The sequence below is a fragment of the Diceros bicornis genome, chromosome 24 (assembly GCF_020826845.1).
Source record: "Diceros bicornis minor isolate mBicDic1 chromosome 24, mDicBic1.mat.cur, whole genome shotgun sequence".
Taxonomy (NCBI): Eukaryota; Metazoa; Chordata; class Mammalia; order Perissodactyla; family Rhinocerotidae; genus Diceros; species Diceros bicornis.
In genome coordinates this window covers 14,919,753-14,991,841 of record NC_080763.1, presented here as the reverse complement: position 1 = coordinate 14,991,841, position 72,089 = coordinate 14,919,753, and positions in this window count along the sequence as shown.

Sequence of the window (72,089 nt, the reverse complement as noted above, 5' to 3'; positions counted from 1 at the left end):
ACCAAAAAGCTATGCCTAGGTGCATCAAAGGCACATTGCTGACACCAAAGATAAAGAGAAAATATTGAAAGCAGCCAGAGAAAAATGACATATTACATCAGAAGAAAAGACATGGGAACTATCCACTTGTCATCAGAAATGATAGAGGCCAGAAGATAGCAGAATAACATCCTTAAAAAAAAACTTTTTATTTAAAAATAATTTTAGACATACAGAAAAGCCACAAAAACAGTACAGAGAGTTTCTGTCTACCCTTCACTCAGCTTCCCCTATCGTTAACAGTGTACATGGCATTGTTAATTATCAGAGCCAAGAAATTAACATTGGTACAATACTATTAACTAAATTACAGACCCTATTAGAATTTCACCAGTTTTTCCACTAATATCCTTCTTCTGTTGCAGGTTCAACTCAGGATCCCACGTTGTATTTAGTTGTTATGTTTCATCTCTAAGAACCTGTGACATTTCCTCAGTCTCTCCTTTCTTTCATTATCTTAATACTTTTGAAGGGCACTGTCAGTTACTTTGTGGAAGGTTCTTAGTTTGAGTTTGTCTGATGCTTTCTGGGGATTAGCATGAGGTTTGGCAAGAATATCACAGAAGTGATGTTGTATTCTCAGTGCATCATATCAGGGAGTTCATGATGTCAAGTGTCTCATTCCTGTGATGTTAACTTTGGTCACTTGGTTAAGGACACATTTCTTCACTGGAAAGTTACTATTTTTCCCTTTGTAATTGAAAGTGTCTTGTGAAAAGTACTTTGAGACTATGCAAGTATCCTGTTTTTCCTCAAACTTTCACTAGTATTTGTCTATGGATCTCATCTGTGACAATTTTTATTGTGATATTTGCCTAACGGTGATTTTCAGAAATAATATCTTCAAGTGCTTAAAAAAAAACCTTTGACCCAGAGTCTTATATTCAATGAAAATATCATTTAAGAACAAAGGGGTACAACCCAATAATAAAAAGACAACCCAATTTAAAAAAAATGGGCAAAGGACATTTCTCCAAAGAAGATATACAAATGAAAAGATAATCAACATCATTAGCCATTAGGGAAATTCAAATCAAAACCACAATGAGAGACCCCTTCACACTCACTAGGATAGCTCTGATCAAAAAGACAGAAGATAACAAACGTTGGCAAGAATGTGGAGAAATTGGAAGCTTCATACATTGTTGGTGGGAATGTAAAATGGTGCAGCTGCTTGGGAAAACAGTCTGGCAGTTCTTTCAAAGGGTTAAACATAGAGATACCACAAGACCCAGCAATTCCACTTCTAGGTATATACCCAAAAGAAATAAAAACATATGTCCACATAAAGACTTGTACACAGATGTTCATAGCAGTCTTATTTGTAATAGCCAAAAAGTAAAAATAGTCTAATGTCCATCAACTGGTGAATGGATAAATACGATATGGTTTATTTATGTAGTGGAATATTATTTGACCATAAAAAGAAATGAAGTACTCATATATGCCATGGATGAACCTTGAAAACATTGTGCTAAGTCAAAAGAAGCCAGTCACTAAAGGTCACATTATATAATTCCATTTCTATGAAATGTCTAGATAGGCAAATACATAGAGAAAGAAAGTAGATTAGTAGTTGCCTAGGGCTGGAAGGGGATAGTGGAGGAGAAAGGAGGAGTGACTGCTAATGGGTATGAGGTTTGTTTTGGGGGGTGATGAAAATGTTCTAAAATTGATTGTGGCAATGGTTGCACAACTCTGTGAATATATTAAAAACCATTGAATTATACACTTCAAATGGGTGAATTGTATGGTATATGAATTATATATCAATAAAATCATTTAAAAAAAGAACAAAGTTAAAGACATTTTCTAATAAAAGGAAACTAAGAGAATGTATTGTCAGAAAGCTTGTACTACAAAATGCTATAGGAATTTCTTCAGATTAAAAGTAAATTATACCATATGGAAACTTGGATCATTAGAAAGAAATGAAGAATATCTGAAATAGGAAGCATTTAGGTAAATATAAAAGATGATTTTATTTTAATTTCTTTAAAATACAAAGAACTATTTAAAGCACAAATGATAACATTATCTTACAAGATTTATCATTCTAGGTCTTAGCCAGTGCAATAAAGCAGGAGAAAGAAATTAAAGAGATAAGGATTCTATAGTTTGTTTATATAGAAAATGTGGAAGAGTGGGGATTAATAATGAATTTAGCAACATTGCCAATAGAAAGTCATGTAGAAAAATCAATTGTGTTTTCATATACCAGAAACAAACAAGTAGAAATTAAAGTTTAATAAATAATGCCCTTAATAATAGCATTGTCAGTTGAGTCCTCTAGGAAGCAGACACTGAGACAGATTTAGGAGTGCAGGAGGCTTGTTGGGGAGTAGGATCCATGAAAGATAACAGGGAGAGAAAGCAGAATTGGGCAGGGATAGCCGCAGACCATGATACTCATCTCACAGAGTTTTGGCCAACTCAATGGGGAGCTCTGAAGCAACATGATCTATTAGAGGAGTCCCATCTTAGGCAGAAGTGACCAGACTCTAATATTCTTACTGTATTCAGGCAACGTATGGGGACTTCCCAGGAATAGCCTGTCCTCATCTCAAAAGATGAAGCATATCCTAAAGGTGCTAACAGCTGGAGGCTATCAGCTAACAGAACTTCTTGAAGCTCAATAGCAAGTTCTTTTGTAAAGGGAGATCCAAATGGTACAGCTCCATGAGTGCCACAAGCTTTAAAACACATCATATAACTAGGAATAAATATAATTAAAGATGTGCAAGACTTGTACACAGAAAACTATACAAGATTAAGAGAAATTAAAGAAGACCTACATAAATGGAAGGACATACCACGTTCATAGATTGGAAAGCTCAATGTTGTAATGATGTCAACTTGACATCACTGATCTATAGATTCAAAGCATCTCAGGAGGTACTGTTTTTTGTGGAAATGGACAAGTTATTCTAGAGTTCATACAAAAATTCAAAGGACCCAGAGTAGTCAAGACATCCTGAAGAAGAAGAACAAAGTCAGAGATCTTGTACTACTAGTAACTAAGACAGTATGGTGTTGGCACAATCTTCTGAATAAATGACCAATGGAACATAATAGTAAGTATATAAAAAACACACACATAAATGTTCACCTAATTTATAACAAATTGTTACTGAAAATTGTGTGAAAAGGATAGTTTTTCAATAACTCATACTGGTCAAATTAGATATCTATACAGAAAAAAAATAAATTTTTACCCCATATCACACCATACACAAAATTCCAGAAGGATTCTAGTTCTAAATATGAAAAGTAAAACAAGACTTCTAGAAGATAACATAGGATAATATCTTTATGACCCTGGAATAGGCAAATATTTCTTAAGCAAAAGTATTAACCATGAAGAAAAAGAGTGGTAAATTCTGATAAATTGGACTACATAAAAATTAAGAACTTCTATTCATTATAAGACAGCACTAAGAGAGTGAAAATTAATCCATAGGATGGGAAAAGATACTTGTAATACACATAGCTGACCAAGTTCTCATACACAGAATATAGGAAGAATGCCTGTAAATCAATAAGACAGACAGATAATCCAATAGAAAAATGAGCAAAAAACTTGAGTAGCCACTTTACAAAAGAGGATCTCCAAATGCCCACTAAGCATATGAAGAGGTACTTGTATTAACCATGTCTTTTTATTTTCTATATTCTGATGCTTTGACATCTTGGGGCCTTGTTGGTGCTGAAGAGATTGCCCTTCTCCAGGTTAGCTAATTCCTAGAGATAGTAAACAACTTGCCTTTAAGGGCATCTTTCATCTGCAAACCAACCAATCCAGAGCCCATACCCCCAACCTCCATTTTCAGTATCTCACATTCAAGACCACTCTCTGCATGCCTGAATCATCCCAGGGCCTGGTAGCAGACAACTGGGGATAGCTCTTATACTCCAGAGCCCACTGAAATTATTTACACTAGCTAATCCTAAATCCACTTATGCTGCTTTGCCCATTCCTTCCTGCAGAAACCATAATAAAGGCTCTTGCTCATGTTTTCCCAGCTCCCTCTGCCTCCTGAGCAACCCTGGTGCTTCCCCATGTGGCCCCCCATGAGGCATGCCATGCCTATTGTTTCTAGGGAGATGTGAGTATAAAAACTTCTTCCTTCATGACTGTCATTTTCTTGTCTACGTGCTTTATGATACCTGATTAACACAAATCCCAGATACTTTTAAAACAATGCTTAACTTCACAATTTATCTACCATAATGGGTAGAATAAAAAAAGATCGAAAATACCAAGTATTTACAAGAAAATGGAACAATGAGAACTTTCCCATCCTGCATATATTGCTGGTGGGTGTGCAAACTGGTGTAACTATTTTGGAAAACAGTTTGGCACCATCTACTAAAATTGAAGATATATATACTACATGACCTACTGTTTCTACTCCTAGATATATACTCAACAGAAATGCACAGTATGTGCACAAAAATACATGTATAAGAATGGGCATGGCAACATTATTTGTAATAAGCAAAAATGAGAAACAACTCCAATGTCTATCAAGAGTAGAATGGATAAGTATATCATGGTATATTCATACAGTGGAATGCCACAATGCAATGAAATGAATGAACTACAATCATGCACAATGAATCTCACGAACATACTGTTGAGCAAAAGAACCTGGACACAAAAGAGTATCTAATGTATGACTCCATTTATATGACGTTCAAAAACGGGGGAAACTATCTATGGTGATGGAAGCTGGGATAATAGTTTATCTTTTGGTATATAGGGGGGATCATGACTGGGAGGGTCATATGAAAGTGGGGTTACTTTGCGTTAATAATATTTGGTTTCCTGATCAGTGATGATTACAGAGATGTGTTTACTTCATGAAAACACATGGAGCTGTACATTTAGGTTTTGTGCACTTCCCATGTGAATGCTACACTTCAACAAAAATGTTGCAAAAATTCAGTGAGAATTCTTGCATAAAGAATACTCATTGCAAGGATGTAAATTGCACTGTTATAAATACTTGCAATCATTTATGAGCAACACTCGCTCTGGCATAGGATCACACTGCTGGAACACCTGTTCCAGCTGTGGAGTGGGCTTACAAGCTAAATTCTATTTTATGAGACTGGTTATGTCCAATGCCATCCTGGCTGATTGTTGGTCATGAAACTGTTTTGGTGGTTACCGAAACTGGATGAAATTGTGTTTTGGGGGCTCCCACCTGGAGATTTGGTGGCTTACTTAGGGTTGTGTTTTACTCTGTCCCATTGGCCAGGTGCCACTTACTGATGATACTTAATGTTACTGAGTGTCTATTTCCCTATCAGTGAGATGGGGATGGTAATAGTAATTGCCTCACTATTGTTGGAAAGAATCAATACAATAACACATGTGAATGGCTCAGCACTGTGCTTGGTCTCAGTAAGTGCTCATAAATATTAGCTTTTATTATTTTCACTGTGTTTATGCCCTGACTTGTTTTCAAGATTGTAATTTAATTGTGATATGGACGGGAAGTAGAGCAAGGAAGTTATAAAGAAGAGTTTGGGCACAACTTAACCAGCCCCTCTACCACCCTCCAGGTTAACCCATTGGACTCGAGGGATTTGATGAGGATTCTGTCCTGGGTCTGACTCAGTTTAGTGACTGTGCTTGGGGGATGCTTCTTCGGGTACAGGGTCTTGGTGTTGCAACATGTATAAGAGATGCAATTTCTGCTTGAGGTTTTTGGTCCAAGCCTGCCCAAAGAATGGTCAGCACGACAGCCAAAGGGCTCAAGGCCACAGCTGAATGTAATTAACATGGTTTGGGCCCAGGACTGGAAGCTCCTGTGTGTATCTGCTGGTCTGAAAAATACACTAGCCTTTCAGAAGATAACCGTGAGTTTAGGAAGAGTCCTAGACCCGGAGTCAGAGCTACCCTAGAGTATGGATGAGGGGGTACCTGCTGTTGGCAAAGCACGGTAGGAGATCAAATAAATGTGCGGAGGTACTTATAAAGGTTAAATACTCTCTAAAAACCCAGGCGGGCTTCTGAGTTACTTAGGAACCTGATATCATTGTGCCTCTCGCTTGTCACTCTAAACACTTGTATTAACTGGGCTCTAAGGCTAGCCTCTCACATTCCACCATAGCAGCCTAGGGATTCGCCAGCAGCCAACCTCACAAGCCAGGAGTTGCTATAGGATTCTTTACGAGATGGCCAAAGGACAGCTGTGAGTTTGTTTCGCTTAACTCAGAAAAGGTTAATGGAACCACAGACGTGAAATTTCTAGGAAACACATGAAATTTCTGAATAACACATAAAATTCCTCACTCCCCTTATACAGCCACCACCTGAGATGAGGAAGTAGACCCCCCATGAGGACGTGGCGGTCTCGGCTAGGCTGGCCACTGCTGGCTCCAATTCTCTCCTTTCTTACCTGTTGACAAGAGATGAATGTTAAAATTCAGGGAGGAACCAACTCACAAAGCCTGACCATGGAAATTTATACCCAAAGCAGATACAGATTTTTCTGGCTCTTCACATCATCACCAGAGGATTTGTTAACATTCAAAAGAAAAGTGTCCTTCCAATATGCTTCTGGAGAGAAACTGCAAGCAAACTTTGAAACCTGTAAAAGAAAGTGTGGCTTTTTGTTTTTTCTAAATGATAAAAACCTTGTTAACTGGGCATCTAGAGAAAAGAAGACATGAAAATCTCTTCCTCCATGTCACCTCTTTCTTAATACATTTTGATTCCTGCCGGCTGATTTTGTGTAAAATTGGAAAAGGACCAAAAGCATCTTGCACTTTTTTGAGAGCTTACTGGGAAAGGCAGTGATTTGAAGTCAGACACGCTTCCACTTCAATCCCCCTGTGTCACTTACTTGGTTGTGTGACCTTGAGCACTATGCTTTCTGTTCTTCGTCTATGAAATGAGGGTAAGAACACAGACAGACAGACAGACAGACCAGCAAGGGCTTCAAGGCTCCCTCCCAGGCCCTGCTGTCTTTCCTCTCCGTACCTGCCCCCTGCCCTCTGGGTGAGATCAGCCACATCCCCACCTTCCATTCCCACCCCCGTGCAGATGCAACTGCCTACTCGACAGCTCCGTCTAGATGTCTCAAAGGGAACTTAAACTCAACAACATCCAAAATCAAACTCTTGACTTTCCCCCAAACTTGGTCTTCTTTCCATCTTCCCTATCTGAGAGAAGGTCTCCACTATCCATCCAACTGTGCAAACCAAAAACTGGAAGTCCATTTTGATTCCCCCCATTTCCTCTCCTCACCCTCCTCTCCCATTTTCCATCCATTCCAAGCACTGAAGTGTTCACTCCCAAGTAGCTCTTAAATCCGTCCCCTTCTGCCCAGGTCCACTGCCACGACTCCATTGCCCTTTACCATGACACATTCCCATCCACTGGTCTCCTTACAGTTAGTTAGTTATTCTGGATCCTCCACAATCTCCTCTGTCCTGCAACCCGAGTGATCCTTTCAAAATGCTAACTGATCATGTCATTTACCTGTTCCATGCCTGTCAGTAGCTTCCCATTGCTTTCAGGATAAAGACCAACATCTTAACACAATATTCAAGGACAGCATGGTTTGGCCTTTCTCTACAAGTTCAGCCTTGTCTTGTCTCCCACTCTCCTCTGTTTATTGAGTTCCACTCCTAGGGGTCATCTTTCACATATTTTTGATATTTTAACCTTTCATCTTGAAATAATTTTGGACTTACAGAAAGATTGCAAAAATAGTACAAAGAATTCTTGTCTACCCTTCACATACATTCCTCAAATGTTAAATTTTACTACATTTATCACTCTCTATATTTTTCTGAACTTTTTGAGAACATCAAAATAAAGAAATCAATACAAATATAGTACTGTTTTCTAGTTTACAAACCTTTTTGAACTTTCACTAATTATCCCATTAATGTCTTTTATAGCAAAAGAAAAACACATTTTCTGCTCCAGGATCCAGAATCACACATTCCACTTAGGTGCCATGTCTCTTTCAACTCCTTTATCTGGAATAGTTCCTCAGTCTTTCTTTGTCTTTTATGGCACTAACATTTTTGAAGAGTCTTGTCAGTTATTTTATGGAATGGCTCTCATTTTGGGTTGTCTGATGGTTCCTCATGATTAGGTACAGATTATACATTTTTGGCAGGAATATCACAGAAGTGATTTTGTGTTCTTAGTGGATCATATCAGGAGGCACACGATATCAATTTATCCCATCACTGTTGATATGATGTTAACTTTGATCACTTAGTTAAAATGATGTCTGTCTGTCAGATTTCTCCACTGTAATGTTACTATTTTTCCCTTTGTAATAAAAAAATATATTGTGGGGAGATACTCTGAGACTACATAGAATCTTGTTTTAAATCAAACTTTCATCTTCAACTATTAGAATCCATTGATGATTCTTTTCTGAAATAATTATTACTATGGTGGTTGCCAAATTGTGATTCTTTCACATATTTAAAAATGCCATGCTCTCTCCACCCCAGGGCCTTTGCACATGTATGTCTTCTACTTGGAATACTCTTCTCCTTCCTCTTCAACTGATTAACTCTCATTATTTCTTTTTTTTTTTTTTTTTTGTGAGGAAGATCAGCCCTGAGCTAACATACATGCCAATCCTCCTCTTTTTGCTAAGAAAGACCGGCCCTGAGCTAACATCTATTGCCAATCCTCCTCCTTTTTTTTCCCCTTTTTCTCCCCAAAGTCCCAGTAGATAGTTGTATGTCATAGTTGCACATCCTTCTAGTTGCTGTATGTGGGACACAGCCTCAGAATGGCCGGACAAGCAGTGATTCGGTCTGCTCCCAGATCCGAAACCGGGCCGCCAGTAGTGGAGCACGCGCACTTAACCGCTAAGCCATGGGCTGGTCCCTCATTATTTCTTTAGACCTCAGATCAAATGTCATTTTCTCAGTGATGCTTTCCCTTGTCCTCTGCTAGACTAGGTCAGGTTTCTTATTTTTGCATTCTTATGACATATACTACTTTGTAGAACTTATAGTTAATTTTAATCTATTTATGTGATTATTTGATTAAGTCTGTCTCCTCTACCAGGCTGTAAACACAATGAGTGTTTGTTTTCATACATCATTGTACTCCCCATGCCTAGCACAGTTCCAGGTATATATAGGCTATTCATCAAATTTAATTGATTGAAGGAATGAATGAATGGATCTCCTAGAGTTCTTGTGAGGATTAATCAAAATAAGATATCTAAAATTCCTAACATGTAGTAGAATCTTAATAAATATTGATTCTCTCCACACCCTCCTGCCTTCTCCTTGGATCACGCATTATATAACAGGCAAGATGTCTTGTACCAAACAAAAATTTGTCCCTAGAGGTGACCTTCTACGTTTTAAAGATTGATCTTCACTTGAACTTTACTAACACTTCTATGGAAGCAAATTTATGAAGAGCAGCTCGGACCACAATATAAGGTAACACTTCCTTTCTTATCCCCAACATATGTTGAAATGAGCTTCTGCTTGCCCAGTTTTAGAAATTAACCAAAGACCAAAGACCAAAAATAAATATAACTGCCCCCAGAAGAGCTTATTTCAGGAAACAGAAAATAAATTTTAAAAGTCTGATTGTATTCTCACAGAGAATTGAGAAGACATTGTATTCAGGAGAAGAATAGAATGATATAATAAATGAATAGTCAAAGGATTAACTTTTGTGATAAAAAAATTGTTAAAAATTTTAGAAATCAATAGCAAGTTTTGATAATAAAGTCAAAGCAATATTTCAAGCTATAGAGCAAAAAGATAGATAGAAAACATGAGAAAATAATGCATGAAAGAAAAGATCAATCCAGGGTTCAACATATGACAAATAGTAGTTCCAGAATTTAGACTATATAATATAAGGTTGAATTTTCTTTTTTCAATTGCGAGAAAGACACAAGTCGTCAGTTTGACAGGGCTCATCCAGTGCTGAGCAGTATGAAAGGAAAAAGATCCAAATGTAAGAATAATCTCATTAAACTCGGACAGGTCAGAATAAAAAGAAGACCCTAAAAGTTTTCAGAGCGAAACAAATTAGCAAATCAAGTAGCCTGCATTGTAACAAAAATCAGCTAGCATCAGCAACACTGGATGCTGGAAGTTCATGGAGCAATGCCATCAAGTTCGAAGGGAAAATTAGTTTGACTTGGATTTAATTTGACCTAGAATTCTGTATCCTGCCAAACTGTCCATCAAGTGGGAGGGTAAAATAAATTTTTAGACATACAGGGACTTAGAATATTTTCTTGGGAAAATAAGGGAATGATTCTAGCAAAAACAGGGAGGAAGAAGCAATGATTAAGGAAAGAGCGGTTTTAACCCAAGAGTGTGGTGAAGGAAAGCCCAGGCTGGCAGCTGTGCACCAGGCCTGGAGAACAATCAGTCCACAGGGAGAGAAGGCCCTTGGAGCAGTCTCTGGGTAAAGTGGGGATTCCGTGCAACACTATCACCAAGAATCAGAAAACAATTGAGGATGCTTCAACAGTTCATTAATTTTCTTTCAACAGAAAAACCAGAAGGCAATTAGAAATCTCAGGAAAAACAAGATAGTTTTATAACAAAGTCATGGGTCACATAGAAAGTTTATTACTTTGTGACATGATTGGAGCATTGGTTGACTGTCAGGGCAGACAATCTATTTGACCTTGACACTAACGGCGTTCTTCTCCAAATGTCCCAGGCGTTATGACATTTTACCTGTAGAGAAGAAAAAGTAATTACATGATACCATTTGGCTCTGTGCTGAATAATATTTACATAGTAATTACAAAAAATGATATTTATTGGCTTGTTAGTTTTTAGACTCAACCTATAAACAAAGTGTGGAAGACTTAATTAAGGTTATGGAATAGTAATTAAATTACTATCATCAACCGTGTATAAGAAAATATACGACAGAAACATGGCCAAGGAAAGAAGAGAATCAGGGATAATAAGTTAGAAACAGTAAGATCCTCAACTTATAGTGGTAGGTGTTGGTCAAGAAATACTGCCAAAAGTTGATGGAACAAAAAAATAGGTGTGTATGTATATTTCTTAAAATTACACTGACTGCTAATAGATATTATGGGTAGTTGAGTGCTACTGTTTATTCCTGATAGAAAACAGAAGGTGGTAGAAGAAAGACTGTTGTCATATTCTCAGCTCATCTCTGAGCGTAAATAATCACGTTAATTGTTAGAATATTGACTGGAGAATATTTTAAAATTAATGAGTACAGGAATACAGTGCCTTTCAATTACTAAACATTTTCTCTAAAGGGAAGGGACCCTCTAGGGCACTGACTTAATGTTTTTGGTGCTTGAGGCCCAAACAGAATAAAGGGTACAAATATTTCAGGTTTCCAACTGCCCTGATGGTCTTTGGTAATCATAAAACTGCTGGAGAAATGTCCTGTTAAAAGCCAAAGAAGGCCAATTTCCAGACGCACCGCCGAGCACGAGTGTGCTCATTCTGCCGGCCCGTTTGATTACAGCAGCTCCTCCTGCTCAACTCAAGTGGCACTTGCTGGGGACGTGGGGTTGGAGGCAGCAGCTCCCACCCACAGGCCCCAGGAGGCCACATGGGCCACCTAGGCCTCCGGTGACCAAGCTGACCCTCTCCGCTGAGCCATCACTTAGATTCGGATGCCAGATGACGTTTGCTTGGGGCACATGTCTTGTACAAGGCACATGACAGCTTCAGACCCCGGTCAGTGCTCTGCTTGCTGACCGACGAGACAGTGGAACTAAATGAGTGGCAAGGACAGTCCTCCTTGGGCAGGTTTTCTTCTGAACTGTCCTAGAAACATGAGCCTCTCATTATGAGAAAATGGATATTTCCCGTTCAGGGAGAATTGCTTCGCTCTCCTGCTGTCATGGAGAACTGCTGGGCCTGACGCCCTAAGTAGGAGGCCCCTTCAACTGAGACTCTTGTCAGGCACCTAAACCCACTTTTCTGCTCAGTGATATCTTCCACTTTAAAGTGGAAATTGGGTCAAATGTCTATAGTTATCATCTTTCTTAAAATGGAGAGAAATGAGCTTCTGTAAAAAGGTTTTTTTCAAAGGAAGTATTAATTTAACACAACACAAGAGATACGCAAAAGTATCCTCAGGTAATTGACAACTGATTTTGGACCTCCTAATTGTTCCAAATAGTCAAAGCTTTGAAAAGTCTGTCATGACCATAGTAAGGGACTCCCATGCACTGCTTTCTAACTATGGAAGTGGTGTCTACAGTCTATATGGTGGAACCTCATTGCCATAGCTTAGATTAGACCAGTAGCAGGTGTCTGATATAGAGATTAAGAAATCCATAGGCTGGCCAACAGCAGCCTATGATGTCACACGGCACGAAAGCTCTGCCAAACAGGGGCATCATGAGTCTTCCTCAGAAATTTGGACTGGAATTAGGGAGAGGGGGTTGATTAGTTTGCAGGAGGCGCAGAGATGGGACAGCACACTGAGAGAGGGTAGTACACAGACATCATGATATAGAAGAGTCCAGGAGTAGACAATAATGATGAGCGTACAAGTTCTGAGATAGAGAAAAGTCACTAGAGTAGAGGCTGACTTGGTTTGTGGGGACAGGAGAGGCAGAAGCAGAGGTGGAGACTTGCGTCAATGCTAATGGTGGAGTGCAGAGCAGGGATTAATGAAATGCTGCGGCTGAGAGAGTGTCTGAACCAGGCTCCTGTATTTCCTCGAGGCCTGGAACGCAGCTGTCTCTGGGCTTCCTGGTACACTCTTGCTTTCATGCATGTCCTTATGACAGGCTCCCATATTGCGAGCTAGCCTGAAGGAGTCTCTGTTCTTTGCAGCCCAGAGATCCTTGCTAAACAACCCAAACCCTTTATCCTGCCTTTCTAGTTGGACAAGCTCTTTCGAGATTGCTTTCCTGGGGAGGTGAAGAAGTATCTGAGACAATGCAAAGATGGCCTGAAGCAAAGCAAGCTAGCATTGCCCCCTAAAGCCTGAAAGCAGTACACCAAGGCGGGTCCTCCATGGGCGTCCAGGAACCGGCAGGGAAGGGCAGTGAGGAGAACGTGCTGCATGCTTGGGGATTATGGCAGAGCCCCGATTTCCAATGTCTTTACCGCCAAGGATTCCACCCCCTCCCCAGCCACTTTGATTTTTCTCCATGGACACTAAGTTTTGAAAAGATGTAATCTAGTAAACCACCTGGATTCATTTAGATAATAAATCACTTTCCCACTGAAATAGGTACAAATCTTATCCATAAACTCAGGGTGCATAAATCTTACTTTTATAATCTCTAACTTACCTAATTTGACCCTGAGTCCCCATTTCACTGAGTTGGGAGGAAATTTAACCTCAGTCATTCTCGAAACTCTATGTAACAAGTGGGACAGAAGGTAGGGGACGGCACTGGTCATCTATGCACTGAGCAGTCAATTCTGAGCTGTCCATGGTCCCTTGAGGCCTGTTCTCCACACATCCCACACCACGGTTGGGGCATTGGAATATTCGCTGTGGCTGGAAAGCCAAGACTAGGGCCCCTTTCCCTGAGTGTGGCACACAGACATCCCCTCTGAGGTCTGGCCCTGGCCTGGGGGCGCTGTCTTGGAAAAGAGCAGTGGTCCAAGGATTTTCTCTTCCTCTCTTGGGCCAGTTGGGAAATCTTTGACTTTTAGTTAGGGAGAGCCTTCCCCTGTAAAATTCACCTGGATGATAGGTTGAACAGGAAGCCCAGTACCAGTGAGAAATCTATATCTGCAACTTGAGCATTCACACACACACACACACACGAATGTGAGTGTGTGTGCACGGGCGTGTGTGCTCGTGTGGATTAAAATCTTCTCCAAAATAAATTCTCTCTCGGGATTGAATAATAATTATGTTGGCTGAGTGCAACAAGGTGAGCATAAATAAGCCACTGGGATTTCTGGAGTTTCCCTTGGTCAGTCCCAAAGCGAAGAGGAGCCATGTAGATTAGAGACACTCACAAAATAAATTCTGCGAAGCAAGTCAATGAACTATCAGCTCAGTTTCATTAACTTTAGGGAGACCCCAGATGAAGCTTTATTTCTAACACATCTGGTTGCAGGAAAAGTAAAAACCTGCCAATGTCTCCTTAAAGCCTCTTGTTGCCACTAAATTGCTGTCCACTTAATTCTGACTCTGGGCCTCTGCAGAAGGAACTGAGTCACCCTGGATGTGGGGATAGTTTTCTTTCTGGGGTCCTGAGTTGCCCATTTAAGCGCCCCCTGCCTGTCTCCCAGGGTGCACGGAAGTGGCTTCCTCTTTCTGTGTTTCTCTCTGTTGTCTGCTAACAGCCTTGAAATTGCAGACCTGTCCCCTCTGGTTGAAGGTGCTGGCTCATCAATTCCAAAGTTTTCTAAATTGTGCCTCTCTGCCGCAAGGAGGAGAGAGGGGAAGACAGAGTAGACATACCTTTCCTTTGTCAGGTGCTTCAAGTTTAGTGCACTCGGACTTTCACGTGCATGATTTCATCTGACCTCACACAGCCCTGCGGAGGGGTGGTGTGCTGTTTTTACAAATGTGAAAATTGGGGCCCAGAGGGGTGGAGGGACTTGCTCAGGGTCACAGAGCAGACCAGAACTGGGAGCCAGCTCTTCTGTTTCCCAGTTCCTGTGCTCTTGGCCTGATACCGCAGCTGCTTCTCAGTGACAACTAGTCAGTAGGCATTTAATGTGAACTGAGCACTCTTCAGGCCTTGAGGAAATAACAAGAAAAGTATCAGACACATTCCTTGCCCTCAGGTGGCATACAGTTTAGTGGGGCATTGATGTCTGTCTGTATGTGGCACTCTGCCAGGTCGAGCAAAAACACAATCCTTGCCCTTAGGTGCTTACAGCCTAAGAGGACATCACTGTCAGCACTCTGCTCCCTGGTAAGGCACAGAGAAGCCGGTTGGAGCCTGTTTTTCTTTGCTCACTAGCTCTGAGTAAACAGACCCAGGGGAAGCCCTGAACCCTTCCAGAGCTTGAAGAGGCCGTGAGATGTTCTCCACCTCCACCGTCCTGTCTCTTTTTCTTCTCTTTATTCTCTCACCCTGACCGGATACCTGCAGCCCGTCCGCCCTTGGTTAGCCTGAGAGAGGATGGAAGAAGCAGTTTGGGGCTGATCTGGGACACAGACACTGTCGGCACGCAAAGCCTCCACTTCTTCGCTGGCTGTTGGTAAACTTGATTTACGTGGAGAGAAAGGGGCGGTCTGGGTTGGACAGGTGATGAGAAGGGAAGAGGGAGAAGTGGTGGAAATGGTGTAGTGTTCATTCCTCATCCATTCCTTTCTGGGCTTGACTCCTCTAAGGTTGCAAATGGACAAAACTGTCTTTGCGGCAGACTGGGCTGGGGTGAGGCCAGGGGCTCACGCAAGGTTCATGAAACGCTGAGGCTCTGGGCCCCACAGTGCCGCTTGGGCCCTGGAAACACAATGTGGCCCAGGTTGGGGAGTAAGACATTCTCCCTGACTCTGTGCAGGACCCTGGCTACTCAACTGGCTACCCAAGACCAGGCAGGGAAGTCAGTCCTTGGCCCAGATGGGGCATCCTATGATGAACACGGGTAGCACGGCCATGGGGAGGGACACAGCTTGGTTGTGGCTATGAATAAGCAGGGACAGGAGCCTGAAAAGAACAAGGCAGAAGCCAGGGATTCCACAGCTGACAGACTGCTCTATGGGTGTCCATGTGTGACCCATAGTCAAATAGTGGTGGTAGCTGAGTTTCAGCATGGGTGGAGGCCATGGAATCATTGTCAGGTGATCTGGGTGACATTCAGGGTACAAGCACCAAGAGGCTTTGTTATAGTGGGTGAGCTCTCTGGGCACAAATCTCATACAAGTCAATCAAGTTTGGATATAAAATCTTGATCCTGTTAGAATTTTCTGGCTTTTTCTTCCTAGTTTTATCTCTTTTTTTCTAAATACCTTTAGCCTGGTTACTATATGCTATCTCTTACCTCTTCTGTTCACAAAGCAGCAAGATCTTTTTCTTCCTGATTTTTCTCAGCTTTATCCATGCAGGCCTGACTTAGCAGGAATCATCCCCAGGACTGAGAAAATCAGTTCATCAAAACCTCCGTGAATGGTTCTCTCTCTGAAGTTGGTCTGAAAGACCTGCCGTCTGACTCTGACCTTACCCATGGGTGACGGAGGCAAGCTAGTACTTAATCTCTTTGAGGTGCAATTGTCTTTGCACGTGAAATGAGATCCGACTCACTGGGACTCCAATGAAGTGTGTAGCTCTGTCTGTAAAGAAGAGAGTGAAGGTGTATCTCTCTGTAAATTTTCCAGTGCTGTGTACATGTGACCAGTGGTTACTGTTATTCGCACAGGACACATCCACACCCTCTCGGTATGTGTTCCAACCTACTGACCTCTGCACGCACCCACTCTGCCCCCTCTCCCGGGCCCTGGATCCCTAATCTGGCATCTTACTCCTGCAGGAATCCCCACTCTCCACTAGGTCATCCCCTCCACATCAAACATGTGCTGTAAGAGCTCCCAGCTTAGAGAAAAGTTACTCTCTCGACCCTGCATTTCTCTCCCTTTCAGCCTCGTTTCTCTGCTTTTCTTACAGCAAAATGATTCACATAAAAGATGTCTGCACTCACTGTCTCCACTTCTTTCATTCCTCTTGAGATTACCCAAACAGGCTTTTCCCCTCACCGCTCTACAAAACCAGTCTTGTTAAGATCACCAGTGACCTCCCTGCTGAGAATCCAGCAGCTCAGTCCCGGTCCTTCTCTCCTCGGCCTCCTGGCAGCGTGGGACACTGTGCACTCCCTGCTCCTCGCAACCTTTGGCTTCTGGGACGCCACCCTTCTGGTTTTCCTCATTCCTCATTTGCGCGCCCCGCCTCCTCCGGATCTCTAAATATGCCTGCCTCAGAGCGCAGTCCTGTTCTCTAATCACCTTCGCAACCCGGAAATCTCCTCCACTCTTATGGCTTTAAATGGCATCTATCTGCTGTCAATTCCTGTGAGCTCCAGACTCGTGCATTCAACTACCTACTCAATGTCTCCACATCTGCTTTCTCTTACACTTCACGTCCAATCCGTCAGCAATCCTGTGGGCTGTAGCTTCCAAATATATTCAATAGTCAACTGCTCACTTTCCTTCACCAACTGGTCCCAGCCATAATGATCTCTCTCCTCGACTACTACAGTAGATTCCTAACTGTTCCTCCATCTGCACTTGCCTCCCTGTAGTGAATTACTACATGACAGCAAGAGTTATCCTTTTAAAATCCTTTTAAGATGTAAATCTTATTATGTCATTCTCCTGCTCAAAACTCTCCAATAGCTTCCCGTAAAAGTCTAAAGCCCTCAGGGTCCCACATGATCGACCTCTAACTATGTCTTTGACCTAATCTCCCGCCACTCTCCCTCTCCATGCCTCTGCTCCAACCCCACTGGCCAACTTGCTATTCTTAGAATATGCCAAGTATGCTCCCAGCTCAAGGCTGCTCCCCCGTTGTTTCCTAAGCTGGACCCCCTTTTCCCAGAGAGTAGATGGTCTATCGTAATAGTTCTCTATTGCTGCAGCAGTAACAAATTACCACAAATTTAGGGGCTTCAACAACCGCTGCTCATTATCTCACAGTTCTGTAGGTCAGAGGTCCGGCGCGATGGGATTGGGCTCTCTGCTCAGGCTCTCCCCAGGTTGAAGTCAATGTGTTGGCTGCCAGACCCTTATCAGGAGGCCCTGGGACAGAACCTGCTTCCAGGCACACTCAGATTATTGGCAGAATTCAGTTGCTTGTGGTTGTGGAACTGAGGTCCCCATTTCTCTGCCTCTCAGCTTCTAGAGGCAGCCCACAGTCCTTCTTATGTCCCCTCTGTCTTCAAACCAACAATGGTGTGTGTTGAGTCCTTTTCATATTTTGAATTACAGTGACTTCTTCTGCTCTGTGCTTTGAAGGACTCATGTGATGACTTTGGGCCCACCCAGAGAATCCAGGATAATCTCCCTATTTTAAGGTCAACTGATTAGTAACCTTCATTAGTCCCTTTTGCCATGTAATACAACATAGTAACATATTCGCAGGAGTGACACCAGGGGAGGGAGATCATGGCGACCAAAATTCTGCCTACCACACCCCCCCTCTCACTTCAGCCATTTGGTCAATGTCACCTAAGTCCCTGGCTCCCTGGTCTAAACAGTGCACTACCACTCCGTTTTGCCCTCACTCTCTGATTCCTCTCCCTGCTTGCTTTTCCTCATAGCACTTGTCAGTGCCTGTATTTGGTTAGCTTATTATCTGCTTCTCTCTACTAGATAGTCTGCTGGGACTTTGTCTGTTTTATTTACTGCTACATACACAGACTCTCAAATTGTGCCTAGAATAGAATAGGGGCTCAATAAATACTTGTTGAATAAATGCAAAGAAATGACTGATACTTCCCCTCCTCAGTAATCCAGATTGGCTGTCTTAAACAGTTAACTAGTTCTCTGTTTCTTGAAATCTTTTCTAGCAGTTTATCAGTCAGCAGGTATTTGAACACCTTCTGCAAACGCCACCCTGTTCTGGGCATCCCCTTGGCTATGCTGAATCTTGCATTTGAGGAACTTTGGTTTTTGGTGGACCCTCAAAACATTCTAAGGGCAAAATAAGACAGACGAGGGGGTGAAGGGATGTGACTCACCCCACAACTCTAATGAAAAAAATGTCACGTTCCTTTATTTTTCGTGATCAACTTGAGTCTGTTTTGAGCCCTCACATTCCTCACCGGTGGGAAATATCGAGTCTTTATTATTCATGGATGATTCAAAGATGAAATAGATACTTTCCTCAGGAACTTATTGTTTAGTAGGTTTGATTAGGTATGTTCATAATATATCACTTTTACATGTCTTCAGTGTACAAATGTGTTAAATGATAAATGAGAGATACTGAAAACATGCTTTGGGAGTATATGGTGGGGAGAGGTAGAAGGCAGAGAAATTAATTCTGGGGACTAGGCACTGGAGTTAGGATAGCATTTAAGCTCGATCTTGATGGATGGGCAGAGCCTGGACAGCTGGAGATAGAAAAGGCAGGCAAAGCTGGGGAGTAAGGTGTGAGCACAGTGTGCAGAATAAAAGAAAAGACTGTATGTAAGGAACTGGGAGTGGTGGAGAAGAGCATTATGAGGGAAAAAGAAAAGAAAAGAAACAACTCCATCACACACCCTACCCCCAAATCAATTCCAGGTCATATATTATAGATCTAAATGTCAGTAGCCAAAAATAAAACTTTTACAGGATAATACAAGACCTTTGGATAGGAAAAGTCTTTTTAAACAGGACGGTAAAATTGTAATCCTAAAGGAAAAGTGATAAATTGGACTTCATTGGAATTAAAAACCTCTGTTAATCAAAAGATGTCATTAAGGGAGTTAAAAGGCAAGCAACACAGTGGGAGAAGATATTTGGAACACATTTAACAAGGAACTTGCATGCAGAATATATAAATAACTTCTATAAACCCATGAGAAAACAAGAGACAATCCAATGGGAAAATGGGCATGAGATTTGAATAGGCACTTCATAAAAGAGAATATTTGAATAAGCAATAAACATATAAAAAGTTTAATTAGTCACAGGAAATGCAAATTAAAACCACCGTGAGATAACATTTTGTACTAACTACAACAGGCTAAAATCTAAGAGTGATAATACTAAGTTTTGGCAAGGTTATGGGAGCAATCCGAATTCTCAGACATTGCTGGTGGGAATGGAAATTAGCACAAACACTTTAGAAAACAATTAGATGTTATTTACTGACATTAAATATACACACACCTTGGTGGCTGGCCCTGTGGCCCAGTGATTAATGTTCCGCGCACTCGGCTTCGGCAGCCCGGGTTCGCAGGTTCGGATCCCAGGCACAGACCTTGTGTGGAGGCGTCCCACACACAAAATAGAGGAAGATTGGCAGAGATGTTAGCTCAGGGCTAATCTTCCTCAAGCAAGAAAAGAGGAAGATTGCCAACTGATGTTAGCTCAGGGTGAATCTTCCTCACCAAAAAAAAAAAAAACCACATAACTTATGATCCAGCAGTTCCACTCCTATGTGTATATCCAACAGAAATACATACACATGTGCACCAAGAAATGTGTGCAAGAGTGTTCAGAGCAGCATTATTTATGATGACCTCAAATTGAAAAGAACCCTAACTAATATCCATCAACAGTAGAATGGATAAATGAATGCTGTATATTCACGTGATGGAATGCTAGACAATCAAGAAAAGGAACAAAATATAGCCACACACAGCATCACGGATAAATCCAAGCAATATAATATTGAGTGAAAAGAAGCCAAAAACTTTAAATATATGATTTCATTTAAGTTAGTTCAAAGCAATTTGTAATTATATTATTTAGGGATAATTATGTGGTAAAATAATAAAGAAACAGAATGAATGATTACAATGAAAGCCAAGATGGTGATTTCCTTTGTGGAGGGGGAAGGGGGAAGGATTGGGAGGGGGTTCTGCATGTTCTCTTGAACTGGGTGGTAGTCACATAAGGCTTCATTTTGTGGGAAATCATTGAGCTTCATAGTTTTGATTTCTGTGCTTTTTGTGTATGTTATAGTTCACAACCAAAAAGAAAAAAGAAATAAGCCTAGAAATATAGGTTTAGAAGAGACTACTCAGTGTCTGGAATGCTAGGCTAGATCTGAATTTTATCCCGTAGAATAGGGGCCATCGAAGTGCTCATTCATTAGGCAAGAAGGTGATCTTTTCATTTGCCCTACATTCTAATAGAAATCAAAATAAAAGGAAAATTTTTCTATAATACCACCATTCTCACTTTTAAGTATTTTTTTACCATCCTTGCTAGATAAGTGGATAAAACAAGATATGGTTTTAATTTTTCAATACTTTTTAAAAATAAATAGGTCATAAGAATGTTCTATGTCACTAACCAGTATTCATAATAATTTTCATTGAGTTTATGATATTCATTTGAGTGGATTTATGTTAATTTACTTAACTATTCTCTTATTATTGCTTTAATTTCATTCTGACATTTCATTATTATAGGCAATATCTCATAAACATTATTTCCCCTTTGAATGATTGCCTTAGAATATGTTCTCAGAAATAATATTTTAAGGTCAAAGATTATGAATATTTTAATGAATATTGATATTTGCAAATTACTTTCCAGAAGAATTTTTAGTAGTTCACATTGCCAGCCACGATGTATGAGCAGGTTCATTCATTTCATCATTCAGCAAATATTTAATGAGCACCTATTCTATGCTGGCATTATCTCTATGCTGGCTGTTGGAGAGTTTAATGTCAAATGAGAACGACACAAAGATTGACTACAACTGGGGGGCTGGGGAAGGTACCCCAGAAGACCAGGTCTATTCAGCAGATTAGCCGTGAACTGTGTTGCGGGCTGTGTTTAAGAGATGTGCAAGTCCATTGGTGGTTTTTGAGCAGTGGTTGATATGAACAGAGTGGTGCTTTAGAAAGATTAATTTGGCCATCAGTTGTAGGAGAGATTGGTTGGTTGGGAGAGGAAGCAGTGTGTGAAGCTTTGGTGTGAAAAGCAGTGAGGGCTTCTGAACCAGGCAAGAGCTAGAGAAAGGAGAGTGAGGGAGAGAGGTAAGTGACTGTAACACTATTTACCACGTTAGGAGATAATGCGTTCTAAGTGTAAAATGTTGTAGCACAAACACAAAGGATAATCAGACCATTAGATTGCAATTCCACACTGCAGATGGCTGATTGACTGTAGGGTCTAATTGTGACACTCGTCTGCCCTGCTCGATGCCACACATGACCTGATGGTTAGATAATCATGTGGCTCAGTTAGTGCGGCTGTGGGAACCTTAATGTCTATATTCCTAATTTTCTGCGTATTTAAAAATATGCCCTAAATGATACTTGAAAGTAGCTTTTTGCATCCCATATATATTGTGATTTTCCCAGGTTGCTGCTTGCCTTACACTGTAATAGATGCTGACTGTCTAACACACTTGCTCTTGCAACACCATTACAATTTATTGCTGAAAATGAACACAAGTAGCATCAAAATGCTCCTGACAGCTTTTACCAGCTCTCTTCATAAAGCAAGGAGGTCATAAATCATGCAGATGTTAAACATCCCAGTTGAAGCTGCATGCCCAGGTCTGAGCCCAGAGTCTCTGGGCTGGCACCGATGTGTGGCTGGGCGCCATTTATGATTAGGCTCCTTTCCAGAGCATATGGGACAGCACTAACCAAGAATTACAGACTTGGGATCCTGAAATCCCACAAAATTAATGAACTGTAAAGTTTTTACAGAAAGAGGGGAAATGGAAGAAGTGTAACTTAGGAAAATGGCTTGGTTTAGCAATCCTGAAGCTACTGTCTGTTTTGCTTCTTTTTATGGGCAGTGGGTGTTGAGGTCAACCTCAGGCCAACACTGTCCCAGCGCTTGTGCGTCTCTGTGGGGATGGCACGTGTCAGTGCTAGAAGCTTCCAAACCAACACAATGAGATTTGGAATATTTGAGACTTTGGCCTGACTTTAATAATTTAACATCTTGTAAAACCAGGAGCAAGTCCTGAAAAACTGAAATCTATACAAGAGAACCTTAGCTGTCCATATTTTCCTCTATTCCTGTTGGTTGCCTGTTAATTTCTCTGATGTCTTCTTTACCTATCTTCACATAATTCATGATTTCCCTGCCATCCTCCGTGTTTTCTTTCTAATTTCTAAAGCCAACCATTGTTTTCTCTCTTGTATGCCTCTTGAACCATTGTAAACTCAGTCAAAAGTCTTCTAGGACAATGCAGCTATCAGTGGTTGAGAACTTTTACAATGTTGCAGGCATCGTGCTGGTTCTTTACCTATGTTATTTCTATTAGGTTATCACCATCTTTTACCTGAGACAGTGAAAACTCAGGCTACTTAAAAGGTGTCCAAGGTTACAAATCAGTAGTGGCTTTTCTGGTGTCAGAATCTATATCCATAAAATGACTCTAAAACTTATTTTTCTTTCCATGTTGGTTTTCTACCTTCTATCTAAAACTTAACAAAATAATCTGAACCCAATTTTGCCCCCTCAAGAATTTGGAAAGTTTGACGATCAAACTTATTTGCATATCTGCTTTTCTTGTTACAGCTCCTGCCCCCAGGAGTGGTTAACACCTTGCTGGGCTTCAAACTGCAACTCTCCTGGACTCAGGGGTCCAGCTGAGGTTTTTCAGAGACTAAGGAGAATACTATTTGCTCCAGGCTGTAGACTTTGAGCAGCTTTGCTGCTAAGTCTGGGGCCTGTCCTAGAGCTGAAAAATGTCACTAACCGTGTCCCTATCTGGCAGATAAATCTTGCCATCATTATGCCTGTCGCTGACCACGTCTCATATGCCCTGGGCTTGAAGAAGGATGGCCTCTTCAGGCGACTGTTTAGGCCTGAATCACTGCTGCATACATCACACAGGCAAATGAGATCAAGCCAAGAGTGAATTCATTGCAAATGTTGAAGAGTGATTTCACCAGGTAAAATACGTAATGTGTCACAGCTGATCCAACATTGCCAAAGCGACCTTGCTGGGGGTGGTCTTGTCGCTTATTAGGAAAAGGAAGGGCTTGGGAGGGGAGCAGGGAACCACTGTGTAGTCACCACCAAGTCCACTGCAAGGAGAGAGCCTATAACAATGTTGCATAAAAAATGTTTTCATCTTTTTCTAATGATAGCTTTCAAACACATTCAAAAGTAGAGAAAATAGTAAAAAGAAACTTTATATACTCATCAGTCAGATTCAACAATTATTAAGATATTGCACCATGAAAAACTCACAATAATGCCCAAAACCTTAGGGGTCAAATCACACACAAAAAATGAAGACATAATCACTGGGTTGGTATGTCTTAAGCAATGGATTATACTCAATTAAAAGTTCATATTCATATGTATATCTCCTTCCTCTTGTTAAAATACTGTTAAAAGTAATTCCCCAATCATCTGTTATTGCTCCGGAAATTTTCATATAAAAACAAGCACATATATGTGTTTTGAAAAAAAGAAGATTTTGTTACATTTACTTCATTTTTTCCTAAAAACACACTTTTTAGAGTTATAAGTAGGAGGTCAGCTTATAGGCCTTGAGTCTGCCAGACAATAGAAGAAACAAGAGTCAAACTCAAACTCCCTGTTGCTTTTTCTCAACAATAGGGCAAAATGTTCACAAGTGTTTACTGAGGGCCTTCTATATGCCAGACTTTGCTAGGCGCAGGTAATGAAAATGATAAAAAAGAAAAGGGCAGCATGGTGTTGGAAAGAGCGTTGGTTCTTCCACATTCTAGGTGCTCAACAAATGGTTATGAACAATAGTCATAACAATGAATATCTATTCTATCCTATCAGGATAAGGTCCTGCCCTTAAGAAGCTTTCAACCGTGTTGAGTGAGACAGACATTCAAAATCATAGGTGCAACAAGGTTATAAATACTGGGATAGAATTATCTATGGGGCACAGTGGGGAAAATAAAGAGAGAACTGATAATATCTAGGTTGGGTGATAATTGAACTGATGCAGTACAGACACAGTAGGTGCCCTCCAGGTGGGGGCTTGGGCTGCAAGTGGTGGTGACAGAATGGCAATCCAGTGGCGGGAAGAGCCTGAGACTTACGGAGAGTTGATGGCACTCCAAATAGGCACCGTGACTGAACTGGTGGTTAGACAGGAGGCCATGTCATAAACAACATTCTACGCCTTTGAACTTTACCCTGAAAACAGTGGGGAGAGCCAGTGAAGAATTTCAAACAAAGGAGTCACAGGGTTATAACTGGGAGCGTGGGTGATGTGGATATCCACAGTGCCTAGAAGAGCAGAACCTAGTAATTGTTGGAAAGAATTGTTAAATAAATATTATATCTCAATAAAGTTCCTGAGACACCTGTTGCAAAACGGAAATATAGTGGTACCCAGAACCATAAGGACAATGCACCATCATAGCGTGTGATCAGATGCTTTCTGATCAATCTTGCCTATCACCAGAGTTCGGTATTTGCTCCCCTTCCGAAGTCCTTATGTCCGTGAAGTCTGTCATGACATCCCACCCCAGACACCAAAACTGGACCCCTAGGGTCAGCCTCAACCTCTCCCCCTTCCTCACAACACCTCTGGTCCCTGCCCCATCAAAGATCTAGTAAATCACCAATTCTATTGATTGTATCACCTGAATGTTCCTCATATCTAGTCCCTTTCTCTGTTCCCACCTGCTACTGTCTTAGCACAGGTCATATCATCTCTCACCTGGACAAACACCTACTAACTAGTTTCCCTGCCTCCAGTTTTATAAGCCTCCCCTCACCCACATTCCTAGATCAAATCCTGTGACTCCTTTGTTTGAAATTCTTCACTGACTCCCCACTGTTTTCAGGGTAAAGGTCAAAGGCATAGAAAGTTGTTGATGACGTGGCCTCCCATCTAACCACCAGTCAGCCATGGTGACTATTTGGAGTGCCATCAACTCTCCGTAAGTCTACACCTCCGTGTGGAAACTAATGTGGCTACTAAGGTAGCCTTATTAAAGAGAGGGCTCCGTGATCCAGTCTCAAAACATGACCATGATCAAAAAAACATAGTCCATCAACTAAAAAGAAATTTCCAAATAACTAAGTTTTTTTTAAATTGCTATCCTACACATTTTAAAAGGACTCAATCTCGAGAAACATTTCCCTTTTCACAACCCTTTCTCTTCCCTCCATTTTCCCCCAATACTGCCAATACTCCCACCTCTCTTCAGAACCACCCTTAACCCTCCACTGCCCTTGCTCTGATCCCTCTTGTCTTTCTGTTTCTCTCTCTTCTCCAGATTCTGTGCTGCAAAAGGCCGGAGGACCAGAGGGCCAGAGGGCCAGAGAAGGCAGCAGTGGATCAGACAGATAAAGCTTGACACCTCTTTAGTGAGCAGAGAGAGAGAACAGGCTGGAAATAGACACAATTACAATTTGGGTTTCATTACACAAAGATAAATAAGCCATCTGTGATGATGGACACCTCGCTCCCCTGCGATGTGTATAACATAATCATTTTATGTTTATTTTTGTTGTGGACAACTTTCATCTTGTGGATGGCAATGCCAACTTTATAATGAGCCAGGAAAGCTCGCTTCCTGGAACAGGGGTTGAGGGCAGCTTGTGGTAGGGGAACGGCCTCTGCCAGGAAGCGGGGATCGTCTGTTCTCCTTCTCCGAATTCACACCTCGGGCTGCTCTGGGCTGGCCTCACCTGCGGTGCGTTAGGGCGGTAATTTGGGATTGGCTCTCGTGAGGGTAAAGAGCAGTAAGGCAGCTGGGGCTGATCCCGCAGACTCCTTTGGCTTTGGGGGTCTCCTTGCAGTAGGTCACATGTCACTGTTCCCCGGCCCACTGGCCATGCGTGCGCAGCCCTTCAGCATTCCCAGTTTCTGACTTTGCCTGGCTCTTGCCCAACCACTTGCTCCAGAAGCTCCAGGGCTTCCAGTGTTGATATCGTCTTGATTTCAGGTGCTGTTTGCTTATCTGGCCTTCAACCCCACTGCTGCTGTCCCTGCAATCTGAAGGGCCTTCTTCCCTGGGAACTGCTGCCCCTGCTTTGGCCTGACCACTTAGGACCCTAGAGAATTTAGCAGCAGGAGGTGATGAGCCAGTGAAGGACATGCTGAGGGAAGGGATTAAATTGACAAAGTCAGGCTGAAGAGAAGGTAACTTAGGAGAAACTAAGGGGCACATTTAGTGTGGGTTTTGACCTTGGTGGCACATTGGAGTTACCTGGAGAGTTAAAAAAAAAATGCTTGGCCCCAAACCAGTTAAATTGAAATCTGTGGGTTGGGGGCTGTGGAGGCCAGCCTCCAGGATGGCCCCCAGTGATCCTTCCCCTGGGTATTCCTGCCCTTTTACAATTCCCTCCCATTGAGTGTGGGCAGGACTTTGTGACTTGCTTCTAATGAATAGAATAAGGTGAAAGCGAAGGTATGTGACTTGGAGACCAGGTCATGAAAGGCATTGTGGCATGGCTTTTTGGCTCTCTCAGATCACGTGCTTTGGGGAAAGCCAAACGTCATGTCATGAACAGCCCCATGGAAAGGCCTAGAGAGTGAGGAACTGTGGCCAACAGCCATGTGCATGAGCTGTGAGATATGTCATCCCACCCAAGTCAAGCCTTGGGTGACTGCAGCCCCAGCTGACATCTTGACAGCAGCATCATGAGAAACTCTTGATTCAGAACTACCTGCCTAAGCTGCTTCTAGATCCCTGCCCCAGAGAAACTGTGAGGTCATAAATGTATGTTTTTTAAGCCACTAAGCTGTGGAGTGATTTATTACACAGCAATAGATAACTAATGCAGGGCTTAAGCGTCTGTGTTTTTTCACAAGTTTCCCAGATGATTCTAAAGTGCAGGCACTGGTATCAAGGACTGAATGAGAGGAGGAGCTGGGGAGCTGTGGGAGGGAATGGGTACTGTGAGTCAGTAACTGCTATACACTTACATCTGGTACTTTGCTGACTTCAACAATTCCCTCCAGGAGTTACATAGGAACATTCCTACTTTACAGATGAGGAAACCGAGGTTTAGCAAAATAAATTTGCCCCAGTTAGGAAGACTTAAAACCTAGGTCAAGCCTTATTCAGAAGCCTGTGTTCCTTCTGCTGTTTCTGTTGCAGCACCCCTGATCCCCCAAGAGAGCTTAGACAAGGAGAGAGCTCTGGTGCCTGTAATTGCCTACCTGTCAGTTGTTTGTACCTGGATTTGCCTTCTGCTCCATGGCTGCTGAGTGCTCGCCAGGAGTGCTGATTATGTGCTCACCAGGGATGTTACATGCGGCAGCATCTAGCCCTCAATGAAGGTTTGCTGAGGAAGCCTGAGGCAAGAGTGGTTTTGGAGAGAAGTGCAGCCAAAGGGGGGCCTCTTCCTTCATCCCTTGGAGATTTGTGGGCCTGCGGTCCTGAGCGATTCTCTCTGACCATTTTATGCCACCACTTAACCGTGGTTATTAAACCTGAAGCCCTTGTCCATTTCCACCCAAAATGTACTAAAGTGACCTGCAGGGCCTACATGTGCCTGGGCTCCAAGTCGCTAAGCACACGCTGCCTGACTCTGTCCATCTCTGACCCTGGGAAGAACATCTGCCTTAAGTTAAAGATGGTTCTGGAATGACGTTTAGAGAACAACTAACCATAGAAAAAGTGAGAAGGCACGTCTCCTCCGGCTAGAACTTTACAGGAGAGTTTTTAAAATCACTATTGTCATCCAAGCTGCATAATGTTCAGGCTTCAGCTACAAAGACCATTCCTAAAAGAAACACATTCTCATAACTGAATAATCTTTAATTACTGATTCCAAAATGAAATACAGCAAAACAAAACCCAAACCCAGCTCTCAATCTATGTTCAGTGAGGATTACGTAAAGTTAACATCTTGTGGAAATGGTTCAGTGAGTGTCATTACTCAGCGGTGGTGTCCTATAAACCTGGAAGTAAGTAGCTAAGTCAAGCAGCTGCTCCAGCCTGGTTCACAGTGTCTTCACCTCTGGGTGGCTTCTGGGTACGTGTCTTTAGTGACCCAAAGCTGCTCTGTCATAGTGCTCAAGTACACAGAGACACTTTGAAAGGTAGTGACAGTCATAGGGAAACATCATGTTCCTTCAATGACCATCTATCACTGTAGGTCAGACCAGGCAATGAAGCAAAATGCAGCCGGGAGACCAGGGGCTGGGACTCGATGAGAAGTGGAAATCAGTGAGGTGCACACAATACACGCGTGACGTCAAGGCAGCGTTTATGCTCTGCTCCCATTTTGTCTCTGCCCTGCAAGTCTGGATACCATCTAAAAATGTGTGTTTGCAATGAGGGTAATAGTATGACATTTACAAAGTAAAAAATTTTTTTTGATATGGAAAAACGTGAGGAAGAAAATAAAAATCACATGTCATCCCACTACCCATAGATAACTACTTTTAATGTTTTGGAAACTTTCTGGTCTTTTTAACAGACACATATTTTTAAAAATCTGCACTGTTCACTTTTTTGTGAAGTTAGAACCACGTCATGAATATCTCTTCCTGTCATTGAAAATTTATGCAATGCATGATCAGTATTCTATTGTAAAGCTGAGTCATGAGTTGATTAACCAGTTTTCTGTTATTGGACGTACAGGTTGTTTTTAATTTTTTGCTACATAAATATCACTTCTACATACTTTATTTTACATAATCTTTGTTTTTTTCACTGATAATTTTCTCAAGATAGATTTCAAGAGGTGGAATTTCTGAGCCCGAGAATTACACATTTTTAAGTCCCCTTAGGTATACGTTAAAATCACTACACCTCTAGATACAAGACTGCCACATTTGGTTGTGCAGTTTGAACACTGCACAAAGTTGCCTAGCTGAGAGGAAGAACTGGGGCTGAAATCCAGTCTGCATTTCCCTTGCCCAGACTTGCACCCTGCAAGTGGGGCACCACACGAGGAGAAAGGAATGCTTTTTACCTTGCCCCGAAGTTCCACCTGATTGCTATACCCATCACCTGTACTTGCTCTACTTGCTCAGAAGGGACTTGTCGTTTCACCTTGCCTGCTTATGAAGGCGTCTTTTTGTAAATCCTACATAGGTTCTGTATGTGCTAGCTGGAGGCTGCCTTAACAGAATAATTTTAAAAAATTGACAAACTGATATGCAAAAATTGGTATCTCTTATTCAAATTTACATAGGTTGTCTCTTTCAGTGGTTTGGATGGCTAAAAGCCTCCTTTCAAACCACCACCACTATTGTCTTATTCTCTTATCAAAATGCCTTCAAATAATTGTTCTCTGGATCACAAAATTCTCCAAATTGAGCTTTCAGTTTACCTCAGCCACTCTGTTCCCAATGCTAAGGAGGTATGTGTTTCTTAGCAACCTCTTCTCTGGGGCTGATATCCATTTGGGCAGAGACGAATTTGCTGTGAAACTAATGTAGCTGAAGCTTCAGAACCCCTTCCAAGGCCTTCAACCTAATTTGGTATCAGCAATTTTTTTATGGAATGTCACCCAAATTGTGTAACCCTCAGACCCTGCAAAATATGGACTCACCCTTGCCTCGGAGCTACCGTTCTCAACTATTCCCAGCCCTAAATTTCATCTGAGTGTCTGTTAGCACCAGCTGGGATCTTTGGAAGCCATGGATATAGGAAATTGCTATTTTAAAATATTTTCTTCAGACTAGTTGGTCCTTTTAGTACCTACTCTGTATTATCTCCATTTATTGCCTTAGGATTGTAATAATCTCTTCTGTCTGTAACATATTTTTAAATAAATTTTGGCTTGTCTGTCCTTTGGCTGCCAGCTCAACTCTAGTAATCCTCAGCCCTGCATTCCCAGCCATGCATATCTTACTTTTTTCTAAGATCGCCAATTTCTGGTTAACAAAATTGTCAGTGCCTCCTGATTATATTCACGCAGACTTTGAGCCGCTTGGCAACCACAGAAAACCCCCGGGTCTACTCAAATATCTGCACATTGCCAGATTAATTTTTTTGTGAGACATCTGTTCCCATTTTGGTGCTGCATGGCCTAACTTTGCTTTGTAACCACAACCAGGGATACTGAATCTAAAGCTAGTTTAGTTAAACTGCCTGGTGTTACATCTTATCTTTGCCCCTTTCTAGCTTAGGTAAATTACTTAGATTTTTTGTTCAGTTTTCACATCTGTAAAATGAGGATAATAATAATACCTACCTCACAAGTTTTCTGAGAAATAGTGATATAATGCATATAAAATATTTAGAATAGAGTCTATAACTTATGTAGTTATTATAATAATTATTATCACTGTTTTTAAAGCAACAATGTTAGAATTGTCATTTTGGAAGAGAATAAATCAAGCTGAGGTCTATTGTTCATTGCTGTATCCCTGATGCCTAGAATAGTGCCTGGCACTTAACAGACCCTCAATAAATGGTAGTGCTTAAACGAGTGAAAGAAATGATGTATATAAATCTAGAACTTGCTGCATTTGAGTTGAAGTGCCCCCAGAAAATTGAGGCTTGGTTCAGGAGACTGAAGCAGCAGATGGCTGATGCGGCAGTTTATGATTTAACCAGAGATTCTCAAAACCTTCAAGGAGAGAAAATCAATAACTAAGACATGATTTGCTTAAAGGAATTTGGCTGTTTCCCTTAGACCCAGGAAACAACTGCTGAGTGGTCCATGGTGCCATTTAACTAGCCAGCAATCTTGTGCTGAAACCCGGCCAGCTGGAGAAGGTGGGAGGGAGTTGGGGGAGGAGGTGAGTACCATCCAGAGGGAGCCCTCAGACGGCATCAGCACCAGAGCACCTGCCTTGAGACAGCGCTTCTGAACCTTGGACCCCCAGAATCTGAGTCCACAGACTCTGAGTAGGGATGAGCATTGTCTGTGAACACCCTTGAAGTTATATGCAGGATTTGAGGAATATCTAAGAATGGGCATATGTGCATTATTCTGGAGATCTCAGTACTTTGAGCAATTCTCAAAGAGTTCCAAGACCCAGAAAGGGTTAAGAATCATATGAGTATTTGCTTAAAATCAGGAAGCTCGAGGGAGAAGGGTAGCGCCTGCCATGACTGTGGAAGAGGAAGCAGCAGGATTCTGCGTGACACCTTCCATCCTCTCTGTCCCTCAGGTACGGAGAAAAAGGCTTTTTTTTCAGATCAAATGGTGCCATTCTCTCCAGATTGGCACCTTTGGGTGCTCACCAAACATTAGCAAGTCATGCCATTCTTCCTGAGCCCTCGACTTGATGGTCGGCTTCTGGATGGGACTTAGACCAGGCAACATCCGTGCCCTAAGGGCGCCTAGCCAGAAGACAAAGAATGTCCAGAGTAAGCATCCAGGATTGAAGGGAAAGCCAGTGTTTGTGCTTATCTCATGTCACGGTGGGAGGTGCCTTATCCTTCTGTCCTGTAGTTGTTTCACCGTAGGAGATCTGGGAGGAAAAACTTCATACAAAGACATTGTATTTTAGGAGCGTGTTTTCTACATGGACAGCTGCTGACTTTGATGTGAGAGTTATGAAATTCTCCCCTGGTCATTAGGCTGGATTTTGATGGCTATGAAGTCGTCCTACAGTCACTGTGGGACCAACAGTTATCACTCAGCTTTAAATTTAAGCCACAAATAGAAAAAGAGTCCTCATGGAATAGGTTCCTGTAGGTCTAGTTTAACTATAGGGTCCTTTACATCCTACAGGCTCATCCTTCTGGTGTTGTCTTAGAACCTATGGTCTGTGGATGTGGCAGTCGGACGAGCTCAGCAGTTGTCCGGGCTGTTCGGCTTCCACGGCCTGCCATCTGCTGTCACTGCCTATCTGAGGTCACCACCTCACGCTGGCCCCTGAAGTATAAGGAGATGAGGGCTGACTTTGGGGTTGAAAGTGAACAAGCACCCCTCTGATTTTGAGAGCTTTGGAATACTCATTGAAATAACTACTACTTTCTTTTCCACTAATACTTTTCAAAGTTATTTTTCAAAAAGAAAAATGAAACTATCAGACATGAATGGCTGGAGATTTCATAGTGTCCTACACATCAGGGGGGTCGTGCTGATTCCCATCTTGTTGATTTTACTTAAATACCATCCCATGTGCCAAGTGCACACATTATTTAGGTCAGGGACTTCAGATTATGTGACCTGGGTGCTGCTATCCTGCTCGGCATATCAAACCTTGTCTCTCAATAAAAACTTGATTCCAATTCTTCCCGGTGATGTTGATTTCTAATCTCAGCAACAATGAAGTATGCTGGGAAGATAAAGATATGGGAAGAAGAGATACTCAAATCTGGTTCTATTTTTTAATGTTGACCATGCATGGCTCATGATGTAATAAAAGCTCAACCTTATCACTATTAATTTTTGGCCCCCTCTGTCCCTCTAAATTCATCCCATGCCCCCAGAAAAAAGTTGCCAAATGATGGATGATCCTATGGTCATTTTAAGTCCCAAAGCACAATCTCAATTCAGTAACTAGAATAAGCCCAGCCATGATATTAATCAGTGCCTCAGTCTTCTTCATTGAGAGGTGAGACATCTCCTCATCTTTCCTGGGCTAAGGCCAGTAGTTGGCAGCTGCCTGCCTTTGAGGAGAGGCTGTGAGTGGCTTCTGCTCTTTCTCTTGCTTACCTTCTCACAGACAACCAAAGTTTTTTTAAGTCCTGCAAGCCTGAAGGGGCAGAGGGGAGGGAGCAGATGTAAGAGAAAGGAAAGCTCTCACTTGGCTGGGTGGCTTTTGCTCTTGGTCTGGAAAGTGGTCAAACTCATTCTTTCTCCTGTGTTCTGCAGACACACTCATCACTGGGGACCTCTCATGTGCCAGTCTTGCACTGTGGGGAATGTCCTCCATTCCCTGGGCAAGCTGCTTCCCACAGCTCACTGGTGGTGCACCCTCTGGTGCGCTGGAGCTGGTCAATACCACCTCACAAAAGCTGATTGTGCACATCCATTCCTGACTGCACCTTCAGAGACTTCAGACTGGTAGCTGAAAATGGGCCATGATGGGAACATTTACACTCAGGAAATGGGCAAAATGCAAAAACTCAGAGCGTTTTTTGGTTTGTTTCCAGAGAGTTGGTTCTTAGACATTTACAGGCACACCCCTGGGGCCGCCCTGCTCAGGCCATGCTGTTGCAGTCCCCTTGCTCTCCCAGGCCATCTTCTTGGGTGGGATTCAGCCAGCTCTAGTCTAGCTTCCTCTCTCCTGTGTCTACATAGTTTGTCCTACAGACTCTGGGAGGATTTCAGGCAGATCCCAAGGTAGCAGTATCAGCCACATTCTCCAAAGAATCTCTTCATCACATTTTCTCCCTCCCTTCACACTTTGATTCTTTTTAATAGCCTTTATTTTGCTGAGGGGGCCCAAGAATCATGGAACCAGTTCAACCAATCATTTCCTTTGTAAACTCTGCATCTGGGGAGACTGTCTCAGATTCATTTTGGTATTTGGTGTGTCCAAGTCTTGCCTAAATTCCTCTACTCCATCCATGTGTCATTCTGGGCCGAGTTATCATTCTAGGGCTTGCAAAATGCTGGGTAAGCAGGCATAGTCCTATATCATGAGCACTTAGAATTTCCATGTCCAATATGGTAGCCACTACACTTGTTTGGCTAAATTTAAATAAATTTAAAGTAAATAAAATTTAGTTCTTCAGTTTCACTAGTCACATTTCAAATGTTCAATAACCACATGTGGCCAGTGGCTTCTTCTTGGATGAAACATTTCCACCATTGCAAAAGTTGTGTTGGACAGTGGTGATTTGGAGGGACATTGTCTTGAGAAGTTTAAACTGGTAGGGATCTGATGTGAAAATGAAGGAGATTCCTAATTCAAAATAAATGCCAGTATATATTAAACTAAGATCTTGAAGTTTAGTTTGTACAGGCTACACAGCATTTCACAATTGAGATGTCATTGTCAAGTCCTAGAGGTACAAGAGACTGAGACTGTAGCATCTTGTAGCCTTTGGCTGCAGTGCTACAGAAAATGAACAGATTCCTTGGCAAATGTCATGCACATTTGTGAATTTTGATATGTGTGCTCTCGACTTTGTCACTTGCTTTTAAGTCATTGCTGTGTTTTTGACAGTGTCATCCATCAACTTTTGCTAATTTGCCTAGAGGTGGAAGTTGGGATGTGGGGCTGAGAAGAGGAAGCTGAGGGGTCTCGGGAGGCAGCCTGTCAGCCAAGGCCATTGAAATTTGGTAGTTTCAGTAGAGCTCAACTTTTATGGGCTCCAGGAAAATCCTCCCCACTAGGCTCCAGATATTTTTCTCTTTATATGGGAATTTGGGGGATTAATAGAATTGATTTGGGGATCTTGACTTTACACCATCCTGATCAGTTCGTTCTTAAGCCTAGTGAGTCAATTCTTGCACTGTAGGCATTTTCCTCAATCATGAGTAAGGCGAATTGATATTCACATTTCAGTGTACATATATGAATGCGTATGTTTTGAGTTATGCAAAACTAGATCTGATCACCAGTTCTGAGATCTGAGCAATGGGCCATGCCTGGGTAAGACCCCAGAGCTATCACCATCAGCATTACTGTGCAGCATTTTAAGGCCCCCATAGACAGAATGCCTGAGTGAAAAATGGCTTTGGTCTTAGAAGTGGCCTTCTGAGCACAACCCGTCAAGTCCAGTGCTCGAGGGGCCTGTGTGCACTGTGACATATCGTTATAACGTGGAGCAGAGATAGCGGTGAGGTAGTTTTGCTGATGTATGTAGGCTTAATGGTCTCGCTATTGTCATCCTGAGTTATGAGGCTTTTCGAAGGCTGATGGTGGTGCAACACATGATGGCAGAAGAGGAAATTGAGGTGGGGAGACGTGAGGAGCTCCAGTGGCAAATCAGGAAGACCACTCCAGACATGGGCAAGGCCTGGGAAGGCATGTTTTCCCTGGTACACACAGAATTCTTTCCAGAAAGATCATTGAACCACTGAGAGCAAGAAGTGAATGGCCTGAGAAGCACTTGGAGGTTGATGGGTGAATGAAAGGTGGTTGGAATTGTTTTTTTTTTTCTGGGATGCGAACGTGGAATGATTGAGTTGGCTGGATTTCTAGACACCGTACGACAGCAGCACCTGTTTCTTCTATATTATGCTTTGGAAGCTGAATACTTTTCTCTGCCTTTTTTAGGAATATAGAAAAAAATCTTGGAGAAGATAAAAAAAATAAGTCATTTTGCAATATACACAAATATCAAATCATTATGTTGTATACCTGATACTAATATAATGTTATATGTTAATTAAAAAATAAATTAAAATTAAAAAAAGAAAAATATCAGATTGTATGCTTTGAAGTTTTTTCTCTTGTTTAGTTTTTAAGAAAGAACGTGTGTGTCACTATCCACCTAGAGGGAGCTTTGGGAACACATCTCAGTCAGGTGCCTCTAGGTTCCTGCTTAACCTGGGATCACACCAGAATTGATGCCTGACTCTACAGACACCGTGTAAAAACTTGGATCCTGAAACAGAAGACCTGATTCTGTTATCAAGTCCTCACCACTGGTCTCTGATACTCGACCCTATTGCCCGGATTCCTTTTTGGAATCTTTTACTTACTCTCTTCTCATGTCCATTGAGAAAAAGAAAGATTTCTATTCCATATTTCTATTTTTGCTATATTTTTATTATTGCCACACAGACTCCATCCCTGGATTCTCAATATCTGAGCATCTGAGAGTCCAGATCCTCAACTGGAATCTATGCTCCACTGATCATCTGTTCCTGGAACTATTAGAAAAGGGACCCTGCATTTGCTATGGACACAAACTCAGGCTTGATCTCCTTATGCTAGTAATTTGAAAACACCAAAGGGAAGAAAATGGCCTTACCTCAAATGTTACATTAGTCCTTAGTACTTCATGCTGTTCATTGTGGACATTAACCTATGAAGAATATGAAAATGTACAAGGTTCAACTCTATCCTTAAATAGCTTAAACTTTAGTTAGACGTACAAAACTGGAGCATATGGAAAATTAAATGATACAAGTATTAACAGCTTCAATGTATTAAAAGCCCACTGCGTACTGGGTGATTTACATAGATTATTTTAACCTTCAAAATTACCCTACAAAGTATGATTATCTGCATTTAACGGATGAAGCTCCTGAGTCTTAGAGAGGAGAAGGAACTTTCCCCAGTTCACTCAGTTAACAAGAGGTGACATCAGGGCCTGTCCTCAAAGCCAGAGCTCTTTCCTCTGAAATATATTACCTTTATATTTGTTCATTTTAACAAGGATAGAGATTATTGCCACACCCAATATTGATGCTTAGTAAAAAGAGTTACAAGGAATCCTAAAGGAGGAAAGTGCTCTGTGGCTTGGGGTGGTCAGAGAAGACCTTGAGTAGAGGTGGACTGATTTTCCCTAAGATCTAAAGAATGAGTAGGTTGAGTTAGAAAGAGGAAAGAGGGACCAGCCCACCTGCAGGGAGACCGGCTTGAGACCCAGCATCCTGGAGTGGACTTGAGGGCTGCACTTGGAGGTGTAGCTTAGCCTCATCTCGGTTCCAACCGTGAGGCTCCTCAGATCTGGAGAAGTTCTGAGGATGAGATAGAGTTATGACTACTATCCCCATGGTTGGATTACCCCTCAATGCCCAGGTCTGTTCCTGGAAGGATCCTGTTGTTATCCTCTATGGCCATATTCTTGATGAGCACTGGGGGAAAAAAGTTCTTGGATGTCAGATCATGCTAGCAGCCCACTTCCTGTTGGTACAAATTCTAGGGACTGAGAATTGCCTTAGGGGTTGAGTAATTATTAGGTTTACAGTTTCTTTGGCTTTATAGTTCTCTTAAAAACATTTTATGCTTTTGGTCTATCTATATGCTTCTGATCCATTGCCAAAGATCTTAACTGCACAGAGCTATTAAGCCTAAGAATTGTTGTCTCGCAGTCAAGAACCTGTGCTCAGATGTCTCCTGGGTTGTCAGCTCAATGGTTTTCTGGCACTACCTGTAACCCTATCCCATAATAAAATCTTGCCCACTTTCATCTTCACAACCATCTCAAGGAGTGGGTACTGTTATTATCCATTTTCACAGATGGTGAAACTGATCCTTATAGGAGTTAAGACACCAAATAGAAAGGAGCAGAGGTCCTTAGGATTCTCCTTCTTCTCTAGATTGGACTGGACCTGGCACGCAAGTTCTCTAGGGCTTCCCCATGTACATTCTACACAGTCCTTGTCATTCTTTCTCAGCAAATCTTTTGCCTCTGAATTTCTCTTATGGCACCCCTCTGCCCTTGCTCTGAATAACCAGAGAAGGCCAGCCAGTGGGCGTCATGCCACCAACTCCTGGATCCTCTGTTTTGGAAGTGGTCAGTAGTGTGTGAAGCCTCACGGAGTGTACCTGGTCCCCTGTGCCTGTCAAAGCCACAGGAAATAAATTCCCTTTCAGCCCAACAGTAATCAGCTCACGACTTGAAGCATGAAATTTGATTAGCGCTTTTATCTCGGCTGCATCACTTGGACTGTTATTATAGGTCGTAAAATTTACTGAGTCCCGCCCCATCCACCCCACTGTCAGTGTGACCCTGGTGTAGGACTCAGTGACCTCCAGGGAACAAGAGCAGGGCTGGCTGCTTACTAAGTGAGGAGCTTTGTTCTTTTTCATTTCTATGAACTTGCATATACAGTCCAAAGTAATGCTGCCGGAAAAGGGAGCTCACTTCTCAGGGAAACCTAAGGGTTATTGAGGTTGGTTTTTCCCCATTTGTATATCACTTAAATGGAAGTGGGAGATGGTATAGGTATGTGTAATAGGACGTCTTATTGTATTTGTAATGCAAATTCTGTTCCAAATTATATAAAGAGCCACATTTACACTGTAGAAAAGAGTTGAGGGTCTGTATCTGGAAATAGTAGCCTGTAGCGATTTCCCAAACTGATTCGCAATTTAGAATATTCTAGGGAGATGTTAAAAACACATATTCTCAGGCCCTATCTCCTGCCATTTGCATGAATCCATATTTCTGAGAATTCCACCCAGGAGTCTGTATTGATCATGTTGGACCAGTGCTCGGGGATGCACTGATGTAAGGGGAGGCTGGCTGGATCCACCCCAAGGATCAAGCATATCAGGGCTTTGGTGCCCTCATCTGAGGACGCCTTTTCAATGAACACAGAGTCACTCAAGCTTGAGTAAACAGGGTGTATTTTAAGGATTCAACAGGATGTCCAAAACCAGGAAAGAGAGTCCTGCTGGGCCGTCTGGGGACAGGGAGTATAAGTGGGAGTGGAGCCAGGACAGAGGTTGCCCTCTTGTTTCCCAAAGGCCAAGGGCCTCCTCCTTCTCTGCTTCTCCCTGCCTGACTGCTACACATCCCTCACTCTCTGCTGTGTAGGACCCAAACTATGCATGGCTGGGCATCCACCACACTAACTGGTTTCTGTGTTTTGTGGTCCAAATTCTTGAGAGATGAAAGGTAATTGGTCAGATTTGTCACTGGCCTGCCGATGGTCTGGCTTCTCCTGGGTTCACTCTCAGTCAAACTGACTGGAGCTGAGGAAGCCAGGTCAGTCAGGCTCTGCTATGGTCAGAATACGTCCTTCCAAATTCGTATGTTGAAAACATATCCCCCAAGATGATGGTATTACCAGGGGGGCTTTGGGAGATGATTAGGTCATGAGGATGAGCCCTCATGAATGGGATTAGTGCCCTTGTAAAAGGGACCTCAGAGAGATCCTTGTTCCTTCTACCATGTGAGGATACAATGAGAAGTCTGACCCAGAAGACGGCCCTTGCCCAACCGTGCTGACACCCTGGTCTTGAAATTCTAGCCTCCAGAACTGTGAGAAATAAATAGTTCATAACCACCCAGTCTGTGGTATTTTGTTGTAGCAGTCTGAACAAACTAAGACAAGCTCCCGGATCCCCTTCTTCTAGGGATCTGAAGATCTTCCTCATTAAGACATACAGGACAATGAGAATAACATGCACATTGCCTGACATGTTTATTACCCCACCAAAGCTGGACATAGGCCATCTTAATGAAAATATATGACTCTTACATGGACCAGAGCAATTATGGTGGCATGACCAGCACATTCTCTTCCTGTAGTCAAGATGCATGGGAGGTCAAGTCAGAATCAGTCTTTTTTATTGCATTATGGTTCACTCATTGGTTGATTAAAAAAATATTTATTGAGTACATATTATGTGTCAGGTATTCTTTTGGGACCTTGGTACTATTTTAAGTGCTTAGGATACTTTGGTGAACAAAACAGACAAAGATACTCGCTTTTGAGGACCTTGCATTTTGGGGCAGAGGTGAGAGGAAGATGGATAATAAACAATAAACACAATAAATAAGTAAATTACGCAATATGTTAGAAAGTTATTAGTTCTATGGGGGAAAATATGTCAGGGTAAAGGGAATCAGGAATACTAGGGAAGTGGACTGCAACTTTAACTATCATGGTTAGTATGGTCTAATGGAGAAGACGACATTTGAGCAAAGATTGAGGGAGGTGTAAATACGTGGAGGAAGAGCCTTCTAGGCAGAGAGCACAGTCTAAGCAAAGGCCCTGAGGAGGGAGAATGCCACTGTCACTGGAATGGGTTAGTGAGGACAGAATAGTAGCAGAGTGATTAGGACGTAGCATGTGGGGCCTTGTAGCCATTGTAAAGACTTCAGCATTTTACGCTGAATAAGACGGAACTCAAGGCAAGATTGTAAGCAGAGAGATAACTTGATTTGGCTTATTTTTCCATTAATCTTTTGTTTTAAATTTTTTTTTTTTTTTTTTTTGTGAGGAGATCAGCCCTGTGCTAACATCTGCCAATCCTCCTCTTTTTTTGCTGAGGAAGATGGCCCTGGGCTAACATCTGTGCCCATCTTCCTCCACTTTATATGGGACGCCGCCACAGCATGGCTTGCCAAGCAGTGCGTCGGTGCGCACCCGGGATCCGAACCAGCGAACCCCGGGCCGCCGCAGCGGAGCGCGCGCACTTAACCGCTTGCGCCACCGGGCCGGCCCCTGTTTTAAATTTTTTATTATGGAAATTTTAAGCAAACAAAAGCACAATAGTATAATGAACCCCCATGTGCTCATCACCCAATTTTACAATGATTGACTCATTGTCAATCTTTTGTATCCATACCCCCATTCACTTCCCCTCCTCTGTGAATTGCAGATATAATATCATTTAACCAGTAAACATTTCAGTTATATAATGTCTTTTTGAGGTATAATGTACAGTAAGTACAGCTTTATGAGTATTGTCATGTTTACACTCCTATGACCACCATCCAGATCAAGATATAAAATATTTCCAGCACCCCAGTTTCCCTTGTCAATTTCCAATCCATACCGACACCACCACCGCCTAAGGTAGCCACTAATTCTGACTTGTATCATCACAGATTAATTTTGTCTGTTCTTGAATTTCTTACAGAGGAAATCACACAATATGTCGTCTTTTGTATTTGGCTGTTTTAGCTCACCATTTTGTTTGTGAGATTCATTGTTGTGGTGTGTAGCAGAAATTTGTTATTTTTAATTAATGTATAGTATTTCATTGTATGGATATACTACAATTTATCAATCTCCTGTTGACATTTGGGTTGTTTCCATTTTTGGCTATTATGAACATTCTTGTGCATGTTCTTTAGTGGACATATGCACTCATTTCCCTTGGATATAACCTAGAAATTTTGCATCTAGGAGTGCGACAACTGAATTGAGCCGATTCTGACTCCCAGCGACCTTGTGTAACACAGAGTGGAATGCTGCCCGGTCTTTTTCTTGTGCCATCCTCTCACCTTCTGGCGCTATATTAGACAATGCTCCACTGCTATTCATAGGGTTTTAGCTTTAGTAGATATTTCCAATATGGTTAAACGGATTTCCCTTCCTCCTGTAATGTATGTTCCAATTGCTCCACATCCTCACCAAAACATAGTATTGTCAGTTTTTAAATCTTAACCAGTTTGGTGGGTATGGGAATTGGTACTATCCTAATCAGGAATATTATTAGGCACTTTTTGGTATGCTTACTGGCCATTTGAATTAATCTTTTATAAAGTGCCTGTTTGAGCATTTTGCTCATTTTAAAAATGGTTTGTTTTCTTATTGTTTTGTAGGAGTTCTTTGCATATTTTGAAAACAAGATCTTTGTCAGACATCTGTGTTGTCAATATCTCCTTCCTGTCTATAGCCTGCCTATTCACTTTCTTAATGATGTGATTTGATCAACAGATATTTTTAAATTTTACTGAAATCCAATTTATCATATTTTTTCTTTTATGCTTATGATCTGGCTTTTACATTTAGGTATATGATTTCCTTGAATTATTTTACATGTATGGTGTGAGGTAGAAGTAAAAGTTAATTTTTTTTCATAGGATATCTGGTTGCTTCAGCATCATTTTTTGGAAAGACTATTCTTTCTCCACTGAATTGCAGTGGCATTTTTGTTCGTTTGTTTGTTTGGTAAATCAAGTGATCACATATGTGTGGGTCTCTTCTGGTCTCTGTATTCTTTTCCATTGATCTATTTGCCTACATTTAAACCCATATCACACTGCCCTAATTACCATAGTTTTATGGTAAGTCTTGAATCTGGTAGTGTGAAGTCCTCCAACTTGGTTATTCTTCTCCAACATTTTCTTGGTTATTCTATGTTCTTTGTATTTTCATAAATTTTAGAATCACCTTGTCAATTTCCAGAAAACAATCTTGCTGTGATTTTGATTGGGAATAAACTGAACCTATAGAATCAATTTGGCAAAAATTGGCACCTGAATGATATTGAGTCTTCCACTTAATGTACATGTAATATTTATCTTTTTGTTTAGATCTCCTTTGATTTCTCTCAGCAATATTTTGTGGTTTTTAGTTTAGAGGTCTTGCACATGTCTTGTTAGACTTTTATTAGGTATTTGATCATTTTTGATGCTATTGTATCATTTTTCCATTTATATAGAAACACAATTAAAATTTTTGTGTATTCAACTTTTTATCCAGCAACTTTGTTAATTCACACATTAATTTTAATAGTTTTTAGATTCTTTTGAAATTTCAACATATACTTTTATATCATCAGTGAATAAAAGAGTTTTACTTATTCCTTTCTAATCCTTACCCCTTGTATTTCTTATTCTTGCCTCATTGCACTGGCTAGGACCTCCAGTACCATGCTGAAAAGAAATGGTAACAGTGGACATCCTTATCTTGTTCCTGACCTTAGGGGAGAAAGATTTCTATATTTCACCGTTGAGTATGATGTTAGCTGCAGTGTTTTTGTTTGTTTCTTTGTTTTATAGATACTCTTTGTTTTATAAATATTTTAAGGAAGCTCCTTTCTAGTCCTAGTTTAGTGAGAGTTTTTTCAATGAAGAATTGGTTTTGAATTTTATTAAATGATTTTTCAGCATCTATTGAAAAGATTATTTGATTTTTATTATTCTGTCAGTGATGAATTACATTGATGGATTTTAAAATGTTAAAACAGTTTATCAATTTTCAAAATGGATTATTCTAGCTATTATGTTGAAAATAGCCTGGAGGAGCCACAGGAAGAAGCAGGGAGAGCTGTTAAAGGGTTATGATAGTCATCTGAGAGGGATGATGATGGTTCAGACCAGTGTGGTAGCAATGGAGATAGTAAGGAATGGTCAGATTCTAGATATATTTTGAAATGTAGGATTTCCAGACATATTGTACTGGAGAGTGTGAGAAAAACACTTGAGTCAATAATTAATTCAAAGTTTTTGGCTTGAAGGACTGGAAAAATCGAGTTTCCATCAACTGAGATAGGAAGGAATGCACATGAAACAGGTTGGGGGGCAGATCAGGAGTTAAGTTTGGATATGTCAAGTGAAAATGTAGAGATGTCCAGTAGGCAGTTGGACATACGGGTCTCGAGTTAAGAAAAAGGTTTGTGCTGAAGATATAAATTCAGGAGTCACCAGGGAATAGATGGGGTTTAAAACAATAAGATTGGGTCAGATCATCAAGGGAGTGAGTGTAGATAGAGGAAAGATTGTCTCCAACATTAGGAGGTTGAGGAGAAAAGAAAGAACAGCAAAGGAAGTTAAAAGTGGAACCACTGAGGTAGGAGGAGAAACAGTGTGCTTTCCAGGAAGCCAGGGCACAGTGAATCCAGAGAAAGGCATGACAAGTCAAGCCCAATGATGCTGGTAGATTAAGTTAGATGAAAACTAAAAATCCTCAGACTTAGGAATGTGTAGGTAACGGGTAAACTTAATAAGACCAATTTGGGGGGCAAGAACCTGAATGGAGTATTTCAGAAATAAAGGGAGGAAAGTGCTTGACTAGTACACAAAGCACTTTTGAGGAGTTTGCTACAAAAGAGAGCAAAGAAATGGGCCAGAGCTAGTGGGGAAAGAGTTTAAAGAATGTTTGTTTTAAAGATGGGAGAAATAATAGCATGCTTGTATGTTCATGGTAATGACCCAATAGGAAAAGAAAAACTGTGATGTAAGAGAAGCAAGAGAATTGCTGGAGCAAGATCTTTGAGTAAGTAAAAGGGTTGGGATCTAGTGCACAAGTAGAGGGATTGGCTTTAGACAGGGAAAGAAATCAACAAAGCCATGAGAAATTGATGCCTTCGAAACTGAAAATACTTGTGGGCAAGATTGGTGAGCATGTATATCCTACATCTCTGACTTTGTCAGCTTGAGAATAAAGATATAGTCTCAATAGGATCCAAATAGTCGTGGCTCTGATCCCCTCTGCTTGCCTTTTCCAGATTTATTTTCCCCAAATAGGTTTAGAAACCCAAGAGTGCTTTTTATATTTGTACACACAAGTCCTGTTTATTAATAGCTATCATGGCTGGATGAACTTAAATATCACACACTCAAACTCTGACAGTTCTACAGGACTCAAGGCCAAAGATCCTGTATTCCTGCCCTAAAGAAATATTTCTTCTTAGTTATGGAAAGGCCCCAGAGCAGGGTTGCTTGTGCAACCTCTTTCTCACAAGGCATGCACGTGATTCAGGACAGATTCTAGTGTTGGTTGTTGCACATTGTCAAGTACCAATAACCCCTTCTGACATCAGGCCCTAGAGTTGTGGTTGGCTCATCATAGCTCAAGTCTTCTTCTCTTAGGGTGAGTTAGCTCTCAACACTCCATTACTGCCTCCTTTAAGCTGGCTTTTACTGATTTCCCTGCTCCCCACCAAATGGCAAAGAAGTGGCAAGGGGCAGAGGAAGACATATGTCTCCAGGCACCAGCCTATGTGGGCACCAGAAACTCACTCACTGCAAACTTCAGTGCTGTGGCAGCAGAGTGTAGGGAGGGAGGACACAAGCACATTACGCTCTCCCTGGGCATCTTATACCCTCTTCTTTCCACTGTCCCAAGCACCATCATCTGCTAAGTCCACCAGCTGTGTTGTTTATAACTGAACCCCAGGATTTGAGACTTCACCCCAGTGACTTCTTTATGTAAATCATGGGATACAAATGAATATTTTGGGGCTAGTGGCATAATCTAACTTCTCTAGCTCCAACTCAGTCAATACATATGGGGTCAAAACAAGGAATGCTTGATAAGGGTGCAATGGAGTGAGGCTAAGACGGCTCTAACGATATTTTAACAAGGGCATTTGAACCATTTAAGTCTCCTTCCATGACACTGCTTTCATGGACACTGCCAATGGTTGTTTTATGGCTTTTTTCTAAGCGTCATGGCTGACCAGCCCATATTTGGATAAGCATATTTTTCCTTTACTCATGTTAATGAAATCAAAGGTATGATGGCAAAGTTTTGCTGGCCAAGGTGCCAGAATTTTAGAAAAGATTTAACTTCATGAATTCTAGAATATTTAAGAACCCAAATGGAAGTGTTTTGTCGGACAGAAATTGATGAGGCTTGTAAGAATCACCAGGGGAGGGGACTCAGAGTTCCTTAAAGCCCGTTGTATGTCTCCCGGATGATTCATGAATCTGTTAGCGGAACTAATTGATTTGTTCTAAATGAAGTTACAAATCTGCCTTTCTCTGACCCCCAACCATATTCATATATCGTAACGGAAATTACAGGTTTGCAAAATCGTAACACTGTTGTTAATTGTCAAGGATGACCGTGAGCAAATTTGCTATGGATCTGGCCCTCCAGATGGGTGACTTGTCTTCCACTCCATGCCTCTGTATTGGCTCCACTGGTTTGTTAAGTTGTTCTCACTCCAATGACTCCTGGAGAGGCTGGGTTCAGAGAGATGCTCTATTCTCCATGCCTTGCGGGGGCTGTGAGGTAAGATGGGCTCCAAGAAGCTGCAGACTGGCTTGCCCATTGTTATTGCTTCCTTTGGTCAGGAGTCTCCCTCTTTTGTATTCTGTGTCCATATTCTACTGGCTCAGCCTAGATGATATCTCTACAACAAAGGGATTGCAGGTCCCTGTGATAGCCATTTAGCTGGCATTCCCCAAATGAGGGATTCACACAGGAGAGCAGAGTGTCCTCCTCTGACATCCACATCCCTAGGATAGACCATCTGAGTAGCGCATACAACTTCCTACGATCCATAGCATCACTTCCAAATATACCTCCATTTGCAGGGTGTGGCAGCAAAAGGCTTTGGATTAAAACCAACGTGGATTCAAATTCCAGTTTTGCCACTGACTCTGTGACATTAGGAAAATTACTTCATTCTTTATGAGCTTCAATGTCTTCGTCAGTAAAAATGGGATAATAGTACCTTCTTCACAGTCTTGAATGAACCTGAGCAGAAGCTGGCGCATGGTATAGACTCAATATATGTTCATTTCCTGTCCTCTAAGAGATTTTAAAGGCTAATTTAGAGTCCATGTGAAATTCCAGTGCCAGATAACCACATAGGGTGATATACCTAGATAGGATCTTGCAACTCAATTTTTATCTTTCTTGGGTGTCGTGAAAACACAGGGCTGGTTTGTCCGGTCCTGAGCATGAATGATGACAGAACAGAGAGCACACCTGCCGACCGTAGTGTCTTGAGGTAGAGGCTGCCTGTTATCCATCCTTATGTCTCTAGAGGCCAGAGCATGGTGTCTAGTATGGAGGGGGTCCTGGCAGAATATTTATGACCTAAGTTCAGAATCATCCAGGCTTGAAATCTTAGACTCTAGCATGACAATGTTTCAATTTGAATTTACTTGTCCACACGATCACAATGGCTCAATAGTCCTCTGGGTGCTTAAAATGACACTTTACATGGGAATGGTGGTTCACAGTTAAAGAGGGTTCACAAACACAACTTGATTAATCCTCACCACAACACTGAGAGGCTGCCCACAGTAACCTGGTTCTACTCACAAAGAAAGGTAGCCTGGGTGAGGTGAAGAGCTAGGACCGGGGTCTCCTGTCTAGAATAGTGAAATGGCGCTTTGTCCCAGGTTTTATGGAGAGAAGCCATTAAAAAAGCCATGTTTTTTATTCTTTCCTTTATGTTGCAGTGTGCTCCCATCGGGTATTGCTCCTGAAATCCTGATAGACTAGTGGTTCTCAACTGGGGTGATTTTGCCCCCAGAGGACATTTGACAAGACCCAGAGATATTTATGGTTGTTACAAATGCAGGGTGAAGTGCTCCTGGCATCCAGTGGGTAGAGATCAGGGATGCAATTAAACATCCTACAGTGCACAGGACAGCCCATCACAACAAAGAATTATCTAGTCAAAATGTCAGTAGTGCCAAAGTTGAGAACCACTGCAATAGACCCAAATTTGACTTTGTCAAAGATGACTGAGAAATGTCTCCCAAGTTTTCTGAGTACCTTTGATGTGAGTTCTAAGTATTCTAATCATGCACTAAGCTGCTGAGAAGACCAGAATGATCCTCTTGGCAGAAGTGTCATTTGCTTCTGTAGACTTGGTAAACTTCTGGCTTTTATGTTTTGTCTTCTTTTTTGTTCATAAACTCTTGTGGGGACAAAAAGTAGGACTTCAGTTCTTTTTGTAACTCCTCACAACACGGGACACATGGCTTCATACTCCACAGTGACCCAGTACTTATGGGTCTTTGGATAATCAAAAAATCTCATTATTATTATTATTAATGATAATCATAAAAGAATTTACTGAGCACTTACTATGTGTCAGGCAGCTTTCTAAGCATTTTATATTTATTATCTTGTTTTAATCCTTCAACTATCCTATGAGATGGGTGCTATGACCACCCTCATTTTACAGATGTGGGAACTGAGGCATCAGGAGGCTAAAATGCTTTTTCATAGTCAGAATTAATCAGTGGTGCCATTGGGATTCATAGCCAGGCCGTCTAGCTCTGGAGTCTGGCTGGCTCACCACATAGTCACATGATTTCACATGCTTGGATAGCCTTCAAGGCTGTCGTCAGCTTGAAAACCCTGTAGAGAGAGAGAAGTCAAGATGGCGGCATAGGCAGACTCTGAACTCACCTCCTCCCACGGACACAGCCAATTTACAACTACTCATGGAAAAATTACCCCTGAGAGAGAACTGAAAACTGGATAAGAGGAACTCCTGCAACAAATGACAATCCGAATTGAGGTGGAAGAGGCAGAAACTCCCTTCTGGAGAGAAAAAATGCCGCCTTCACAAGCCGCCAGCTGCACGGCCGCCCAGGAGCAGCGCACAGGTCTGCAGCCCTCCCTGGAGGAGCGGGGCCCTGAGCCGGGGAGAGGCCCTGCTGTGGCCATTTTGTGGACCCAGCACAACTGAGACAAGTGGCATAATATCTGACTTTGCCTGCTACTAAAACATTGGGGAATACCTGCAGAAATGCTGGTTCACAAAGAAATTAAAACCAGCTCTTAAAGGGCCCACACACAAACTCACCCATTTCAGAAAGCAATCTAAAATTACAAGAAAGAAAGGTGCATAGCCCTTTGGGGAAAAGAGACTCACCTGATAGGCTCTGAGTGTATTGCAGTGAGAGGTGAGACCTCTCCAGGGACTGGGACATTGGCGGTGGCCATTGTTGTGGCCTGGCATGGGTGTGTTGACACAGACGCCATTGGAGTTCTCCCTGGGGCCTGCTAGCCCAGGGTCTGCCCCACCCACTAGAGCACCGATTTAATCCAGCTCAGCCAGGGCAGGCAGCCCACCCTAGGGACTGGCCTCACCCAACAACAAACCCTCAGGCAACTTGTGGTCCTGCATAGATTGGTGACTGGATTCTCTGCAGCCTGGTGACTGAGCCCACTTCAGTAGGGCAGGGCATGCACAAGGAGTGGGTGGAGAGTGTGGGGCAGTGGTGGAGTGTGTAGGACTCCCTCTGTGGAGAGACTGGGTCCACATCAGGAGGTCGGGGCATGCACAGGGGGCAGGACTGTGTTGACTGTGTGTGTGGACCTGTGGGCGTTAGGGCTTGTCAGCTGCAGAAGACATGTGCTTCTCAAAGACCCACATAAGGGGTTTGCGCCACTTTCCAAAGCCTGAAACAATTGGGTACTCTCATGCCTGAGGCCAGCTCCACCCAGCTGCAATCCTCAGAGAGCTGACAAGAGACCTAAAGGCTGGAGGTTTATAGCATTTGTAAGCCCCTGAGCCTAACAACCTGCCACGCTGGGGGCCTACTCACTTAAAAGAAATACTGAAACACAAATGTGGTATTAGAACTTGCAGGGGCTGGCCCCGTGGCTTAGCAGTTAAGTGCATGCTCTCTGCTACTGGCGGCCCAGGTTCGGATCCCGGGTGTACACCGACGCACCACTTCTCCGGCCATGCTGAGGCCACATCCCACATACAGCAACTAGAAGGATGTGCAACTATGACATACAACTATCTACTGGGGCTTTGGGGAAAAAAAAACAAGGAAGAGGATTGGCAATAGATGTTAGCTCAGAGCTGGTCTTCCTCAGCAAAAAGAGGAGGATTAGCATGTATGTTAGCTCAGGGCTGATCTTCCTCAAAAAAAAAAAAAAAAAGACCTTGCAGCCAACTGTGCTGGTGCTCCCCACACCTGATAACGAGACTGAAGGGCACACAACAACTACAAGCAGCTGAGCATTACAACAGCTGGCCAGGAGCATAACTCAGCCTCCCTGGGCACCTACAGGGAAAGCAAACATGCTACAACAGAAGGACACACGTAGCCCACATAGGGGTCACTCCTGGAACATTGAGAACTGAGAGAAGCACACTGCAGACCTCCTAAGGCATCACTTATACAAGGTCACCTATCCAAGAGCAGGAGACGTAGCTGACCTACCTAATACATAGACACAAGCACAGGGAAAGTGGCAAAATGAGGAGGCAAAGAAATATATTCCAAGTAAGGGAACAGGACAAAACCCCAGAAAAGGAACTAAGTGAAGCAGAAATGAGCAACCTACCCGACAGAGAGTTCAAACAAAGAGTGTTAAGGATGTTCACTGATCTAGGGAGAAGAATAGATGAACTCAGTGAGAATGTCAACAAAGAAATGGAAGATATAAAAAAGAACCAACCAGAAATGAAGAACACGATACTGGAAATGAAAAATTCACTAGAGGGACTCAAAAGCAGAATAGAGGATACAGAAGAATGGATCTGTGAGCTGGATGAAAGACTAGAAGAAATTACCCAAGCTGAACAAGTAAAAGAAAAAAGAATTAAAAAGAGTGGGGACATTCTAAGGGACCTCTGGGACAACATCAAGTGCACTAACATCCGTGTTATAGGTGTCCCAGAAGGAGAAGAGTGAGATAAAGGGGCAGAGAATCTATTTGAAGAAATAATAGATGAAAACTTCCCTAACCTAAGGAAGGAAATAGACATCCAGGTACAGGAAGCACAGAGAGCACCAAACAAGATAAACCCAAAGACCACACCAAGACACATCATAATCAAAATGTCCAGAATTAAAGATAAAGAATCCTAAAAGCCGCAAGAGAAAGACAAGTTACATACAAAGGAAACCCCATAAGTCTATCAGCTGACTTCTCAGCAGAAAACTTACAGGCTAGAAGAGAGTGGTACGATATATTTAAAGTGCTAAAAGGAAAAAAATTGCAGCCAAGAATACTCTACCTGGCAAGGTTATCATTCAAAATGGAAGGAGAGATCAAAACACTCCCAGACAAGCAAAAATTAAAGGAGTTTGTCACCAAGAAACCAGTGTTACAAGAAATGTTAAAGGTACTGATTTAAGGGGAAAAGAGAAGACCACAAATAGGAAAAATTATCTATTTCCATGATAAGAGGGCAATGGATACAAATGCACAAAAAAGACGTTAGATATGATATCAAAAACATATAGTGAGGGAGGAGGTTAGTTAAAGAGTACAGCTTTCAGACAGAGGTCAAACTAAAGAGACCATCAATTCTGTATAGAAGGACAAAGGAACAGAGAAGGACTACTAAAACACTAAGGAAAAAAAGTTAAAAAATGGCAGAAAGTACATACTTATCAATAGCTACTTTAAACGTCAATGGACTAAATGCTCCAGTTAAAAGGCGTAAGGTGCCTGATTGGATAAACAAACAAGACCCATATGCATGCTGCATACAAGAGACACACTTCAGACCTAAAGACACTCACAAACTGAAAGTGAAGGGATGGAAAAAGATATTCCATGCAAATGGCAATGAAAAGAAAGTAATACTCACATTAGACAAAATAGACTTTAATACAAAAACTGTAAGAAGAGACAAAGAAGGGCATTACATAATGATCATGGGAACAATCCAACAAGAGGATATAACACTTGTAAATATCTATGCACCCAATGTAGGAGAACCTAAATATATAAAGCAATTATTAACAGACATGAAAAGAAAAATAGACAGTAACACAATAATAGTAGAGGACTTTAACACTCCACTTACACCAACGGATAGATCATCCAACCAGAAGATCAATAAGGAAACATTGGCCTTAAATGACACACTAGAACAGATGGACCTAGTAGATACATACAGAGCATTCCATACAAAAACTGAAGAATACACATTCTTTTCAAATGCGCATGGATCATTCTCCAGGATTGATCACATATTAGGCCACAAAACAAGTCTACATAAATTTAAGAAGATTGAAATAATACCAAGCATCTTTTCTGACCACAACTGTATGAAACTAGACATCAACTATAGGAAGAAAATCAGAAAAGCCACAAATATGTAGAGATTAAACAAAATGCTACTGAACAACGATTGGGTCAACGAAGAAATCAAAGAAGAAATCAAAAAATACCTGGAGACAAATGAAAAAGAAAATATGACATGCCAGAATTTATGGGATACAGCAAAAGCAGTTCTAAGAGGGAAGTTTATAGCAATACAGGCATATCTCAACAAACAAGAAAAATCTCAAATAAACAATCTAACAATGCACCTAAAGGAACTGGAAAAAGAAGAACAAACAAAACCCAAAATCAGTAGAAGAAGGGAAATAATAAAAATCAGAGCAGAAATAAATGAAATAGAGACCAAAAAAACAATAGAAAAAATTAATAAAACCAAGAGCTGGTTCTTTGAAAAGATAAACAAAATTGACAAACCTTTAGCTAGACTCACCAAGAAAAAAAGGGAGAGAAGGCTCAAATAAGTAAAATCAGAAATGAAAGAGGAGAAATTACAACAGACACCTCAGAAATACAAAAGATTATAAGAGAATACTATGAAAAGCTATATGCCAACAAACTCGACAATCTGGAAGAAATGGATAAATTCCTAGAATCATACAACTTTCCAAAACTGGATCAAGAAGAAATAGAGAATTTGAATAGACCAATCACCAGTAAGGAGATCGAAACAGTAATCAAAAACCTCCCCAAAAATAAAAGTCCAGGACCAGATGGCTTCCCTGGTGAATTCTAGCAAACATTCAAAGAAGACTTAATACCTATCCTTCTCAAGCTCTTCCAAAAAATTGAGGAGGAGGGGAAGCTCCCTAACTCATTCTACAAAGCTGACATTACTCTGATACCAAAACCAGACAAGGACAATACAAAAAAAGAAAATTACAGGCCAATATCACTGATGAACGTCGATGCAAAAATCCTCAACAAAATACTAGCAAATTGCATACAACAATACATTAAAAAGATTACACACCATGATCAAGTGAGATTTATTCCAGGTATGCAGGGATGGTTCAACATTGGCAAATCAATCAACATAATACACCACATTAATAAAATGAAGAATAAAAATCACATGATCATCTCAATAGATGCAGAGAAAGCATTTGACAAGATACAGCACCCATTTATGATAAAAACTCTAAATAAACCGGGTATAGAAGGAAAGTACCTCAACATAAGAAAGGCCATATATGACAAACCCACAGCTAATATCATCCTCAGTGCTGAAAAACTGAAAGCTATCCCTCTAAGAACAGGAACCAGACAAGGATGCCCACTGTCACCACTCCTATTTAACATAGTACTGCAAGTCCTAGCCAGAGCAATCAGGCAAGAAAAAGAAATAAAAGGGATCCAAATTGGAAAGGAAGTAGTGAAACTGTCACTATTTGCAGATGACATGATTTTATATATAGAAAACCCTAAAGAATCCACCAAAAAACTTTTAGAATAAACGAATACGGTAAAGTTGCAGGATATGAAATCAACATAACAAAAATAAGTTGCATTTCTATACACTAACAATGAAGTAGCAGAAAGAGAAATTAAGAATACAATCCCATTTACAATTGCAACAAAAAGAATAAAATACCTAGGAATAAACTTAACCAAAGAGGTGAAAGATCTGTACTCCAAAAACTATAAAACATTGCTGAAAGAAAATGAAGAAGACACAAAGAAATGGAAAGATATTCCGTGCTCTTGGATTGGAAGAATTAACATAGTTAAGATGTCCATACTTCCTAAAGCAATCTATAGATTCAATGCAATCCCTATCAAAGTTCCAACAACATTTTTCACAGAAATAGAACAAAGAATCCTAAAATTTATATAGCACAACAAAAGACCTCAAATAGCTAAAGGAATCCTGAGAAAAAAGAACAAAGCTGGAGGTATCACATTCCCTGATTTCAAAATATACTACAAAGCGGTAGTAACCAAAACAGCATGGTAGTGGCACAAAAACAGACACACAGATCAATGGAATAGAATCAAAAGCCCGGAAATAAACCCACACATCTATGGACAGCTAATCTTTGACAAAGGAGCCAGGAACATACAAATGGAGAAAAGAAAATCTCTTCAACAAATGGTGTTGGGAAAACTGGACAGCCACATGCAAAAAAATGAAAGTAGACCCTTACCTTACACCATACACAAAAATTAACTCAAAATGGATTAAAGACTTGAATGTAAGACCTGAAACTATGAAACTTCTAGAAGAAAACATAGGCAGTATGCTCTTCGACATTGGTCTTAGCAACATATTTTCAGGCACCATGTCTGACCGGGCAAGAGAAACAATAGAAAAAATAAACAAATGGGACTACATCAAACTAAAAATCTTCTGCACAGCAAAGGAAACCATCAACAAAACAAAAAGACAACCTAACAATTGGGAGAAGATATTTGCAAACCATATATCTGATAAGGGGTTAATCTCCAAAATATATAAAGAACTCATGCATCTCAACAACAAAAATACTAACAACCCAATTAAAAAATGGGCGAAAGACCTGAACAGACATTTCTCCAAGGAAGATATACAGATGGCCAACAGACACATGAAAAGATGTTCAACATCATTAACTATCAGGGAAATGCAAATCAAAACTACAATGAGATATCACCTCACGCCCGTCAGAATGGCTATAATTAACAAGACAGGAAACAACATGTTTTGGAGAGGATGTGGAGAGAAGGGAACTCTCATACACTGCTGGTGGGAGTGCAAACTGGTGCAGCCACTATGGAAAACAGTATGGAGACTCCTCAAAAAATTAAGCCTAGAACTACCATATGATCCAGCTGTTCCACTGCTGGGTATTTATCCAAAGAACTTGAAAACACCAATGCGTAGAGATACATGTACCCCTGTGTTCATTGCAGCGTTATTCACAATAGCCAAGACTTGGAAGCAACCTAAGTGCCCATCAAGGGACGAATGGATAAAGAAGATGTGGTATATATACACAATGGAATACTACTCAGCCATAAGAAATGATGAAATCCAGCCATTTGTGACAACATGGATGGACATTGAGGGTATTATGCAAAGTGAAATAAGTCAGAGGGAGAAGGTCAAATACCGTATTATCTCACTCATTAGGTAGTAGATAATAACAACAACAAACAAACACATAGAGACAGAGATTGGATTGGTGGTTACCAGAGGGGACAGGGGGAGGGAGGAGGACGAAAGGTTTAATTCGGCACATGTGTGTGGTGATGGGTTGTAGTTAGTATTTGGGTGGTGAACATGATGTAATCTATGCAGAAATAGAAGTATAATGATTCACACCTGAAATTTATACAATGTTATAAATCAAGGTTACTGCAATAAACAAAAAATTAAAATTAAAAAAAAAACAACCCTGTAGAGAAAGGAGCCAGCTCCAGTGACCTTGTTTCTGGTGTGTTCTGGGGTTTTCTGCAGGACGAGAGTGAAGCAGGCAGGGATAAAGGCTATAGAACTCTATGGAAAGAAACTGAAGTGAACTCAGCAAAGTCAAGAACCTTGTTGGAACTTGAGAAATGAGATGGCAACATGTAAATTCTTTGATGGATGTCTTCTTTTCTCCACTCTTCTCTAGGGAAAAAAGGCAAAGGAGAAAGCAACAAAACCACAGGCAAAGTGCCCAGGCTGTGAGTCTTTCAGCTCCATCCATTCATGTCCCCGGTAGGTGAGTCTGCTGACACCTGTGGCCTGTGTGCTCAGTCTTCCGGACATGCGTGCTGCAGTGGCCGTGATGTACTCCAGAAGTTTACATGGCTGGTTCTTGCGCAGAGAGTGCTTGCTTAATGGTTTTTGTCTCTTGCTATTCATTAAAGGCTATTCATGCTGAGTGTACTGTTAGGTTTTGTAGGATTCACCAGCTTGGGGGATACACTCGTGCTGGAGACCAGAGACTTGGAAGGCACTAATCAGAAAGGCCTACAAGAGGCATTGTGGACGCTTGTCTGATTTATTCATTCATTCATTAGTTCTTTTATTCATTCATACATTCCTTCACCAAACATGCAGTGAGTCCTGTGTGCCTGGACCAGCAGAATCCCCAAGAAAACAAAGATGAAAAAGGCACTGACAGGAAACGTGAGCTTGCCAAGGAACGGTTGCCATGTAAGAATGTGACTGCTGTAATGGAGATCGTAGAGTGGAGAGATTTTGAACACAGGCTACAGGCTTCAAATCTCATTGCTGTCACTAACTAGCTTGTGGCTTTGGATGAGTTATTTAATCACTATGTACCTCAGTTTCCTCATTATAAAGTAGGAATAATAATAATAGTACCTACCTCATAGAGTTGTGATGATTTAAATTGTAAAGTGCTTAAATGTTTCCTGGCACATTGTAGTGCTCAATAGAGGTTAGTTATCATTGACTGATTTTTGAATTTTTATTGAATAATGGTTAATTGTTACCATGTATTGAGTACAGTGAAAACATAAGTGAAGGAGAACCTAAGACTGTCCCGGGGGTCAGAGGATGTTTCAGAAAAGGAAGCATGTGGGTTGAGACTTGAAGAGTAAGCAGTGGATTGGCAGGAAGACCCGCAGGGTGAGGGCATTCCAGGCAGAAGAGACAACATGTGTGACAGCAAAAGGCCTGAGAGAGCTGGCATCATTGGGAAGCCATCTGTCCATAGTTCGGAATGTCTTGGTCACAGAGTATGTTGGGTGAGAGGCCGGAGAGGAGACAGGACAGGTAAGCAGGGACCAATTCCATATAAGGAATTTACGATATGTCCTGTAGGGGATTTAAAGTCGTTGAATGATTCTGATCAGGGGTGAGACATGATGCTGTTTTCAGATCACCCTGGCAGCAGTGGGAGGATAGACAGGAAGGATAGAAATGGAAGAAGAGAGACCAGCCAGAAGGCTATAAGGCACTGGCCAGAAACGATGAGTGTACTGAAGCACTGGCAAAGGCAAGGAGAGAGGTAACCGATATGAGGGATTTTAGGAGGCAGAACTAGTGCCTGATCAGATGTAAGGGCTGAGAGAAGAGGAATCTTGGATGACTCTCAACAACAAGGTAGACGGCGGTGTGCCCATCTTGAGATAGGGACATTGGAGGAGGAGCAGGTTTTGTGTGTGAAGATGAGTGAGGTGGGTGTTAAGGTGAAGATGTCCAGTGGGGAATTGAATCCATTGACAAAGTCAAGATTGCTCAGGAGATGGCAGAGGAAGAAGATGTAAAGACTGAGTTCCAGGGAACACATTTCAAAAGCAAGAGAGTGTCCCCCAATGTCAATACTACAGAGAAGTCAAGTAACATGGGGCCCAAAAGGTTCTTATTAGATTTGTCAGCAGGCGACGTTTATAACCTTGGAGAGAGATGTGTAGGTGAGGAGACCAGTGTCCAGACTGCAGTGAGCGGCCAGGTGAAGACAGGGCAAGGACGCTTTTTAGAAGTCTGATTGTAAGGAGTTATTACTATTTTTTGAAACGTATTTTTAAAAGATATCTGTAAATCCAAAGTGTCCAACAGAGAAATCTCTGGAAAAGCTTGCTGTGGTAAAGAGCAGAATACTGACAAGGAGGAAATTCTTGAGTAGAAAATTTCAAAAATGAATCTATATTTAATTAAGGCAAATTTTCATAGGAAAAGAATATTTGAAAAGCTCTTTTTTTTATTGAGGTAACATTGGCTTATAACATTTTATAATTTTCAGGTGTACATCATTTCGATTTCTGTGTAGACTACATCATGTTCACCCCTCAAAGACTAATTACCATCCGTCACCGTACACATGTGCCCTATCATCCCTTTCGCCCTCCTCCCTCCCTCCTTCCCCTCTGGTAACCACCAATCTAATCTCTGTATCTATGTGTTTGTTTCTTTGTTGTTGTTGTTGTTGTTGTTTTCTTCTTCTTATGAGTGAAGTCATATGGTATTTGATTTTCTCCGTCTGACTTATTTCACTTAGCATTGGCTCTTTACATGATTCATAAGCTCTAATCACTAGTGTGCCCCACTACAAGACTTAAATTTCTAGGAACTTATTTGTATATTGGATTCTCTTGAAATATAGTTCATGCCTTTTTGTAGGCTAAACTTCTATTTCATGTAGTTTATGGATCTCTCGTAGTGAAATCCCCAAATTTCAAAGGAGTAACAGTTGTAGTATCAGATCCTCACATGTTTTATATATTGTTCTGAGATTCACAGATTCACATAAATTTACTTCCCTTAGCTGATGAGAGTAACGCTCATATTTTGCATAGTACATTCACATTTCTCTCTCAAGCCTAAATTCCTTTTTTTTAATTTTTTCATTTTTTATTGCAGTAACGTTGGTTTATAACATTATATAAATTTCAGGTGTACATCATTATATTTCTATTTCTGCATAGATTACGTCATGTTCACCACCCAAATACTAATTACAATCCATCACCATACACATGAGCCTAATCATCCCTTTCACTCTCCTCCCTCCCCACTACCCCTCTGGTAACCACCAATCCAACCTCTGTCTCTATGTGTTTGTTTTTTTTGTTTTTATCTTCTACTTATGAGTGAGATCACATGGTATTTGACTTTCTCCCTCTGACTTATTTCACTTAACATAATATCCTCAAGGTCCATCCATGTTGTCACAAATGGCTGGATTTCATCGTTTCTTATGGCTGAGTAGTATTCCATTGTGTATATACACCACATCTTCTTTATCCATTTGTCCCTTGATGGGCACTTAGGTTGCTTCCAAGTCTTGGCTATTGTGAATAACGCTGCAATGAACACAGGGGTGCATGTATCTTCATGCATTTTGTGATTTCATGTTCTCTGGATAAATACCCAGCAGTGGGACAGCTGGATCATATGGTAGTTCTATCCTTAATTTTTTGAGGAATCTCCATACTGTTTTCCATAGTGGCTGCACCAGTTTGCACTCCCACCAGCAGTGTATGAGAGTTCCCTTCTCTCCACATCCTCTGCAACACTTGTTGTTTCCCGTGTTGTTAATTATAGCCATTCTGATGGGCATGAGGTGACATCTCATTGTAGTTTTGATTTGCACTTCCCTAATAGTTAATGATGTTGAACAGCTTTTCATGTGCCTCTTAGCCATCCGTATATCTTCTTTGGAGAAATGTCTGTTCAAGTCTTTTGCCCATTTTTTAATTGGGTTGTTAGTTTTTTGTTGTTGAGATGTATGAGTTCTTTATATATTTTGGAGATTAACCGCTTATCAGATATATGGTTTGCAAACATCTTCTCCTAATTGTTAGGTTGTCTTTTTGTTTTGTTGATGGTTTCCTTTGCTGTACAGAAGATTTTTAGTTTGATGTAGTCCCATTTGTTTATTTTTTCTGTTGTTTCCCTTGCCTGGTCAGACACAGTACTTTAAAATGTGTTGCTAAGACTGATGTTGAAGGGCGTACTGCCTATATTTTCTTCTAGAAGTTTCATGGTTTCAGGTCTTACATTCAAGTCTTTAATCCATTTTGAGTTCATTTTTGTGAATCGTGTAAGATAATGGTCTACTTTCATTCTTTTGCATGTGGCAGTTTTCCCAGCACCGTTTGTTGAAGAGATTTTCTTTTCTCCATTGTATGTTCTTGGTTCTCTTGTCGAAAATTAGCTGCCCATAGATGTGCGAGTTTATTTCTGGGCTCTTAATTCTGTTCCATTGATCTGTGTGTCTGTTTTTGTGCCAGTACCATGCTGTTTTGATTACTGTGACTTTGTAGTATATTTTGAAATCAGGGAGTGTGATACCTCCAGCTTTGTTCTTTTTTCTCAGGATTCCTTTGGCTATCCGGGGTCTTTTCTTGTTCCATATAAATTTTAGGATTCTTTATTCTGTTTCTGTGAAAAATGTTGGAACTTTGACAGGGATTGCATTGATTCTATAGATTGCTTTAGGAAGTATGGACATCTTAACTATGTTAATTCTTCCAATCCAAGAGCACGGAATATCTTTCCATTTCTTTGTGTCTTCTTCAATTTCTTTCAACAACATTTTATAGTTTTCATTGTACAGATCTTTCACCTCTTTGGTTAAGTTTATTCCTAGGTATTTTATTCTTTTTGTTGCAATTGTAAATGGGATTGTATTCTTAATTTCTCTTTCTGCTACTTCATTGTTAGTGTATAGAAATGCAACTGATTTTTGTATCTTGATTTTGTATCCTGCAACTTGACCGTATTCATTTATTATTTCAAAAAGATTTTTGGTGGATTCTTTAGGGTTTTCTATATATAAAATCATGTCGTCTGCACTTAGTGAGAGTTTCACTTCTTCCTTTCCAATTTGGACCCCTTTTATTTCTTTTTCTTGCCTGATTGCTCTGGCTAGGACTCCCAATACTATGTTAAATAGGAGGGGTGAAAGTGGGCATCCTTGACTTGGGTGCTTCTCTGGAAGCAGAGATTTGACTGTGTGTTAATGTTGACTGGGAGATTTTGGAGCATTCTCTGAGTTTCTCTTCATTCTTCTGTCTGTGTGTGTATATGAATATAGATAAATCCTCTTTTCCACTTGTATAGGACCAGGAGAATCTGATAAGAGGTAAGTGTAAGTTGAGGAAAACCAGTGCATTGAATTTTGAGGTAGGTGTCTCTTGTTTTGTCTTTCTGGTTTCCCCTGTACCCTCCTTCTGGTACTCCCTTTCCTTAGGGAAATGTCCATTTTTCTATATTATGTGTTTCTGGTGGAGCTGTCATTCATGGTATTCACACCACTAAGCCACAGGTGTGGGCATGTGACCAGAGTCTGGCCAATCATATTGTTCCATCCTCTAGGCCACAGTGATTGGACATGTGTGGGTGTGTGACTGAAGGAGGACCAATCAGAGTCCTTCTCTGGGATTTTCTGGATCTGCTGGGATGATAGTTAGAATTTTCTGCAACCAAGATCTTTCTTCAGTGAGAGAGAATGAGGCTGCCACACTGAAAGAAGCAGAGCAGAGAGAGAGAGACAACTTCCCTTTAAGTTCCTGGACTTGGGTATGTTGGAACCCACTCCCCCACTGTCAACTCTCCCCATGTTTTTTTTGCTTGAGTTATTTTGAGTTGTGTTTTGGTCGCTTCAACTGAAAAACAAGTCCTGATTGATTGATATAAAAATTGTTTGTTGATCATTTGCTTTATTATTGGCTTGAACTTTATAACTTTTTTGATCTTAGACAACCAGCAAAGTCTTCTGAATATAGGAGCCCCATAGTGTTAATTTAAGCATAGCCCAGCAGATATCCTTACAGATGTGACACCTTTTCAACATCTCGTAGGTCTGTATGCTCAATTTGGTGGAGTTATGCATCTCTAAAGAAATCTCTAAAATACTTGTTAACAACATAGACAGGGATCCCTGCTCTTTGGGTTTAGTTTTACAACAAGATAAATGGATTTTGCAAAGTATTTCTGAAAAACAGATGAAAATTGTGGTAATAACATACATTAAATACTAAAAAGAAAAGTGGTTCAGAGAAAAGGCATTATTTCTGAGTATCATTAAGGTGTTTCATTATATAGTAAATGAGATGCAGTTTCACACCCTGTCAACGTGCGTTTAAGACACAGGGTGTGTGTGTGTGTGTGTGTAAATTTACTACAGAAAATGGGGGTAATTTAAAACCATTACAAAGCTTTGGATCTTTATATTAGGAAAAGGTTTCACTTGTATTATGTATACATGTGTATATAATATACATGCATATGTTCACTTCCTGGTCAGAAGCAAATCCATGCATGCTCAGCCGTGAGTCAGGCTGGGAGTGAGTTGGGGCAGATGGAGGGAAGAGCCAGGAAAAGTTCCCTGAAATGAGATCATCTGAATCAGCCTTGCCACTCAGCCTAGTCACTCAGAAGGACTCTGAGGGGTGAGGTGTGGCATCAGGAGTAGACAGGTACTTGGGATGGTCCTTGGGGTCTGCAGTGGCAGCATGTGGTTCTGAGTGGTTCCTCTCTTTGGAGCAGGACTCCAGGTGTCAGCTGGGGGACTGAAGAGCAGGGGACAGGTATGATTTCCCCATGCAGCTAAGTGAGCTGGGTCTCAGGGTAAAGCTCTGGTTCCAGCAGAGCAACTCAGAACAAGCCCCGACAACAGAGCAAGTAAACATGGGGGAGATTGAGGCAAAGGCTGCAGCCCAAGGGGGCACCTGGGACTCATCCGTGAGACAAAGGCTCAGGGCAGCAAGTGAATCCAGCACCGAGAGCAGAGTAGGCATGGAACACCCCATAGAGCCTGTGCACTGTGTGACTTAGGAGGGACGGAAGTAAATCTGCAGGGCTGGTGTCAATGCCAGAGCTGAGCAGACACAGGGAAAGCAGGGACTGACCTGTCCCGGGAAGGGCTTGGGCTCGGTCCCTCAGAGGGATCCTGAAGGGACCCTGAGGCTACGCCTCCTTTCCTCCTCGTCCCCTCCCACCCAAGCCTGCCATCGGTGGAGACTCATGGTGTAGGGAAAGGAGCGGAGCTAGAGGGGGTAAGACTCCCCATGGTCTTGTTCTCTGTCAATCCTGGCTGATGCATGTCAAAGGAGCGCCCCTCCGACCTCAGGGAAAGGGCAAGTGCAGGCTTCTCGAGTGGGTCCACGGCCTGAACAACACCTACTCCATGTTAGCTCGTGGCTGGTTACCACTCCCAGCCTTGGCAGCCTTGGCCTTCTTCCTCTCACCTACTCTCTACATCCTTTCTCAGGACCCAGCCCTCCCCTTGTGCTATTTCTGAGACACTTCACTTTTTGCTGTGATGATTCAGTGATGCTAACCTAACTGTAGGAATTTTTTCTATTTACAGGGCTGAAAGTCAGGCCATTTCTTCCAGTAGCTAAGCAGTGGTGGGGTGTGATCTGAGGGGTACTGGGGAAGCTCTCCAAGTCCCTGCCTCTGCTTGGAATTCTCTCAGAGTCATTTATTTACACTAAGACGTCACGTCTCCCCTATAGGACTTGTGCTCCGTCAAGGCAGAGCATCTGTTCACTGCTGTGCTTAGAACGGTGCCCAGCACATAAATATTGTTGGATGAATATTCTTCAAGGGACACTGAGTTCAAGTGTAAATGCCTTTGGAGTCGTGCTGAGATGTTGTCAGCCCTCAACACCCTGGCAGGAGTGATTGCTTTTTCCTTGTGTCAGTGACCCTGGGCCACCCTTCTCTGTACCCCTGAGGGACCCCACCCACAAGTAAAGGAGAGCCACAGATGGGACAGTGTCCCTGGCTGTGCACAGCTGTGACCCTCCTGTTCCTGTTCTACTCCTATTTCTGCCTGGCTCAGAATCCCTGTCTTGGTCTCCTGTTTGTGACTCTACTCTTGCCCCTGGAAGCTGGCCTGTCCCCCAAGCTTGGCTTTCAGTTCTCCCTGAAGGAGGTGGCTTCGCCCACCCACATCTATGCCCTCAGACTGTCCTCTCCAGGAGGATGCCTTACCCTGGAGGGGTCCTTGGCTCTGACCCACGTGGCCCCTTCTGTGGCAGAGATGCTCTGAGCTGTGGCTGCGGAATCTGGGTGAGAGGAAGGCAGGGGTGGTGAGAGGTCTGGACTGTAACATGTTCTCTGGACACTTTTCTCTCCCCTCCCACATCCCTCACTGGCCTCTCCTTCCCACTTCAAACTCCATGCTTGCCCAGAAACTGACCCAGGAGTTTGATTGGTCTAGGAATATAGAACATCTCTCCTTTTCTTGGACCTTTCTCCTTTATGATTTTTACTGCCTCTATTTCTCTCTGCATCCCCCTTTTTGGCTCTCTTCTCCATCGCCTCCTCCCCCTACCCTAAGTGTGTGTCTTAGCCTGGGTTTCCCTCAGAGGAGAGCTGAGCCAAGAGCTTGAGTGTGGGCTGCTGATTTTGGGAAGTGACTCCTGGGGAACAGGAGTGGGGACTGGAAAGTATGTGACAGGAGAGACAAGAAGGCCACTATGCAGGGTGTTCTTGAGTCAGTCACTCCTACAGGCCACTGGGGCTCAACCCCACTGGGACACTCTGAGAAGTCATGCAGAACGTGCCCAGAATTGTCTGCCTAAGCGACGGAAAGGAGGAACATCCATCCAGTGGCTTTAGGATTGCCCCGTGGGGCGTTAACTTCCTTGCAGATCTGGGCTGGGCTTCATGCTCTTGTGTCCAAGAAACCCTGAGGCATGGCGCAACTGAGGCACAGATGCTCTCAGCTTACGCCTGTGCAAAGGTGGTTACCACGGCAACAGCAGGAGGGAAAGTGGGCCAGGAAGAAGTGAGGCAGGATGCAAGACCCAGTCCTCCCTTGCACTGCACACGTCTAGTGATGTCTCCATTAGGTCCAATTTGCTACAGAAACTTCAAGGTATTGGCAGACCACCATCTCTATGAAAGACTTAGGACAGAAGGGTTAGTGGAACATGCCATGGTCTGTGATCTTACAACTGGTCCTGAGGCCTCGCTCAAGAGTCATCATTCACTTCCCCCGCTGCACCTTCTATGTTTTCCTCACCTCAGTGAGATCTTTGGTGGATCAAAGCTGCTAGCCTGGTGGGACAGCTGGAACCTTTCTCTCCAAGGGCTCTGACCCTTTCCAGACCTTAGTTTTACAAATGGCCACTACAGTCATCATTGGGCACAGAAAGCCCCAAGAGACACTCCAGTGGATCCCCTGGGTTCTGGACACTCTCCTTCCTGCCTCCCACTGTAGAGCAGCAGCCCAGCTCCTTGTGGTCATCAGGGCCAGTTACCCCTGCCAACATTGTAACCCCTCTCCTTGCCTCTCCTCCACTGGCATGAGAAGCTAAAATGAACAGATGGCAATCATGGCTTCTAGTAGAACTCCAACTATGTTCCCAACTTGGAATCTGGGGCCTCTAAACCAGCAGAGCCTAAAGTCATGAGACAGGAGCACAAATTCCACAGGAGGCCACAGAGGGTGATAGTGGAGAGAGAACCACTCCTACTTCCACCCAGGTTATGCCTGTGCAAAGCGGAATGCTAAGGCAGTGTAAGATGGAGCCCAAAAGGCGTTTGATACACTCAGATGGACTCTCCCTCCCTCCACCTCTCTTCTTCCCTCTCTGTGTCTGTCTCTGTCTTTCTCCCTGCTCTCTGCTTCTCTCTGTCCCCTGACAGTCTGGTTCCCCTGGGGGCGACAGATGCAGCAGCTGCTGAGATCACCTCTCTGCACCCCCGTGGTCTCCCCAGCTCTGTCTTACCTGGGCTGCTCCTTCCTAGAGTTCTGGGGGACTCTGGAAAGTGAGGGGCAGAGGGAAGTCTGTGGGTAGGGGCTGCTTATGAAGGTGGTGCTCAGAAGGAGGGAAAATTCTAGAAAAAAGACTCTACTCAGAAATTTGGCCAAGGACTAGCACTGTTAGAAACTTGAATTTAACTGGAAGAAGTTAAATCCCACACCAAACATCACTTTCATCCTTCCTGCCCCAACCATGGGGAGGTAATGGGAACAGGTGCTGAGGGAATTGATGGGAGATGATGGGAGATGCTCCCCTCCTCTTCCCAAACCACCCTTCCTGTCCCCAGTCAAGGACTGCTTCCTCCTTGCAGCAGGGGCTGCACAGATCATCTGGACAGCCTTCTCTCCTGTGTGCACAGGCCCAGCAGAGCCTGGAAGAGGAGGCCTGAGGTTCCCCCCAGCCTCATTCTCCAAGTTCTCTCCCACTCCAGCCTCTCACCAGTCAGTGACCTGTGCGTATACTCACTTCTGTGCCATTGTTATGCTGGCTTCTCCTCCATGATGGCCTTTCCAACCCTTTTCTATTCTTCTTAAAACTTTTCTCAATTTTCTTAAGACCCAACTCAAGTATCATTTCCTTTGTGAAGGTCCTGGTAGAAGTATTCTCAGGTATCCTAAGCTCCTTTGATGACATCTCTATAATAGCACTTAAGTGCTTTGTACATAATAACTCATTTAATGAGTCACAGGGAGATTAATTAACTTGTCCAAGATCACACAGTGAGTAATGTTATTTCCAGGACTGTGTCTGGCCTTTGTATTGGAAATGTGCAGCATCGTGTGTCACAGAGCAGGCCACAGATATGCTACCAAGTGAACAATTCGGATGCTGGTTCTCGCTCAGAAGAGCCGAACCAAGTCTGATTTAAGCACAAAGCAAGGCTGGTTGAAGCAGGTTCTGAAGCAGGTTCTCTCGTCTGTGAACTCTCTGGGCCTTTTACTGCTCTTTCTGCCTCTTCTCTTTCTGGTCATTTCCCAGTTTCTTTCTTTCTTTTCTGGATGGAGAACATAAGGTGAAATTACTAAGAGGAAGTGGTTCTCTTGGGGGAGAGGGTTGAGCTCTTTGCCTGGTTGGGTGTTTGGTGAATCCATTGGCTTCATGTTCTTCATTGGGGTTGGATAAATGAGAACTGGCTTCAGGCAGGGGTGGAAGAAGGAAGCTATAGAGTACCCGGTGAGAAATTGAATTCAGAGAGAGGGATTGAAGTGGAATATGTTCCTTTCAGACCCATCGATCTTTCTGTCCATCAAAGCATCTCCTGCAGGCTTCAGTTAAAGATATAGAATTATAGGAATTAGATATGTTACCCTATCTAAGATGATGGCAGGATGATTTGTCAATGAAAAAAAAATCCAATTGTAGAGTTTCTGGAACACTCCTTATGCCTGACTTGTTTCTGAGATCTTTTTAATTGGATTTGAGTCTTTTGTTTTGTTTCTTTGGACAAAGTCATTGACCCCTGTTCCACTGGGCTGGAAGAAGAAGGGAAAGGCAGTTTTGACTGTCAGGGAACCCTGAGTAAAATGTAAGAGCCAGAATCCATGCCTGCCTGGTGTGGTGTGAGTGCCACACCTGCTCCTTTCTCATTTGCCTCAGTACTGCTGGGGGAAGAGAGTGACGTGGTCCACTGTGACCCTCATCCTCACTGGAAGTTTTCTAGGAAATGCAGCATCAAAATCAAGGGCTAAGCCATGGGAGTTGGGAACATGCCGAACTGGTGACAAAGGCACAAAGTCGAAGAAAAAGGTCTGTTCTCTAGTTCTGACTTTGTTATTGAACTACGGGTTAGGAGAAGTCAATGCATTAGTATTGAAAATGTGTTCTTGCTTGTAAAGCAGGGAGAATGAATCCAAAGTGTCCTGGTCTCAGGATTGGGTTGCAGTGCCGAATGCCAGATTTGCAATCCAGTGCAGGCACACATTTTTCCTTACTCCTCATTCCCTCTTTAACACTTCCTTTAGCCTTTAATCCATGCCCTCTTTAATCCTTCTACTCTAAACTGTGTCCTCAGAATACAGGATAGATGAAGATAAAAATGATCAAGGTGATTATGATATTAACACGAGCTACTCTTTATAAAGTACTTAGTATGTACTAGACACTCAAAAATATTATTCATTTAATGCTCAAAATAATCTTAAGAACTAGATATGATTATCCCAGTTATAGAGATGGGAAAACTGAGGCCCAGAGAGGGAGAGTGATTTGTACTGGGTCACAGCGGGTAATGGCTGAGTTAGTGTGGACTCTTAGAAATTTTTTAAACCCAAAGCCCATGCTCTTATACAGTATCTTATATTTAATAGGAGAAAAGTAGTGCTTAGCAATGATCCACAGATGCAGAATCCAGTGGACTTTTCCTTCATAATCCTTAGCCTCTCAGATAGTGCTCATGTTTGATCATCATTATCTATCTTAAAACCCCATCCTTGGCTTCCTTGAGGGTGTGTCCTCATCTTCTGTGATCATTAATTTTAGGTGTCAACTTGGCTGGGCCACAGTGTCCAGATATTTGGTCAAACATTATTCTGGATGTTTCTGTAAGGGTATTTTTTGAATTAGATTCACATTTATATTGGTGGACTTTGAGTAAAGGAGATTGCCCTCCGTAATGTGGGTGGACCCTACTCAATCAGCTGAAGGACATAAAAGAACAAAGACTGAGACTGAGAAGGAATCCTGCCAGCAGATGGCTTTTGAACTTGAGCCACAGCACCAGCTTACCCATGGCTCTCCAGCCTGCCAGCCTGTTCCGCAGATTTTGGACTAGCCAGCCTCCACAATCCTGTGCGCCAATTCCTTAAAATTAATCTCGCTCTAGATATGTACACATTCTATGGGTTCTGTTTTTCTAGAGAACACTGACTAATGCTTCTTCCTTCTTGGACTTTTCCTTCTCCATCTCGTTCTATTCCTCATTCCTCCTCTGCCCTGACAAGAGGCTTCCTCAGTTTTGAATGGCTATTTCTTGTTCTTTTCTCTCTATGGTCTTTCCTTCAGAGAACATACCCATTCTCACAACTTCCCAATGGATGTGAGTTGCTCCAAAATCTGAGCTCCCAGCCCTGACTGCTGCTGGCTGGATCTTTACAGGAGGCAGCCTATCATTCAACTCCCGCATCACTGGGCCCTCCTCCTAGTCACAGGTTCCTTTAACCAGCCAGGTTTAAAACCTTGGAACTTCTTGACTCTTCCTTTTCCCCTGCCCCATATCCAGCCAGCCAGCTAATGTTTCAAATTGATTTTCCTTGGGGCCATCCTTCATCTTGCGATGGTCTGAATGTTTGTGTCCCCACAAAATTCATCTGTTGAAATCCTGATCCCCATGATGATGCTGTTAGTAGGTGGGGCCTTTGGGAGGTGATTAAGTCAAGAGGATGGGGTCTTCATGAATGGGATTAGTGCCCTGACAAAAGAGATCCCACAGAGCTCCCTAGCCCTTTCCACTGTGTGAGGATACAGTGAGAAGTCTGAGACCTGGAAGAGGGTCTTCACTAGAACCTGACAATGCTGGCACTCTCATCGCGGACTTCCAGCCTCCAGAACTGTGAGCAATACATTTCTGTCATTTATAAGCCACCCTGTGTGTGGTACTTTGTTAGAGCAGTCCGAATGGACTAAGACAAATCTGTCCTTTCCTTTTCATTTTCAGTCTTGGCGCTTCCTGGTCCAGGCCTGTTTGTCTCCTTTCTGGACTGTCTCCTGTCTTCAGGGCCACTCTTTTCCAGTTAACTTTGCACAGAAATGGTAGATTAGCTTTCTTTTTTATTTTTATTATTTCATTAAGGTCATAATAGTTTATAACATTGTGAAATTTCAGGTGTACATTATTATTTATCAGTCACCATACATATGTGCCCCTTTACCCCTTTTGCCCCCCCAACCCTCTTTCCCTCTGGTAACCACTAATCTGTTCTCTTTGTCCATGTGTTTCTTTATCTTCCACATACGAGTGAAATCATGTGGTGTTTGTCTTTGTCTGGCTTATTTTGCTTAACATAGTACCCTCAGGGCCATCCATGTTGCTGCAAATGGGATGATTTTGTCTTTCTTATGGCTGAGTAGTATTCCATTGTATATATATACCACATCTTCTTTAGCTATTTGAGGTCTTTTGTTGTTCCATATGAATTTTAGGATTCTTTGTTCTATTTCCATGATGAATGTCTTTGGGATTCTGATTGAGATTGCATTGAATCTGTAGACTGTTTTAGGTAATATGGACATTTTAACTATGTTTATTCTTCCAATCCATGTGTATGGAATATCTTTCCATTTCTTTATGTCATCATCAATTTCTTTTATTTTTTTTGGTGAGGAAGATCGGCCCTTAGCTAACATCCATTGCCAATCCTCCCCTCTTTGTCCAAGGAAGACTATCACTGAGCTAACATCTGTGCCAGTCTTCCTCCACTTTTTTGTATGTGGGACGCCACTACAGCATGGCTTGACAAGTGGTACGTAGGTCTGCACCCGGGATCTGAACCCACAAACCCCAGGCCACTGAAGTGGAGTATGTGAACCCAACCACTGTGCCACTGGGCTGGACCCCCATCATCAATTTCTTTCAATAATATCTTATAGTTTTCAGTATATAGGTCTTTTATCTCCTTGGTTAAATTTTCTGCCTAGATATTTTATTCATTTTGTTGTGATTGTAAATTGTATTGTATTCTTGAATTCTCTTTCCGCTAGTTCATTACTAGGGCATAGAAATGTAACTGATTTTTGTAAGTTAATTTTGTACCCTGAAACTTGGCTGTAGTTGTTGATTATTTCTAATAGTTTTCTGATGGATTCTTTAGGGTTTTTATATATAGAATTGTGTCATTTGCAAACAGTGAGAGTTTCACTTCTTCCTTACCAATTTGGATACCTTTTGTTCCCTTTCTTGCCCAATTGCTCTGGCCAAAACCTCCAGTACCATGTTGAATAAGAGTGGTGAGAGTGGGTACCCTTGTCTTGTTCTTGTTCTCAGAGGGATGGCTTTCAGTTTTTTACCATTGAGTATGATGTTGGCTGTGGGTTTGTCATATATAGCCTTTATTATGTTAAGGTACTTTCCTTATATACCCATTTTATTGAGAGTTTTTATCATAAATGGATGTTGTATCTTGTCAAATGCTTTCTATGCATCTATTGAGATGATCATGTGACTTTTATTCCTCATTTTGTTAATGTAGTGTATCACATTGATTGATTTGCAGATGTTGAACCATCCCTACATCCCTGTATAAATCCCACTTGATCATGGTGTATGGTCCTTTTAATATATTGCTGCAAATATATATTGAATATATTTAATATATATATTCAATTTGCCAATATTTTGTTGAGGATTTTTGCATCTATGCTCATCAGCGATATTGGCCTGTAATTTTCCTTCTTTGTGTTGTCTTTCTCTGGCTTTGAGATCAGGGTGATGTTGGCCTCATAGAATGAGTTAGGAAGCATTCCGTCTTCTTCAGTCTTTTGGAATAGTTTAAGAAGGGTAGATAGTAAATCTTCTTTGAATGTTTGAGAGAATTCTCTAGAGAAGCCATCTGGTCCTGGACTTTATTTTTTGGGAGGTTTTTGATTACTGTTTCAATCTGTTTACTTGTGATTGGTCTGTTCAGATTCTCTATTTCTTCTTGATTCAGTTTTAGGTGATTGTATGAGTCTAAGAATCTATCCATTTCTTCTAGATTGTCCAATTTGTTGGCATATAGTTTTTCACGGTGTTCACTTATAATCCTTTGTATTTCTGTTGTATCCATTGTAATTTCTCTTCTTTTGTTTCTAATTTTATTTATTTGAGCCTTCTCTCTTTTTTTCTTAGTGAGTCTGGCTAACGGTTTGTCAATTTTGTTTATCTTCTCAGAGAACCAGCTCTTAGTGTCATTGATCCTTTCTACCTTTTTTTTGGTTTCTCTTTCATTTATTTCTGCTGTAATTTTTATTATTTCTCTCTTTCTGCTGCCTTGGGGCTTTGTTTGTTCTTCTGTTTCTAGTTCTGTTAGGTATAGTTTAAGATTGCTTATTTGAGATTTTTCTTGTTTGTTAAGGTGGGCCTGTATTGCTGTGAATTTCCCTCTTAGGACCACTTTTGCTATATCCTATATGAGTTGATATGATGTCTTTTCATTTTCATTTGTCTCCATATATTTTTTTATTTCTCCTTTAATTTCTTCATTGATCCATTGATTGTTCAGTAGCGTGTTGTTTAGTCTCCACATATTTATCACTTTCCCAGCGTTTTTCTTGTAGTAGATTTCTAGTTTCATAGCATTATGGTTGGAAAAGATGCCTGATGTGATTTCAATCACCTTAAATTTATTGAGGCTTGCCTTGTTTTCCAACATATGGTCTATCCTTGAGAATGTTCCATGTGCACTTGAGAAGAATGTGTATTCTGCTGTTTTGGGATGGAGTGTTCTATATATATCTATTAAGTCCACCTGGTCTAGTTTTTCATTAAATTCCACTATTTCCTTGTTGTCTTTCTGTCTTGATGACCTATCCATTGATGTAAGTGGGGTGTTGAGGCCCCCTACAATTATTGTGGTGCTGTCAATTTCTCCCTTTAGGTCTGGTAATAGTTGCTTTATATTCTTCGGTGCTCCTGTGTTAGGTGCATATATATTTATAAGTGTTATGTCCTCCTGGTGGAATGTCCCATTTATCATTGTATACTGCCCCTCTTTGTCTCTCATTGCCTTATTATCTTGAAGTCTACTTTGTTTGATATAAATTGGGCAACACCCGCTTTCTTTTGTTTGCCATTTTTTTTGGATTGTCATCTTCCATCCCTTCACTCTGAGTCTGTGTTTGTCTTTAAAGGTGAGATGTGTTTCCTGGAGGCAGCATATTGTTGGGTCTTGTTTTTTAATCCATCCAGCCACTCTGTGTCTTTGATTAGAGAATTCAATCAATTTACATTTAGAGTGATTATTGATATATGAGGGCTTAATCCTGCCATTTTATCTCTTGTTTTCCGGTTGTTTGTATTTCCCTTGTTTCTTGTCCCATGTATCTTTGACTGCCATTTCAGTTTGGTGATTTTCTATGATGGTTTTTTCTTTTTTCTCTCTATTTATCATTTGTTTCTCTGTTCTGATTTTTTGTTTAGTGGTTACAGTGGGGTTTTATGAGATAGTTCATTTTCTGATAGCCTCTTTCTCCTTAGCCTAAGCAAGTTCCATCCCTTTCCTCTTCCCAGTCTAAGTTATTGTTGTCACAAATTCCATTTTGTGTTGTGAGTTTGTGATTAAAATGAAGTGATTATAGTTATTTTTGATGCTTTCCTTCCTTTTATCTTTAATGTTTTAGTTAAGTGTTTGCTAGCCTGTTCTGATATAGAGCTACAATTTTCTTATTTTGTCTGTCTATTTATCACTTTGCTCAAAGTTTTGTAAACCCTATCTTT